This window comes from Quercus robur, chromosome 4, assembly GCF_932294415.1.
Source record: "Quercus robur chromosome 4, dhQueRobu3.1, whole genome shotgun sequence".
In the NCBI taxonomy this organism is placed as follows: Eukaryota; Viridiplantae; Streptophyta; class Magnoliopsida; order Fagales; family Fagaceae; genus Quercus; species Quercus robur.
The window spans coordinates 34,349,555-34,421,643 of record NC_065537.1 but is presented as its reverse complement, the minus strand read 5'-3'; the positions used below and the strand labels follow the sequence as shown (position 1 = coordinate 34,421,643).

The 72,089-nt window shown below is 37.0% G+C and overlaps 1 protein-coding gene across 2 annotated transcripts; it reads left to right on the top strand.

The window, feature by feature from the left end:
• The first annotated feature begins 26,766 nt into the window (after positions 1 to 26,766).
• On the top strand, positions 26,767 to 59,525 carry LOC126721177 (uncharacterized). 2 transcript variants are annotated; one of them, XM_050424204.1, is made up of 18 exons: positions 26,768 to 26,994; positions 27,875 to 27,947; positions 28,497 to 28,540; positions 40,756 to 40,798; positions 42,059 to 42,283; positions 42,400 to 42,516; positions 44,856 to 44,927; positions 56,052 to 56,096; positions 56,195 to 56,274; positions 56,446 to 56,510; positions 56,595 to 56,661; positions 56,838 to 56,951; positions 58,117 to 58,190; positions 58,601 to 58,698; positions 58,778 to 58,837; positions 58,958 to 59,026; positions 59,117 to 59,170; positions 59,253 to 59,525. In XM_050424204.1, exons 1-18 carry the CDS (start codon positions 26,873 to 26,875, stop codon positions 59,322 to 59,324), a joined length of 1,494 nt encoding a protein of 497 aa, XP_050280161.1. In that variant the 5' UTR covers positions 26,768 to 26,872; the 3' UTR covers positions 59,325 to 59,525. The 2 variants fall into 2 exon arrangements, with proteins under 2 accessions (XP_050280162.1, XP_050280161.1); XM_050424205.1 differs by lacking the exon at positions 42,400 to 42,516 and having other exon boundaries at positions 26,767 to 26,994.
• Positions 59,526 to 72,089: the final 12,564 nt, after the last annotated feature.

Genomic DNA, 72,089 nt, shown 5'->3' with positions numbered 1-72,089 from the left:
CATTAATCAAACACATCCAATCACTCAAACATGGCATCGTGGTATTCATCAATCAAGGAGACTAATCATCATGTTCAAAGATGTATGTTCATATTCATATACATAACTTACCTTCATTTATCATACTGCATCACAACACCCATGCATCAATGCATGTTCAAGTTCTCATAAATGTTCATGTTGCTCAACCAAAGCATATAAACCTTAATTATCAATCTTATAATTAAACAAAGAAAAACATGTTATTCTACTGACTTTAAAGCTAAAGATGTGAAAACTAGACTTAACAAGACCTAAACAGAGGATTAAAACAAAGCAAAATAAATAAAACTGCAAGAACCCTAAATCTAGGTTTCTGGGCACGAGTATGCATCCGCATACATGAAGTATGCGTACGCATGCATGAAGTATACGCATGCAATACAATTTTAAAGTAACAACAAAACAACAATCAAACAAAACCTAGCATGCTTCTAATATGAAATTAAACAACCTAAACTAAAAAACAAAAATATCAAAGATATATATATAAATAAAATAAAAACTATTCCTAAAAATGCATTAGATCTAACAACAAATCAAGAACAACACTTAACACATTAAAACGTGTTCACAATATATCTAACCATTCAACTCTTGATTAAAATAGAACAAAACGCAATAGATTAAACTAAAATAAAAATAAAAAATAACTTTTAAGCATGCATAACATATGAATCAAATTAAGAATAACAAGAACACAAGTTATAAAAATCCATATTAAGGAGGAGCCATGGAGAGAGACTCACGTTGCTTATGGAACATAACTTGGTAGAGATTTAACCGGCTCCTCAATGCCTACACAACAAGATTCAATGAGATAATCAAGGGAATCAAAGAATTCAATAGTTCTTCGTTAGTCACAATTCAAAATAATAATAGAATCTTGAAAAGCTTTTGAAAAGGATTTTTGATTTACTGCCCTAATTAGTAATAGAGAAAGTTTTTGAAGAACCAAAAATATGTATTGTGGTTGTGTGTGCAAAAGATTCAAAGTAAGAAAGAGTTTTAGTGAAAAAAAGTCTCTCCCTAGCTAGTGGTTTTTTTTTTTTTTTAGGCATAAAAGGATTTTTATATGCTAAAAAACTAGGGTTTTCGGAGTTATTTAGAGGGTTCTAGACATTCCTAAGGGTCTAGAGGCTAGGTCCCATCAAAGATGGAAGATTTGGGCCGTAAAACCTAAAGTTTTGAGGTTTTGAAATGTAGTATGTGCGCATGCTCAAAGTATGCGCGCGCATACTTAAGAACATGTGCACATACTCAAATTTTGACTAATGCCCTATTTTCAAATCTTCAAACAACCATAACTCCCTCAATATAAATCCAAATCATGCAAATTTTATATTCAAATTGAAGCCCAAGATGTCTACTTTCCAATGAAACAAACTTCATTAAAAACTTTCTTTTATGGTGAAAAAGGTAGGATCTAAACAATAAGCAAATATTATTTTTTAACATTGTTTTCAAAGAGATTTGAGCACTTTTGAGTTGTGATTACTTCCAAACTATCAAAGTAACTTCAACTACCCTTTGTAGACATATCAAGCTCATCATTGGGACTGGAGATTAAAGTTTACTAACCAAGTACAAAATGAGGTGTCTACATGCACTTTTTGTAAGCTTCTTGGAAATTGGGCTTAAAAAAATGGTTTTTGGGCTTAGGCTTGGTATCCTGGGTCACATTTTGGGCTCTATTAAGTTATTGGGCTCCACACACGGTAGTAATCATTTTGGTAGTGATTTAATTTTTTGTCATTGGGACAGGGGGGCTCAGATATAGGTCAGAATGAAATGGGAAATCTACATGGTGTAGTGAGGTACGTAAGGTAAGTTCATGCATATGAATATGAACATGCATCTTTTGACACAATAATTGTTTCATTTGAACATTGAATGCAATAATTCAAGCTTTGAATGATTAAACATGTTTGATTGGATGCCATGATGGTAACTCACTACCCTATGATTGTAGATACCTCATTTTGTACCCCCTTATGACTTGAGCCCCTGTTCCTCAATGTCAATAATACTAAAAGGTTTAGGGCTAATTTAGGGCCTAGCTATTGAAACTCTTTAGTTGAAGGATGTTTTTGGGGGAAAAAAAAAAAAAAGACACCTTGCAGAAACCCTAAGGGTGTGTGTGTGGCCTTGAGCCTACGTATGCATCCTTAACCTATGCATACACACCCTCGAGCCTACATATGCACCTAGGGTTTCAAAGATTATAGAAGGGAAGTTTTATCCATAAAATTTCGATAGAGGAAATCCAACATCGCTTGGGGATGCCTTTGCCCCTTCTCTTTGAACACTATAAAAGGGCCCATGACCCTTTTCCCAAAGACACATAGAATCTACTCCAAAAAAGTGATTCAAGAAAAACTTTTTACTTTGAAAAGCATTCTAAATTAAAGTTTCTTAGCTATTGATGATGCTAAAAATATCACCAGTAAGCCACACGGTCCTCACGTGCTCCAAACAACACCTGCACAGCAAAAAGAAAGGACCTAGCAGAGAGCACCGGTGTGGTGCCCGGCCAAATACCCTCCGAAGGTCAAGTCAGAACTATTCTCACAACTCTAGAGTGCTAGAGAGGGTAAATTATGCGTACCTTGGTTCGTGAGGGTGCTTGGGCTTTTATAGTAGTAAGGGTTGACCCATTTTCATTGGAGTAGAAGTCTTTTCCTTATAGGAGTCTTCTTGGGTGTATTTTACGGGATCCTTTCCATATAGGAATCCCTCTTAGGTTTCTCAAAACGTGGAGGACAAGTCATTTACTTATACATGCAAACGTGGTTAGCAAGCATTCTTTGACCAATGCCATCAGCTTACATTATGCCTTCAGTTTTCATCCCGTCAGCTTCAGGATTACCCTTCAGCTTTATGATCCCGTTAGCCTATGGATGCCTCAGGTGCCTCTCCCTACAACTTTCGCCGGTCGTCAGTCATTAAACGGGGGCTGACGGCTCGTAGATCCTGTCACAAATAAACCGTCGGCTTATCTTTTGTGATCAATCTCTTTTATCCTTATCAGTTGCCCCCTACTCCATATCTCCGTCACTTTTCACACTGACGGGTTATGGAGTTAACGTTTTTGTTGATAGTTATATTCTTTAAGGAGGCGAGAAAATTATTCACATGGGTCTCCTCGAGCCGCCGTGCATTTAATGCTTTGGACAGGTGGCGTGTTCTCATTGGCTTTGCTTCTGACGAGGGCGTCGCTTCGTCTTCCGCGCCTTTCTATTCCATATATAAGTGGCACCTCCTCCTCATTTTCTCCATTTCATCCTTGCTGATCTTTGAGAGAGAGACCGTCGCCCTTAACTTCGTCAACTCATCCTTTACTTTCGTCAGCTTATCCGTCGCTATCCTTGAAGTCGTTCTTCTCCAGAAGGTCATCTTACCAGTAAGTTCTATCTCCTCTTCTCTTTCATTTTCACTTATGCTTGAATAATTTTTTAGTGAGGACGTCACCTTTGGTACTTAGATCGGATCCGTCACTTGTAGGTAGTCAGATGTCAAGTGACATGTCGTGTGAGGAGTTGTCAGTCCATGAAGGAGCGGGCTATGACGAGGCCTTTGGTTCTAGTGATGAGTCAAAGGACTTCTCACCTTTGTCAGAGAGGGAGACGTTGGCCCAATCTCCTGACGGTGATGAGGGTTATACTGAGGGGGGTAAGGATGAAGTAGAAGAGGGAAGAGGAGAGAATGGAAGTGACGAGGATTATGTTAACGTTGACGGGGATGATGTTGATGTTGACAGGGATGACGTCGATGTTGACGGGGATGATAGTGACGGTAAGGAGGAATCCAGTGGAGGGACCTCAGAGGGTCTAGGGGATAACCGTCCTTTTATTCTTCCTGAGGATTGGGTCGTCAACAAGTTTCTACCTATGATGAGTGATAAGGTTTTTAGGGAGTTGTGCGCCCGTTACCAAATTCCAGACCGTATCCTGATCCGTCTCCCTGCAGAGAATGAGAGATGTTACTCAGGGAGAACCGCTGACGTTGGCATGTATGATGCCATGTTTGCTACGGATCTGAGATTGCCGCTGACGGCCCTACACCGTCAGCTAGCTGATTTTCTGGGTCTGTCCGTCACTCAAATCACCCCAAATGCCTAGAGAACATTCATAGGTGTTGAAATCCTGTGGGGTCGACTTAATGGAGGAAACCGTCAGCTTACCTTGGATGAATTCTTTTACTGCTACAGACTCCATCACATTGCCTCGTCTAAGGGGACATACCATTTTAATGCTCGAGAGAAATGTTTGAGGCTGGTATCAGATATGCCAGATTCCAATAGGAACTGGAAAAGTAGGTTCTTCTTTGTTGAGGGGACGGATTGGGTTTGCTGTCAGGAGGAATGGGCGACGATGCCCCATGGTTATTTTGACAACACTTGGGCTTTTGTCAGGGATTCAGGTTAATCCCGTCAACCATGTTCCTTTCGTTTTTGAAGTAACGCTACTTAACATTCTTTCTCTTTTTTCTTTTCAGCTCATACCCGTCCCCACATAACCGACGAACAGGAGGAGTTCATCCGTCGGGTTCTGGAAATCCCTTTGGAGGAACGTAAGTGTAGGGATTTGATCACCCTTGACACTATTCATTTATACTGTGGGGGTCCAGAACCGTCAGTTGAAGCTCGAAAGTTGGACAAATTTTCACATCGACGTGAGTAGATTTCTTATTAGCTCCATCAGTTTACTCCTCCGTCTGTTGTTCTGAACCTTTTTTTGTGTAGAGATGGAATCTGCTAAATAGAGGGTGAGGGCTGCCGCAGCCCGTTAGAAGGAGGAGAAGAGGGCAAAGGAGGTAGGGGGAGACCTCATCAACCCCTAAGGCTGTCACTAAGCAGGCAAAAAGGAAGCCCAATGGGAGTGACGGTTGTCTGTCTAAAAAGGCCACCGTCACTCCTAGGGATGGTGCTGCAAAGGAAAAATCACCTCTCAAGCCAAGCCATGGTGCGGGCAAAGGGGTAATGACCTCCTCGGGTCCCGTCAACGAGGGCCCCTATCGCCTCTTGACCCACAAGGACTATGCCGTCGAGGAGGTTAAGTCCTTCATAAAACCAACGGACATAGAGCCTTGTGATCTGTTGGGGACGGAGGATTTAAGGGCGTCAGCCCTTTTTGATCTCACTAGGGTATGCTTGCTACCTTTTGGTCGAACTGATTTTATTTTGCTTTGATAAACTTTGACTGACGGCTGTGTTCTTTTCTTAGGCCTTGGTGCGCATCAAGGCCCTTCAAGACTGTTGCATCGCGAAGGAGGGAGTCGTTAGTCGGGGGAGACCTCGTCAACCCCTAAGGCCGTCACTAAGCAGGCAAAGAGGAAGCCGATGGGAGTGACGGCCGTCCGTCTAAAAAGGCCACCGTCACTCCTAAGGATGGTGCTGCAAAGGAAAAATCACCTCTCAAGCCAAGCCATGGTGCGGGCAAAGGGGTAATGACCTCCTCGAGTCCCGTCAACGAGGGCCCCTGCCGCCTCTTGACCCACAAAGACTATGCCGTTGGAGAGGTTAAGTCCTTCATAAAACCGACGGACATAGAGCCTTGTGATCTGTTGGGGACGGAGGATTTAGGGGTGTCAGCCCTTTTTGATCTCACTAGGGTATGCTTGCTACCTTTTGGTCAAACTGATTTTATTTTGCTTTGATAAACTTTGACTGACGGCTGTGTTCTTTTCTTAGGCCTTGGTGCGCGTCAAGGCCCTTCAAGACCGTTGCGTCACGAAGGAGGGAGTCGTCACTCGGGTCCGGAAGTATAATACAAATTTGATGAATGAATAAGGGCAGTACAAGGATGCCGTCCGTACGTTGAACCAGGAGCTGAAGGAAGTCAGGGAGAAGCTGGTGGAGGCTAACCGTCAGAATGACAAGCTCAAGAAGGAGGTGACGGATCTAGGCCAAAGGGTGTAGACGATTGGGGCTGACGCGGTTCGAGACTTTAAAGTGACGCAATCGTTCATTGACTCTTGTGCCGAGTATTATGGCACTGGGTTTGACGATTGCCATAAGCAGGTCGCGTCAGCATTCCCAGAGCTGGACCTGTATGGAATTACAATGGGTGATGGAGATGACGACTGCTCTCAACCTAATCCTACTCCGGAGTCTGACGGTGTCGTTGTTCTAGCCCAGCCTGCTGCAAACCTTCCTACTCCTGCTTCCAATACTCTAGCTGCGATTGTAGACGTTGAAAATCAGCAAGCTGACGGGAATCCTGCTGACGCTCCTGCTCCTTAGTTCTCTTTATTTGTATTTTAACCTTGCATTTCAATCATTTTGTATACAATCGTTGTACTTTAATTATTTTGCAAACAATTGTTTAAGTGCCCATTTGGTTTTCTCAGGATTTTGTTTGTATGCAGCTGTATTTATTACATGGCATGTTATTCCCGTCGCTTTCGTATTTTTTAATCAGTGATTGAGCCAAACGAAGTTCAGGTAAACATTCCCGTCTGTTTTGGGAACCCCGTCAGTTTTTTTAAACTCGTTGGGAGACTCCATCGGTATAGCCTTTTTTTTTTTTTTTTTGCGACTTATGAGTATATCCCTCTTATTTCGTCAGTTTCATGGGTTTTCCCCTTGTTCGTCATTTTTCAAGGTCTGTCAGCTTGGTTGCACTATCCAAGTAATGGTTTCGTCACTTTTGGCCCGTCAGCTTTGAAGATTCGCCCGTCAATTGTAGACATGGAAAAACGGGCGGGTCGGGTCGAGTCGGGTCAAACGGGTCACGGGTCAAAAACGAGTCATTTTAAGCAGGTTGAAAACAAGTTCGGGTCAATCGGGTTGCGGGTCGGGTTGACCTGTATTTTTCACATGAAATTTTTTTTTTAAAATTTTTTTTTATAAAGAAAACAATATGTATTTGCCATTTGGATAGTTATGCAACATATTACTTGATGTAAAATGCATTATTTTGAATTCACTACTTATATCAAGAATAAACTCAGTTAAACTTATTAATATTTATTCAATAATTTTAAAATTATACAAATCCTAACATTGCTATCTAAAACAAAACAACACAAAGATAAGTAAAACAAATATACAAGTTTTATTTTTACACAATATCAACATTCCAAAAAAAAAAAAATTACAAACGACTTATTGGATAACTCATTTGATAAAGAATAAAAACATATAAGAAAGTTACAATTTTAAAAATTAATTTCATAATCTATTATCAATTGTGGTTGACACTCTATTTTAATTTGAGATATACATTAAAGTTTGATTGCTTACTTATTTATACCTAGTCTCTTTTATGAAGATCATATCATTGTAAAGCAGTACACATTCTAGGAAATATCATAATTTATTTTGAAAAGCCGTTTATTTTGAACATAAATTGTTAAAAAATAGATCTAAGCATTCATAATTTATGCTAATTTGATACTTTGCCTTTACTATTTTCACACTTGTGAATGTGTCTCACACATATCTACAATTTTAAATCTATTTTTAACTTTACTGTAACCAGATTATCTTGGCATGTACTTTGCTATTTGATATCTAAAAATCTTTACTCATTACAGAATGCTCAACCATTTATTTTTCAATTAATTTGCATGCAGTTATGTAAATGTATCAATTGTTTCCTTAAAGCTCACAATAAACAATTAAACCAATATTGTCTTAATTTCACTATTTTTTTTACCAAAAAAAAAAAAGTTTAAAAAAAAAATGGTTCGGGTTCGGGTTCGGGTCGGGTTGACCCGCAAAAAACACGGGTCAGGTCACGGGTCAACCCGTTTTTGCTTCGGGTAAAAAAAAATCAAGTTCGGGTCGGGTATTTTTCGAGTCGGGTCAGAAAATTCTGACCCGTTTTGCCATGTCTAGTCAATTGTCACCATTTTTATTACTTTACTGACCTTAATGTGGCCGTTAATTTTCTAATTTTCAATCATCTTATAGGCTTAATGTAAGCCCGTTAGTTCTATAATGGCCCCATCCATTTGGTGAGACCGTCAGTTTTTTAGCTTTAGTCTGTCATGGGCTTAATGAGCTTGTCATCTTTTGTAGGCCCGTTGGTTTTAGAACCTCGTCCATATGATGATAGCCTCATCTATTAGGTGGGACCGTCAGCTTTTTAGCTAGTCTTGATGACCTTGTCATCTTTGTAGGCCCATTGGTTTTTGGAACCTTGTCCATATGATGGTAGTCTCGTCTGTTTAGTGAGACCGTCAGCTTTTTAGTCCGTGTGTTATGGACTTAGTCGTTTTTGTTGTTCACTTTTGTGAACTTAGTTGTCCACTTTTGTGAACTTTAAACCGTAGATTTCTAAAATAGATACTTCAGCAATTTTGAATAAACTCCTTTTATTGTCATGCATTTGTAAATAAAAGTAATTCTAAAATCAAATCCTGCCTTTTGGGGCTTAAAACAAAAAAGAGGTATTGTTGCAAAAAACTAAAGTAAATGATAAAGTTGAGGAGTAAGACTAAAATTTGCTGAAATGTAAATAAAAAAGGTTGGTCTTCATGTTGCCGCTTCTACTAGTAATACTTTCGTAGGTGCTCGGTGTTCCATGGGTGTGGCAGCTTCTGTCCTTCTAACGTCTCCAGGTGATAAGTGCCTTTCCTCTGCCACGACATAACTCGGTAAGGTCCTTCCCAATTGGAGCCGAGTTTCCCTTGGGTAGGGTCCCTAGCGACGCCCATGACCTTTCTAAGAACGAGATCTCCAACTTGGAAGTCTTTGTGTCGAACCCGAGAGTTTTAGTGTTTAGCCATGCGGTCCTGGTACCTAGCGAGCCTTTGTTCTGCCGTCGCCCTGATCTCGTCTATTAGGTCGAGCTGTAGTCGCATTGCCTCATTGTTTTTTTTCTCGTCATGGTTATGCACCTTGTAGCTCATGAGCCCAACTTCGACCGGTATGACAGCTTCGCTTCTATACGTCAATCGAAACAGTGTCTCTCCTGTGGGTGTCCTTGCCGTTGTCCTGTATGCCCATAGTATGCTTGGCAATTCTTCAGGCTATATACCCTTTGCCCCCTCGAGCCAAGTCTTGATAATCTTGAGCAAGGATCGGTTCGTGACTTCGACCTGGCCATTAGCTTGAGGATGGGCGGGAGAGGAGTAGTGGTTCTTTATTCCTAACTGTGAGCAAAAATCCTGGAAGGAGTCGTTGTCGAATTGCCTCCCGTTGTCCGAGACAAAGACTCTAGGAATGCCAAACCTGCATATGATGCATCTCCAGACAAAGTTTCGTACGTTCTTCTCCGTAATGGTGGCCAAAGCTTTAACTTCCACCCATTTTGTAAAGTAGTCAATGCCCACTACCAGGAACTTCAGCTGTCGTACTGCTATAGGGAATGGTCCCATAATATCTAACCCCTATTGTGCGAACGGCCATGGGGCCGTCATCGGGATCAGCTCTTCAGTTGGTTGTCTAATAATATTATTGAACCTTTGGCATTTGTCACAAGTCCTGACATAAGCTTCGACGTCCTTCTGCATGGTGGGCCAATAGTACCCTGCTCGCACAAGCTTATGTACCAATGATCTTGACCCTGAATGGTTTCTGCAGATTCCTTCGTGTACCTTTCTCATGACGTAGTCTGCCTTTTCCGTACCCAAGCATCTTAGATATGGTCAGGAGAAGCCTCTTTTGTACAGGACATCTTTATTAGGACGAACCTTGCCGCCTGGACCTTCAGTTTTCTTGCAGCCTCCTTTTCATCTAGTAAGACCCCGTCTTTTAAGTATGAAACTAATGGCGCGGTCTAGCTACTGTCAGAGCCTATTTCCTGCACGTTGCTGGGATCTATTAGCGGAGAAAGCTGAACAAAAGAGAGTACATTACCAGGGATGACCATATGTTCTACTGAAGCGGCCTTTGCGAGGCGATCAGCTCGTTTGTTTTCTCCTCTGGGAATTTGGACGATTTTGGCTTCTAGGTCATCCACTCTTGCCCTTACTTGATCAAGATATCTTTTCATCCTTTCGCCCTTGCACTTGTAGTCTCCATTTATTTGGTTAGTAATGACTTGAGAGTCGCAGTAGATGACTACCCTCGTGGCTCCTGCTACTTTGGCGAGGTCGAGTCCTGCTATTAATGCTTCATACTCTGATTCATTATTGGTAGTGGGGAAGTCGAGACGGACCATACATTCAACTGTATCTCCTTCGGGCAATAGTAGCACAATGCCGGCCCTTCCGGCTTGTTTGTTGGATGACTCGTCCGTATATATGCTCCAATGAGGGGACTCTTCTGCCCCTTTGTCTTCGTCATGAGTGAATTCTGCTATGAAATCTGCGACGATCTGTCCCTTGATGGCGGTTCGTGGGCGGTACTGGATATCAAATTCACTCAACTCTATAGCCCATAACGCCAATCGACCCACAGCCTCAAGATTGCTCATCGCCCGTCGCAAGGGCTTGTCAGTCAGGACGTTCACCGTATGGGCTTGAAAGTACGGTTTGAGCTTGCGGGCCGCCGTAACTAATGCAAAGGCAAGTTTTTCCATAGGCAGGTATCTTTCTTCAGCACCGCGAAGCGCTCGACTCGCGTAGTATACGGGCTTTTGTACTTTTTCTTCTTTTCTGACTAAGGCAACGCTGATGGCTACGGGGGAGATGGCTAGATAGAGAAAAAGCTCTTCTCCTGGCTGTGATGGGCTCAGCAGTGGTGGGGAGGAGAGATATGCCTTCAACTCCTCGAATGCTTGCTGGCATTCGGCAGTCCATTCGAACGATCTCTTCAGCGTGCGGAAGAAGGGCAAACATTTGTCTGTAGCCCTTAACACGAACCTATTCAGTGCTGCTATTTTTCCGTTGAGGCTCTGCACCTCCTTCACATTTCTTGGTGGCGCCATCTCCATAATGGCCCGGATCTTGTCCGGGTTTGCCTCGATTCCCCTTTGGGACACCATAAATCCTAGGAATTTTCCTGCCATCACTCCAAAGGCGCATTTTCCTAGATTGAGCTTCATGTTGTAAGAACGAAGGGTGTTGAATGTTTCTATGAGATCTTCCAGATGATCTTTCTCCTTTCGGCTTTTTACTAGCATGTTGTCAACGTAGACCTGGACATTCCTCCCAATCTACTGCACGAACATTTTGTTCATAAGTCTTTGGTACGTTGCGCCCACGTTCTTTAAGCCGAAGGGCATCACTTTGTAACAGAAGAGGCCTTGATTGGTCACGAACGAAGTTTTTTCCTGATCAGCTTCATGCATTCGGATTTGGTTGTACCCCGAGAAAGCGTCCATGAAGCTCAGGAACTGGTGTCAGGCCGTTGAGTCTACTAGGACGTCGACCCTTGGGAGGGGATAGCTATCTTTGGGGCAGGCTTTGTTAAGGTCAGTGAAGTCCACACACATTCGCCACTTTCTGCTAGCTTTTTTGACCATTACCACGTTTGCTAGCCAATCGGGATAGTATACTTCCCTAATGAAGCATGCTTCCTGTATTTTGCGGACTTCTTCTACTATGGCCCGATCTCGTTCGGGGGCGAACACTCTCTTCTTCTGTCGGACAGGTGGAAAGGCGGGCGATACATTCAACATGTGCACCATGACTGAAGGGTCTATTCCTGGCATATCTTCATGACTCCAGGTCTCAATTGCCTTTGAGGAAGGTTATGAGCTCTTGACGGATTGCGAGGTTAGCAAGTGTTCCAATTTTGGTCATTCGGCCAGGATCGAAACTGTCAAGGAGTATCTCTTCTAGCTTCTCTACTGGCTCCGTCACCATCTGGTGCTCTTTTATATTCAAGGCCTGAACCTGATCTTCCATTTCCATCATGGCTACGTAGTATTTGCGCGCGGCCATCTAACTTCCACGCAGCTCCCCTACTCCGTAGGCAGTAGGGAACTTAATCATTAGGTGGTAAGTTGAAGTTACCGCCTTCCACAAATTGAGCGTGGGTCGTCTGAAGATAGCGTTGTATACAGACGAGCAATCGACCACATAGCGTTGTATGCAGACGAGCAATCGACCACCAAGAATGTCACGTCCTTGGTTATCTGCTGAGGGCAATCTCCTACCATTACGGACAGTGTGACCACGCCCAAGGGGAATACCCGAATCCCTCTGAAGACCACAAGCGAGGCATTTGTCGGAATCAATCACTCCCTATTGATCCTCATCTGCTGGAACGCCGGGTAGTATAAAATGTCTGCTGAACTGCCGTTGTTGACCAACACCTGGTGCATGTTGTAATCTTCTACCCGTAAGCTGACGACGAGAGCATCGTCATGTGGATGGTGAAGGCATCGCGCATCCTCTTCTGAGAACCCAATTATAGGGCCTTCTCTTCGTGCTACCTTTGGCACGGCCCCCGTCAGCTGAACATTTTGTACCATTCGAAGGTAGGTTTTGCGGGCCTTTTTGGATGACCCGGCAGCAGCCATTCCTCCTACGATCATCCTTATGTCCCCTATCGGGGGCCTCGGTCGCTCATTATCCCGTCGGAGGTGTTGGTCTTATGGAGGTGGATCCATTTTCTCCTTGCTAACGAACTTCTGCAGTTTTCCTTGTCTGATAAAGGCCTCGATCTGCTGCTTTAGGTCATAGCAATCAGCCCTATCGTGACCATGGTCACGGTGAAAGCGGCAATACTTATCCCTAGAACGTTTGTTGGGATCACTCTTCAGCTTTCCAGGGAACGTCAGAGCCTCCTCATCCTTAATTTGCATAAGGACTTGATCTATCGGGGCGGTCAATGGAGTGAAGCTCGTGAATCTTCCCCCTAGGGGCTTAGGGCTCCTCTCATCCCTTCGATCTCCCGTCCTTGCTTTCTTTCGGCCTTGGTCCTACCGAGTGTCTTCCTACCTCTCTCTTTTCTTTGGCCTCTCTTCTCGGGCCAACAGCGCGTCTTCGGCGTTCATATACTTTGTGGCCCGGTAAAGTACTTCCGACATGGTTTTCGGGTTGTTTTTATACAGGGAGAACAAAAACTTACCCTTCTTCAGCCCATTCGTGAATGCTGCGACAAGTATCTTATCGTCGGCTTCGTCGATCAAGAGTGCCTCCTTATTGAAGTGGGATATGTAGGCTCTTAATGTTTCATCCTCTCGCTGCTTAATACTCATCAAGCAAGCCGTTGATTTCTTGTACCGATGGCCTTTGATGAAGTGCGCGGTAAATTGAGCGCTAAGTTCTTTGAAGGTGCTGATGGAGTTCGGTGTCAGCCGGCTGAACCAAATTCTGGCCGCGCCTTTCAGCGTTATACGGAAGGCCCTACACAAGATCGCGTCTACTACTCCTTGAAGGTGCATCAGGGTCTTAAAGGTCTCTAGGTGGTCTAGAGGGTCCCTAACCCCGTCATAACTGTCTGTCTGTGGCATGCGGAACTTACTTGGCAGGGGAAAGGAGTTGACAGGAGCGGTAAACGGCGAGTCAGTTCGGTTGACAAGGTCGTCAAGATCACTGGACACTCGCCCCTTGAGAGCGTTTATCATAACCTCCATTTGTTCCTTCATCGCCTGCATCTTTGCGATAATAGGTGGCGGAGCTGTATCTGCGAGGGAAGGGAGGCTCACGTTCTGTCGCTCCGGTTTTCTCGGGGCGTTACTGGCCTGGGGTCCTTTTTGGTTCCTTTTGTCAGCGCTGGTTCCTTCTTGATCTGCTCCTTAGTTGTCCAGTGCTGCGTTTTTCTGGCGTAGCTGTTATTCCAGGTCGCAATTTTGCTTGGTGAGGCATTCCACGACAGCGGCAAGAGTTTTAACTTGCTTCTCGAGGGCGGTCGTGGGTGGTCCTCTTCTTGAATGTCATTAGCGGTTGCCATTAAGCGGGTGAGCACCATGCAACTTTTGTTCGGGAAGCGGTAATATGACTTTACACTACACGTTTCCCATAGACGGCGCCAACTGATGATGCCGAAAATATCACCAGTAAGCCACACGGTCCTTGCGTGCTCCAAACAACACCTGCACAGCAAAAAGAAAGGACCTAGCAGAGAGCACCGGTGTGGTGCCTAGCCAAATACCCTCCGAAGGTCAAGTTAGAACTATTCTCACAACTCTAGAGTGCTAGAGAGGGTAAATTATGCGTATCTTGGTTCGTGAGGGTGCTTGGGTTTTTATAGTAGTAGGGGTTGACCCCTTTTCCTTGGAGTAGAAGCCTTTTCCTTATAGGAGTCTTCTTGGGCGTATTTTGCGGGATCCTTTCCATATAGGAATCCCTCTTAGGTTTCTCAAAATGTGGAGGGCAAGTCATTTACTTATACACGCAAACGTGGTTAGCAAGCATTCTTTGACCAGTGCTGTCAGCTTACATTATGCCTTCAATTTTCATCCTGTCAGCTTTAGGATTACCCTTCAGCTTTATGATCCCGTCAGCCTATGGATGCCTCAAGTGCCTCTCCCTACAACTTTCGCCCGTCGTCAGTCATTAAACGGGGGCTGACGGCTCGTAGATCCCGTCACAAATAAACCGTCAGCTTATCTTTTGTGATCAATCTCTTTTATCCTTATCAGCTATGATTTATTTCAGTGCATAGCCTTCTAGTTAAACTTACTAACCCTCTGGGCATTTTGTTTTGTAGATTGACCGAGGAGAATGGTCAAAATCAAGCTCTAGATGCTTTTGTGTGAGGTACTTTGTTCTTGTCTCTGTCTCTTTCTCTTGTTGTTTATATAATTTTTTTCTCTATTTTAATATTCCTCTATGTAGTTTAGGTTTGTTGTTTATTTGTTTAAAGAGCATGCTAGGCTGTATGTTTGCTACATTTTTGTGTAGGAATGCGTATGCAAGCTCGTGCCTGCATACACATATTCATGACCTTGCGGATGCATGCTTCTGCACGCGTATGCAAGTTTGGCCTAGAAACCTAGATTTGCTGCGTTCTTGCTTTTTATACTGTTTAAATGTATGTCTTAGCTTCTATTTAGTCCATATTTCACATGATTAAATCTTAGGTCAGCAGAATAGCATGTTTTACTTGTTTTAGCTAAGATTATATGATTAGGGTTTATGCTTGATGAATACTATGAACATGTACATGAACATGAGTATGCATTGATGCATAACTGTTGTGATGCAATGAGGTAAGTAAGGTAACTCATGCATAATTACATGAACATGCATTTGATTTGATTAATGCATAATGCTATGCTTGAATATGATGAGTATGCTTAGTTGATGCCATGATACTATGCTCGGATATTTGGTTATGCTTGATGTTAATGTGATGCTATTGTTTTGTGATATACTTGCTGCCCTTGAATAAATGAATGTGAATGCCATGTTAGATGAATGGTAGGTTTCTTATGCATTTGGGATAATATGCCATATTTGGATGTTAGATGCATGCTCATGTGTGCGTGAGTTTAGAATAACCTATTAGAAGACCCTTTGTTAGGATTAGGATTTGGAACACAATGAGTGGAGGTCAACCTAAAGGTCGGGTGGGGTTGAGTGCCTAATGCCCATTGAGGGTTTCAGCCAAGATAATGGCTATTGGGCTTTACTCCCTAAATTCTTAACCGCATGAAGAATTCCAGGATCCACACGAGGTGATTCATGCACCAAGAAGAACCTTGTAAGAATGCAAAGGCAAAAAGTGTTGAGATGATGAGAACACTTCATCCCAGCCAATGGAACATCTTTCTTAAAGAAGTACTTGAAAACCATGGATACATTCAACTTGTTGGACTTACACCATCTCTTGGCCATAGCTAGATGAACTCCTAAAAGTTGATAAGCTAGGTTAGAAAGATCTTCCTCGAGAGTAGGAAGTGTTGTGAAATTTTAAAATACTTGCAAGTGTACAAACTATACCGAAGTATAGTTTGACAAGAATGAGGCCGAACCCACAGGGACTTGAATGAATGTAAGAAAATTAATCAAATCTTAACCAAATTAATCCTAATCTAGTTTAATAAAAATTGGTTATTTGAAATTAAATAAACTAGGCAAAGATATAATATAAGCAGTAAAAAGATGTAAACAATCTAGAGAAAGGAATCAAGGTTTTGGAATCTACCATGTAAGTCATATCAGTATATATTTATGATCATTAATTTTTCCCAAGTACTGCATGATAATCTAGAAATCAATCTTGCTATCATGGAATTAAAATCCTTATTTTAAAAATCTAAAGCATGCTCTTCTTCACTTCTTAGATATAAAATCAAATCATCAATTGTATTCATAGCCAAACAAATCACAAAAGATATCTAATTTTAAAATCAAACAATTATAAAACTAAGCATTCAATTAATTAAGATAAATCCAAAATCATGAAAAAAAACATGATTGAACTCATCTTAAGAATCCTATCTTAGTTAATTGTAATGAAAAAAGAACAATTTAAATCATTAAAGAGCAACTATTGTAGGAAAAATCAAATCACATAAATAATGCTGATAATCCTTAACAAGGTTTCATCCTCAACCTTAATTATAAATTTATCTACTCATGGTAATTGAAATAAAACACAAAAAATAAACATTGAACATTAAACTAGACAATTAAACTACTAACTAGAATGAAAGAGAAAAGTTACAGTGCTAGCATATAGAGAAAAGGTGAAGAAAAAGCCACATGCGGCCATATGTGACACTGCCTTTTGCTCTAGTTTTCTATCCTGCATTTCAACTCTCTTCTAGCCGCCCCCATTATTTTCTGTTTCCCTCTATTTATACTTAGGCTGCGTTTGGTTCGATGTAAATCGAATTCCAAGTGTAAAATGAATGTAGGGGTAAATGAATTCCCGTAAGGAAAATGAAATCCGGGTGTTTGGTTTTACAATGGAAAATAATCCGAAAAACGATTTCTGGTATTTGGTAACATTCTAAAAATGTTATTTTCTTACAAATTTTTCACATTTTCTCAGCAATTTTCTTAGCTTCCAAACAAATTTTATAACATAAAATTTCAAAATATACACTTTAACACAACCAAAAATCAAAATAAAAACATTTATGGGTTGTTTATGGGTTTGAGGGTGGATTTTGGCTAGATGGGTTTGAGGGGATGTGGATCCTTTTTTGTAGAGGGTGGGTTAGCTTTTGGAGGCGGGTATGGCTTCGCCGGCGTGAGGAAGAGTGACAGCTGGGCGGAGGTGTATGGATCGGATATGAGGTGAGGTCGTCGGACTCAAACAGTGGAGGAAACTCACCAGCACAGAGGGTGGGTTTAGGGGTGGAGTGTAGTGGGCTGGTGGTCGATGGTGGCCAGATTAGTGACGTTGAGCAAGAGGGAGAAGAAGAGTTGAGGAAGAGAGAAAAAGGAGGAAGCTTGGCTGGCGCGATCTAGGCGGTGGGTAGCGTGACCTGGGCGGTGGGGGTGGCACGATCTGGGCTGTTGAAGCTTGGCTAGGCGGCCACCTGTGCTCTTTCTTCTTGCTCCCTCTCTCTCTCTCTCTCTCTCTCTCTCTCTCTCTCTCTCTCTGAGTCCTGGAAATCATTTGAAGGTAAAATGAGGGCTGCATTGGTTTTACGGCTAAAGTGGGTGTTGTTACGGTCAACATGTAATTGATTTTCCATTTAACCATATTTTCTACTGGAGCCAAACACATACAAGGGTGTAAAAGTAATTCCTAAATTAGTTTTCAGTTGAAACAAACACAGCCTTACATGCACATATGCGACTGAGACCTAAAGGCTTATTATTAAAACCAATGTGGCCCAAAAGTAAGTACTCCTAAGTAGATGTTTCGATGACGAAGTTAAGAGGCCCACGTAAAACTTCCAAAGCCCATTTGTACATCTCCCATGCAAACAAGATTTTATTTTCTTCTGTCTACTTTTATTCACCACGTTAGATTAACATTGGCCACACTCTTTATTTTTCCTTTTTCTTTTCTTCACCCCTTGTTGGACTTGCCAGCTTATGCTTGTGTAAGTCATTCCTTTGGACTGCTTTTATTCTTTTCTTTTATTTTTGCTTGCTTCACTTCACGCCTGGGTTGGATCTCTCAAATTGGCTTGACTTAATTGACCATTATTCTGCCCTAAATAAAGCCTATTAGCATGTAAACCCTTTATTATCTATAAGACAAAAATAATAGATAATTAGTCACAAAATAACAGGAAATTAATGCTAAATATGCTAATATGAGAGTAATTTATTGTATATATTTCATGCACATCAGGAAGAATGATAGCACCAAGGTTGTACTCAGTGGCAGCACGTAGAAGGAGCTCGTCCACTTTGATTTGATGAAAAAAGGAAATACAAGAAAGACTAAGAGGGATGCGAGCATCATTAAATTGAGATTTAGCCTGTTAATCCACATGGAGACCTCCAAAGAAGTGAATTCTGCCATTGGGAACCTTATATGATGATTCTTGAGCTTAAAACAAGTTTTATGAAGGTTTGGAAGCCTCTCATGGCTATTTTATAATGGAAAAGGTCGGTTAGGGTTTTCTATTTAGCGGCATGCGATCGTATGGCCCTGTATGCATACGCACGGTCAAAGCTTGCGTATGCATACGCGTGTACACGTGACATGGTCACTAGGGTTTCAAACTCCTTTTCCTATTTGGAGAGTGTTTTCTACACCAAGACCCTTCTCATGATTCCTATGGCCTAAAGGATCGCTCAAGATAGATTTGAACTCAGAATATCATTCATTAAAAAAGAAAAAAAAGAAAAAAGCAAGACAATATGAAATGCATACATATCTAAATCTCCCATTAGTTATAAATAAGTACATGTCTTAAAATAAAAGCAGAAATATAAGGATGTTCTTAAATACAACCCAATGTCTTAAATAAAATAAAAGTGCAGAAGATATATGCTAAAAAAAAAAAAAAAAAAAAAAAAAAAAAACAAAAAATATGTTTGTCTGTCTGTCTAACTACAGGGATCACCTCCGATAATGCCTCTGCCTTGGCTAAGTGCTTGGGGTCGCCTCTGGATCATCATCATCGTTGTCATCGTCATCATCGTCACCTACTTAGGCATACCTACCAGGCCCATAGATTTGGTTGGAATACTCAGTCACCTTCAACTTGAGGTTCCAAGCAAGCCAGACTAGCATCTCATGCTTTGCTACAGTGGGCTAAATTTGAAAATAAGACGATGTTAGGATAAGCCTAAGGAATGCAAAAAGAAAGTGCAAAGAGTCAAGACAAAGAAAATTCACAGCTCGTGTGCCCTGAAGGAAGGGAGAACCCATGACATTAGGGTACGCCCCACGAGACGCTCCCAAGCAAACCCATCTGGGCTATAGGTATAGACCAACGAAGGTAGGGAAGGAGGATCAATAGGACCACTAGCAACTAGACCAGCTGTACCCTGAAATATTTACAACATTTAAGTGTTACCGCATACATGATATGCAAGATAAAAAAAAAATGGAAGAGAGAAAGTACATACCCCAATGGGAAAAGGAGACATGAGGCGATCCTCACTGAACCTATCATAGTCCATGTCACTCGAGAGTCGTTGAGCATAGGCAATGCCTCCCCTCCATAGCTGGTACACAACGTCAAACATCGAGAGTAGGGCAACCATGAATGTGAGAGGATCCATAGGCACTTGTGGCATGTCCCCAAACAATCTACAAGGACACTTATGATTAGAAGAAAACCTTTGAAGCATGCAATGATAATTGTAAAAAAGAATTTTACTCACCGAGTTAGAGGTAAGGCTGTTGAGATGAGCCCGGACTAAAAGGAAGACCTTCAAGTTCACATATATGCCATAGGAGATGAGGCCATAGGATAAGGCCCAATGCTACAAGAAAAAGAGCACAAATACAATTTGCAAGATGATAGTTTGTAAGAAAAAGGAACATATATACAATTTGCAAGATGATAATTTGCATGAAAAAAAAAAAGCATAGATACAGTTTGCAAAATGATACTTTGCAAGAAAGAGCATAGATACAGTTTAGAAGATGATAGTTTGCAAGAAAAGTGGGTACAATTTGCAAGAGCATGAAATGCAATTTGTAAACCAAGATGACATCTCAGAAATATGAAACAAATATAGTTTGCAAGAGTACAAAGTACAATTCGTAAACTACATGGGAAAGGGAAAAGAGTCTAACCTTAAGGAGCTTCCAAGGCCTTGCTAGCTGCCGTAAAGTCCCTTGGCTTAGTGTGTCCATGACTGAGTAGAGGTAGGCAAGGCAAGCATGACCCTAGTTCACCTCTTAAGCTTGCTTAAAGTCGCAGAAGAAAGCTAGCCACCTCAGGGACACTATCTAGCCCCTCATTGGCAAAGAGAAATGCCTTTAGCAGATATTGCAGAAATGCCCTGGCCATCTGAGCACAATCATCGTGAGTAGCCCGAGAAAGAAACTTGTAGTCCCTCTTTCGATCAAAGTAGCGAATACGTGCACTAGGTTAGGCATGCCCTAGTAGGTCTATGCCCAGCAAAATGCTCAACTCACCCTCCAAGTTGATAATGGGCCCATGGGATCTCAAGTCAGTCATCTAGTGGAAGTCATGAGGAGTCATAGTGATCTCCCTTCCAGCAATGTGGAAAGTGTGGGTAGTATCCCACCACCTCTCAACGAGGGCTTGCATCAGTATGCCGCTGGCTGCACCCTTAAGAAGGAGACACAAGAGTGGCCTGAAGCCAATCGTATTCACCAAGGCTTTTGTCTTGACCGTTAGAGTTTGGTACCACAAGAATAGATGACTGGCACTACCTTTATCGAGTAAGGCTGTAAACCTTGTAGAAGAAAAAAACATAACCATAAGAATCATTTTGGGAAAAAAATAAGTGAAAAAAAAAATCAAATTAGGCGAAAAACTGTGATTCTAAGTCCCAGTATGTGTACACAAGTCTTGTGTATGCGTACGCAAGGTTTTTGTATGCGTGTGCATGTTGAGGTATGTGCCCGTGTGAATTTATGAACATGTACGCACACACATACAACTTGGCCACACATGCATATAGCCTAGCTGCACACGCATACACAACACATGCATACACATCGGTGCAACCAAAATGGGTTCCTCGACATTTTCGGCCTACCATGGATCAAAACTCATCCTAAACATGTTCCTACCCCTCCTAGGACATCAGGTTTTCATCTAAACGTCCCATAGCAAAATTCAAGCATTTACAAGCCTAAAAATGGATTAAAATAGAAGAACAAAGTAAAATGAGAAAAGTTGGGAAAACTTACCAAGTTGGCCTATGCATTGTCTGAAAGATGATTTTGTGGTTTGTAGAGCAATGGAGGGGGCTCATTCAACCTTGTGGCTCCAACCCAACAGGTAAGGTTGAAAACTTCATCGGTGATCAAGTAGGAAGGCTTCTTGGGTGCCATGAGAGAAGATGAGAGAGTTTAAGAGAGGAAGAGATTTTAGTTTGTGAATGGATGAAGAAATGAGATGAAGGTAGAGGTTTTTTTAGGGAGAGAGAGGAAGTTGAAGAGATAGAGAGAAAATGAAAAGACGAAGAAGATGAAGAGAATGAAAAGAAAAACAAGAAACGGTTGGTAATTGTTGAGAAAATGAAGATGCGGGAAAGACACCTGGTGACTAAACTACATGTAATTTAGGCCCCCACTAAACTATGTGTAGTTTAGTAAAAAAAATAAAAAAAATTTAGGGCATCCCCAATAGACTCCCAAAAGGTAGGAAGTGAAAGGAAAAATTCAAAGTCATCCCTAGTGGATCATGAAAACGTCAGAAGTTACAAAGAGGCACTGAAATGACAGAAATACCTCTTAGTGGGTCGAAAGGCATGAAAATTTCAAGAAAACTCCTTCGTGAGTTAGAAATCACCAAGAAAACTCCCTCATGAGTCAAAACCACCAACACAACTCCCTGGTGAATCACAAAAAGAATATTTTTCCCTAACGGATCATACATCATCAAGGACTTCCCTGTAAGTTAAAAAAGAGATCCCAAGAAAACTCCCTGGTGAGTTAGAAATCAACAAGAAATCACCTAGAGGCAAGAGCCACCTAGAGAATTTTGTTTCGTAAGTCTAAACAAAATGTTTTGTCTCTTATTCTTTTGATTCCGTTAGTAGAGCTCACGAATCAAAAGAAAGGCATTTATAGGCACCTCATTTTGTACCCTTTACGACTTGGGCCCCCATTCCCTAATGATGGTAGTACTCTAAGGCCCAAGGTTGGTTTAGGGCCTAATCAGATGAAAATTGACTTGAGGAAATATTTATGGAAAATATAACTTATTTTCAGAAGGATTAAAAAATATTTTTGGAAAAGAAAGGCCGTAGGAAACTCTGAGTGTGTGCACGCATACATGTGTATACGTACACACACTCAAGCCATGTGTACGCATGCTTATGGCTTACGCACACATGCACAAGTATGCCTACGTAGCTAGGGTTCTAGAAACTATGTAAGGAAAGTTTTTTGCACTTAATTTTGGTTTGGAACAAATCCCACATCGTCTAGGAGCCACCCTACACCCCTATTTTACCACTATAATAAAGCCATAAAAGGTACTTTTTAAATAGAACATAAAATATACGGAAACAGATGCAAGATTCACTAGTGAATCAAAGAGGGAGTTTTTCACAAAATATCTTTAAGTCAAGTTTTATTTGATTGGGACCTTTTTTGGTCTTGATCTTCTTGTTCTAAAGTTTGCTAATCTATCTGGAAGTGTGCGTACACATGCAGTTGGGATGCGCACTCATACCCTATGTATGTGCACGCATACTCGTGCCTAGAAACCCTAATTCACTTCTGTTTGTTCTTTCTTTTACATGTTTACCATCTATTCAACCTTGCTTTCATATCCTTAAGTATCTGTCTTTTTGTTTTGTCATGTTTTGCTTTATCCTTTTGATGTTGATTAAGGCTTGGTTTGTTTAAATACCATGAACATACATATGAACATGAACTTGCATTGATGTATTGGTGTTGTGTTGCAGTGAGTAATTCATGCATAAATCACATGAACATGCATTCTAGCTTTGAATATAAAGTTATTTAATATGCTTGGTTGAATACCGTGAGTTTTGATGTTTGGATGTTTAGATGTGCTTGTTTAGATCTACTTTAAGATGTTTCTGCCTTTGGTGATGTATACTTAATGCCATGATAGATGAATGCTAGGCTTGAGGATGATATGCCATGTTGTTTGCTTTTAGAGACATGTTAGTGCGTGTGTGAGTTAGAATAACATGTTAAGTATGCCTTTAAAGAGATTAAGACTTGGAACACAATAAATGGAGGCCGACCCACGGGTTGGGTGGAGTTAGGTGCCTAATACCTTCCTATCCCCATACCTAAACTCCGAACACGTGCTCTAGTAAAGATCAGTCCTTCTATAAGGGCACTATATTTATGGTTTTTAGACCTAAATTAGGTGGTGACTTCATTTACACCCTATGTCATGGTCCACCCTAGGTCAAGGCTTACTTCCCATGGATTCTTAGGGTAAACCCCAAAAAAGAGAAGCCTGTCGCGAGTGCTTGCACCCACACCCATCAGTTAGAACTACCCAACAACTCAAAATTTAGAATTGATAAACCCATTAATTAAAACTACTTAACAACTCAAAATTTAGACATTTCACAAAAGCAAGCAAGAATTTCCAACCAAATCTAGAAATTTAGTTACCAAAAGAACCCCCAACAACTTTCAAAGTTGAAAAAAACCAACAAGGATTACAGAGATTATAAAAACATACATCTCAAAGCCAGTAATAATCAAAAAAGAAAAATTAAAAGATGCAAGCCACCACTTCTAACAGATTCCTTCAACATACATGTTTCCTTCATATCACCTAAAACCATGAGCCATCTCTTATTTCTCAGTCTCTACAGCACACCCATACCACATGACCATAGCCCACTAAACACACACACCTATAGGCACAAACAAACCCACAAGCCGCCAACCATCTCCTCCTTGCTAAAATCAATAAAATTTGGGGATGAGAGAGAAAGAGGCATCATACCTGAGTCCGTGGGTCAATCTATGCAGTGCAAAAATCTCATTCTTTGCACTGGTGAGATCGTTCACCTCCTCTTGTTAAATTGGCGTGAACTTGATAGCTCCATAGTGAAGCTGAGAGAAAGAGAGAGGCAGAAAGTGACTGAAGAGAGAGAAAGAAAGGGAGAGAAAAATAAATGTTTTGTTTCCTTTTTTATTCTCTAGTAAGAAAGAAAGGATCGCTAGGTCTAGTGAGGTTTCTCTGTGATGTGAAAATTGTGGGTAAAATATTGAGACTGATGCGTGAATTTTTTTAAGCGTTTAGCTATATATTTGCTAAAATATTAAAATAGCTACATTGATGTGAATGCTCTAAATGCGGTAAAATTAGAAAATAGGGACCAAAATGAGAATATGGTTAAAATGTAGGGACCAAAAAGGTATTTCTCCCAAACAATAATGAAAAGAAAAAAATAATTTAATAAAATAATTTTTAAAATCAGAAGTATAGAATTTTGTTTTAATTTTTTTTATGTGGTTTTAAGAAAAAAAATTAAAATGCTAATGTGACATTTTTAAATATCAAATAAAATTTATTATTATTATTTTATTAGTCACGTCAATATTTAACATGCTAACTGTGCACTCTGTATACCACATAAGAAATAATTTTCATTACTAAAATAATGGTAGAGACCAAAATGATAACAATTTTTTATTTTTAAGGACTATCATAGACGCTCCCCCAAAAAAAAAGAAGTAGAAACTAATACTGAAATTGACCATAATGTAAGAAAATGATAATAACTATGCACTCTATATACCACATAAGAAATAATTTTCATTACTAAAATAATGGTAGAGACCAAAATGATAACGATTTTTTATTTTTAAGGACTATCATAGACGCTCCAAAAAAAAAAAAAAAAGTAGAAACTAATACTGAAATTGACCACAATGTAAGAAAATGATAATAACTTGTAGACTTATGTCATGACCCCAGGTCGGGGTGACGTCGGATGGACCAGGTTAAAAAAAAGGTGAAACTACGTTATTAGTCCCTGAAGTTTATCCTATGTGTGCAATTGGTCTCTCAAGTTTCAAGTAAGCGCAATTGGTCCTTCAAGTTTTCAAAATGAGCAATATAAATCATTTGGTTAATTTCCGTTAGCAGTGTTGCTTACATGACTAACGAAATAATGATCTTACATTTTTTAAATGATGTGGCATTTATTTTTATTAAAAAAATTCCAAAATTAAATTTACACATACGAAAGAAATTAGACCCATTCCAATTCAAATATTTATCCTAATCCGGTACAAAAAAACTCCATTTGCAATCTGATTTACAAACCATGAGAGAGGGGAGAGACAATGAACAGATCCAAGGCCTAGTCGCCGGTGAGGCTGCTGCCCTCCGCTTGAGACGATGGCCTCCTACTTCACACATCCTTCTCCAACCGACAACCACTAACCCACCTCCCTCCTTATCTCGCATAGCCACTGACCCACCTCCATGATTGATTCAGCCTGCGTTTGGATTGCGTTGAAAACCAGCGCGTTTGCGTTTTTCAGTTTTTTTTTTTTTAGATTTGCGGTTACTGTTCATGTACTGTTCAATGAACAGTAACCGCAAATTTTGACTTTTCAAATTTTTTCAGCCAATTAGTGCACATCGTGTACTGTTCACGAACCCACAAATTTCACTTTTCAACAACTTTTTCATTAAAAATGGGTCCCACGGTACTATTCACACATTTAAAAATTATTTTGCTACAGTATTTTTCAGTTTTCAGTTTCAATTTTCAGTTTTCAGCGGTATCCAAACGGACCCTCAGTGCTGGTTTCCCAAAACACGTCCTCTTCAGTTTGAGTTTTCATCCTAAGCAGCCTTGAGACTTCGAATTGAAAAAAAAAGCCCATATTGTATGGTGGATGATCTCATAGTTTGGACCGCTTTGAGCCTCACGAATTGCTGCCTGTCTCTATCTTTAGTATAAAGTAGTATTCGTCATTAATGATTTTTTCTCCAATGCACATTGCATCCATAAATAAGTTGGCTGTGGCAGTGGCTTTTGGGTCCAAACCCAGCAGAAAAACAAAAATTTTCATAATACAAGTGTTAACTTACAAGTCAAAACAATGCAGATAAATTTATGAATTTGTGCTTCCGCATTGAAAATCATCGATTTAGCTCTTTCACTGTAAATGGAGATTTTTTTGTACCGTGTTAGGATAAATATTTGAATTGGAATGGATCCAGTTCCTTTCTTATGTGTAAATTTAATTTTGGAATTTTTAATAAAAATAAATGTCACATCATTTAAAAAATGCCAAGTCATTATTTTTTTAGCCACGTAAGTAACACTATTAACGGAAATTAACCAAAGGATTTATATTGCTCATTTTGAAAATTTAATGGACTAATTGCATTCGCTTGAAACTTAAGGGACCAATTGTGCATACAGGGTAAACTTCATGGACTAATAGTGCGGTTTGGATTTTATTAAAAAATAGCTATAAAATCCAAACTATATTATTAGTTAGGCAATGTTTGAAACAAATTTCATTTCTAACAAATCGAGTTTAAATGACTCGATTTTGCTCTGAGAAAATCGAGTGTGAGACACTCGATTTTCAAGTGATTATAGAAATTGAATATCAGACACTCGATTTTCAAGTGCAAATTTATTGGGCAAAATCAAGTGTAGAGAACTCAAACTATTAAAAACCAAATATGTTTGAAACGTTATCTAACTAATAATATAAATTGAGTTTTATAGTTATTTTTTAATAAAATCCGTGGTGTTTTGCCTTAAAAAAAAAAAATGAAAAAGAGAAAAAGAAACCGGTTTTTAGAACTTTGAATCGAGGAGATGAGGCAACGTAGCCACTAGCCACATCCCAGACCGAAGCCCAAAAGCCTGGTTATTTGGTTTTATACAAATACATATACCTACATAATTCAAGAATAATAATAATAATAATAATAATAATAATAAGAGTGTTGAGCAGTTTTTTTTAAGAGTTGGAACTGTAGTGAGGTTAGTGTTGATCGAAATGTCATTGCGGCGAGTAGATGAGCAGGAAGAAGAGGAAGACGAGGAACGACGTCGTCAGAGGAAGGCTGAAGAAGCCCTCGAAGTCAAATCCCTTCGCCGCATCATTAGCGCCTATCTCAAGTACCTCCTCTTTTTTGTAAAATAATTCCATTCTTCTTTCTTAGTTATTTTTGGTTACAAAATTAAAGCTATTGTCGATTTGATTATTTCTGTTACTCTGGGGGTGCTGTGCTTCTAATTGCGATTACTACTACTTTAATAGAATTATCCATAGCTCTAATTAAATTGATTAATGTCTTTTCTGGCTGATTCATCGTATGGGAATTACAGTTAAAAAGAGCTTTTCCTCAAATTATTATAATTGCTGTAGTAATTGATTTAAGCCCCAAATAGCTTCAAAGTAGGAAAAGTACATCTCAATTACCAAACTTGTTCAGAGTCTGTTCCATAGAAAATTAGTGTCTTCTCTGCAAAGAAATCTCCTAAGGTTCAATATGAAAAAAACTAGATAAGTTTCATGGTTATGACAAAAATATAAGTGGAGGAAGTGAATTTACCTCTATATATTCTCTTAATAGGAAAAAAAAACAACAACAAAAAAATATTTCTCTAGTCTAGTATTGGTATTTCATCTAATTTTGTGTTTTTCGATCACTATATTACCCGCTCATTTTATAGCGGGATAATGATTTGCAAGTAATAATGTTGGGATTGATGCTTTGCTCAATCATTTACATTCAACTTATATTTGCAAGTATGAATCAGCCATCCTCTTCTCTCTCGGCCTTATTATTATTATTATTTTTTTAGTATTTACAAAGAGAAAAAAGCATGTATTTTTTTTTTTTTTTTGATTTGTGTTAAAATTCTCCATCTAGTTTCTAATCGCAGAACTTTGTTTGTAATCTATGTGCTGTCATTACTGTTTAAGATGGTGCATCTAATTCCTCTCTCCCTAGTGTTAATACTAGTGGCTTTCTTGCATGCTCTTTTCATACAGCTATCCAGATGCTGCAGAAGAGGATGTCAAAAGATATGAGAGATCTTATGATAAGCTTCCACCTGCCCACAAGGTATTGTGTCTTCTCTTCTTGGTTAGCAATTTCTTGTTGCTAGTGAATTCCTGGAGGCTGGAGTCATAATTGTCATACTTAATTTAAAAGAAATCAAACTCCTGTTTAGCTGCATTTTGTTGGCTAAGATTTCTCGTCCATGTTAAAGCAGATGTGCTTGATATTTGATTCATGTAGCATTACTCATCTATTAATCTATTAAGGTTTTTTGTTTGTTTGTTTGTTTTTCTGTTTTCTCTATATCTTCCGATAGCCATTATAGGAGAGAAATAATATTAAATATAAAGGTCAATGTATGCGGAATACTGAATGTTCTTATTAAATTCAATTCCAAAATATTAGACTCCTTGTCACTGAAAGTTTGGCCATTCCTCCCCTTCCACGTCTTTTTTGGCACATAAAGATCACTATGCTGGCCTAATGTTTGCTAGAACTGCATTATTACTGTTATGATGTTTATTTTATGAGACATCTATATATGATCGATATGTTCTATCTTAATTGTTCTTTTTGTTTCTCCATTATAATGATCTTTTTCTGCTTTTCTAGGCTTTACTGTCGCATTGCCCTTTAAAGTTTCAAAGAATAAGACGGTAAGTTCTCTGTACTTACTTTTTTGTATTGTTCAATTACCATGATATACTTTACATGAGCTCATCATAATGCAATAAGGACTGGAGATCTTTTCTCAATTGAAGTTGGGTTATTGTGTCGTGAGAAATTAAGATAAACTTAATTCAGGAAGTCAGGTGACAATTTTTTTATGACTAGTAGCTTTTGAGGGATGAATGTACATATTCTAAATTCAAGTTATAGATATGGGATTGAGATTAGGTATGGATGTGGAGTCTAGATGCTCCTTATTAATTATCATATTCTCTTTAATACATGGTTCAAATAGGTTATGAATTTCATGTCTTACTTTCTCTCTCTGTCTTACTGCTCAAAACTTCAAGCCCATAGATTAATAATTACTGCACTTTTATTTTTGAAATCCTGAAGAACTTTTATTATAATTCATTGTCTTCAGCCTTATATTCAGTGTTCTTTAGGGCCCACTCTCACTATTATTTTGGTTACGTCAATTCTAGGGAGAATAATTAGGACATACCAAAGTTTTCATAATACAATGCCAACTTAGGAACCAAGTTTTGGGAAAACTCAATCTTTTTTTTTTTTTTTTTGACTAAGGAAAACTCAATCTTGAACGTGGTACAATGTTGTTCACACAAATTTTGGCAATCTGAAAATTCCATTTTTCCCTCTCTTATTTATATCTTTGAAAGAAAATATTCTATGTAATTTTAAAATATTCTATAATTTTTTAAATTTATGACAAAACCAATCTACAAATAAAAGGGTTTTAACTTGAAGCTTGTATGAAAAATTTGCAGAGTTTAATTCTTAGGGAAATTAGTGGTAACTTGACTGAATCAAGATAGTCGCCCTCCAAGAAAAGGAAACGACATAAGAGAATAAGAGAAAGAATAGGTGGAAGGAAAGAGAAGTCTATGACCTATTTCTCATTCCTGTTCAACACTATTGACAAGTATTTATATAGGTTGGTTGGCCTCGAGTTCTTGAGTTTTTGGCTCTAATTGTATGTAAGTGTAACTAATTTAATGTAACATCCAACTAACTCACCAACCGACTAATTGTAATAAAACCTGGTTCTTGCATGCAATATCCATTCCAACAATTAGTAGTAGACAATTGGAAGTAAATGTTACAACATTTAGGCTCATTACATCTACCCTCCCCTTAAAGCACCTTGCTCACAAGGTGAGGATATTGTCATTGAAGAGTGTGAAGGAATTTATAAGTAGCATCCTCATCCTGGGTGCTGTGCAACTTAACCAATACTTCAGTAACAACAAAGTTCCCAACTGATTTTTTTCTCTCTCTCACACCCATCTAAATCCTTTATTCTCTATTATCTCTGCACTCCACAAAGAGAGAAAACTGAAGAGAAGTCGATGAGCCCATAAGTGTGGCACTGGAGCATGGGAATTTGATTTGGTCATGGGGGGAGATTTTGAAATGGTGGGGATGGAACTTTTCCATTCCATATAGTACATAATCTATACTGAAATAATAATGAAATGTCAGCAAGGGAATAGAGATGGACTATGGGCAAATAGATGGTGGAGCCAGATCAAGCACCAACTCAATCAAATTCTTCCTTATTTATTTATTTATTTTTTTGAGCACCTTCAAAAGAAAAAAGGAAAAAATGTTCTGCTTTCTTTCATTATCAATTACTGAATATATATATATATATATATTTCTTTTTGGAAAACTATTTTATCTTTCAACTAACCAAACAACTTTTATATTTATTCTTAAAGACAAGTTTTTGAAAATAGAAACCCAATACAGTTACCAAACATAGCCTAAGGTTTCGCTGGTTAGTCTTGGAAGATGAAGGACTTGCCTAGTGAACAAGGCCTCCACTTTCCACTACATTGACTAAGGATAGCAGCTTCGTTTCATAGGTAGACAAGTGCAATGCCTTACCCTTCAACACCTGACTATGATAAGCTATTGGCCTTTATTCTTGCATTAATACCGTCCATTGTTTTGAAAACTGGACCAAACTTGTCAGTCCCACTAGGTTATTTGGGAACCAACTTGAGGACCATTTTTTTAATCGTACAAAACTGGATTTTTGAATAGAATTCAAGATCCGGATGACCCACAGATGAACTGATTGGTATGCACGGTCACAGTTTGTGAGAACCGGTTATAGTTCAGTCATGGTTTGTGAGAACCAGTCACAGTTCAATAACGGCCCAGACCAACCTTTTTGTTCCAAAAAATGAAGAATTTTTTATTGCTAGGTTTTGAACCTTGGTATTGGCTTGCATGCTAACCACTAAGGAAAACGTACTTCTTAATGCTCTTATATTAGCCTATGAATACACCAATGTGGACCAGCTACTAAATTGGAACATTTGCTGGTGAAAGAAATTGCCAGTAGTGAGTGGGTGTTGGTGGAAAGTTGATTTGTTTCCCATCAGCTGACCCTTGAGCACTTCAAAAAGCTAATATTGGAGGGCTTTTGCTAGTATGAACCTTGAAAGAAGATTGAGCCAAGAAACATCACTAGAAAAGTTGGGGAGGATTTGGGTCGGGATCTGATATAGAAGTAGAAGATACAATGGGTCTAGGCCAATGATATGGGTTTGATTGGCATAAGGAGTGTTGTTTGGGGAGTGATTATAGTTCGAACATCAACCACTATGTTCCAACAGTGTCTCTATTTTGTATATGATGGGAGGGTTCATTTCTAGTCCTCTAATTTGTACTCTTTTGGCAATAGATGTTCTAGTAGTGGTACAATCACTAAATAAGCTAGAAGAGGGTGTATCAAAGATGAGGTAGTTTCAACGTGGGTTATAGGACATATTGATCAACTTAGTCATCTTTTAAGTGTATCAATTTTGGGATTTAATGGGTCCCCTCATGTACAGTGTTAGATTTTCTATTTGGTTGGTGGAATTGGTTGGGGAAGTATTCATCTCACATTTGGAATTTAGTTCCGTTGTATTTGATGTGGTGTACTTGGAGGGAACGCAATCGGTGGACGTTTGAGGATTTGGATAGATCTGATGACCAATTGCTTGCTCTCTTTTTTGGTTCCCTTTTTGATTGGGCTAGGGCTTGGGCTTGGGCTTGGGCTTGGGCTTGGGGACTCACATCTAGTGATTCTCTTCCTTTATTCCTTAGCTCTCTTCTTCTTTGTAATTAGTTTTTTTTTTCTTTTTGTTTTTGCTTTTCCATCTTTTTTTGTACTTTTGATATGCTGATGCTACTTTGCATTTAGCAGTTTTTTGAATATACATCTTTCTTACCTATCAAAAAAAAAAAAAAAAAAAAAGATTTGAGGAGTAATTTTTGAAGACAATTGCTAATGGGTTGTAACCAAGGTAAAAATCTAAAAGGGAGTAGAGAATTGAAAAAATTAGCATCATCCATTAACCAAGATGTTAGGGGAAAAAGGGGGAAAAAGGAGAGGGGACCCTTAGAAAGCGTCAGGTTACTAGCAATTTATCAATGATATTACAAATAAATCATTGAATGAAAACATGCTACAGAAATGGATTGGAGATGTGATATGTTTGCAAAAGGCAAAGATGGAAAAAGTTACAAAAGAGGTTATGCAAAGCTATGGTAGGGCAATTTTGTAGATTGGTTGTCTTTGAAAGCTATTGGAACTGCAAGTGGGTGTTCTACTAGTGTGGGATAAATGTGGGGCTATGAGAATTAATTGCTTTATGGAGGACCTTTCCTACTAATTTAGGACAGACATGGTGTGGAGGAGAAATTCCAATGTGCATATAATGGTGTCAGTTCACAAATGATGATATAGAGAGGTTGGCCTATAGGAGGGAGGAGTTGAAGATAGCTAGAAGGTGATGGGATGCAGCACAGTTCTTGGGGGTGAATTAATGTAGTGAGATTTCCCAAAGTGAGACAAAACTGTCACAGCTTGTGACAAGCAAGGCTTAATTTCATAGATTTCATAAATAAACTTGAGCAGTTGGACTTTCCATCAGGAGGGGTTTCTTGTACAAGGGTAATTAGTTAGGAGCAGCTGATTCTTTCGTATTCTGACTGCTTTTAGCCTAGGTGCCATGCGAAGAGCATTATCAAGATGTAATTCAATGACTACTTCCAGAACCAATGTCAGATCACCCACATATTTTACTGGGTTGTGGGAAATAAGGGTGAAACTAATGCAACCATGGAGGTTTAATTTGTTACTATTTCTCAAATTCATCTATTCAAGATTTATTTTATGGGTCCATGTGAAGTTGAATTGAAGTACAAGTTCTGTGGTTTTAAAGGTTTAGTTATGTGTGTTAGGGTTGAAACAATTTTATTTTAATTTTTTTATCTGGGTTTTTTTAATAATTTATGGTTCAATTTTGAATTAGGGGCAAAATTGTATTTTTTGTAATCCCTGCAAATTAAGGGTATTTTGATAGTTGAGTTTGGAATTTCTAGGAGATCCTAAGCATCTTATATTTTATTTTCTCAGTTTAAGTTTGTCTGTTATTAGGTTTTTATTTCTTTGTCAAATGTGGAGTCCTAATACTACTAGTATTAAGAAAGAGTCCTTATATATAATTCTGTTCAATGTACTCAAAGATGAATATAGTTGTTTAATAAAAATATTGTGTTTTAAGCATTGAGGCATGTTGACCTTCATGTGATATTTACTTCATTTCTCTTCTCTATTTTCTTATTCTCTTTCTTGTAGTACTGTTTATGGGTACTATTTGTACAACACCTAACACCATAAAATTCTTTCTTTTCCTCCTTCCTTTCAACCCCAAATCAAGCCTTTTCTATTACCTTTCAAAACCGTAAAATCCCATGTTATTTCTTTTACCAAATAGCCATAAAGATAATTCATCAGACCACCTTTTGATTCTTGTCAGAACACCATAACACTTTTTTCAACAATTCTGAAACCTAAATCCACAAATTCTTCTAACTCTAACCCCACCACAAGTGCACAACGACAAATACAACTGTTTTTTTCCTACGTCAATTGGGTATGCCAAAATCCTGCCACAAGTTCGTCACTGAAATCTGTTCATTCCTTCATATATTCGATCCATATGTAGATATTTTTCCATTTGTAATTCTTTAGGCTAATTTGTGTCTATTTTCGTGAGGGAGTCTTGTCTCAATAAAATTATTTTTACTTATAAAAAAAGGGCTATTTGCTGAAATCTACTTCTGCCAATTGTTAAACAAAATTTCTCATCCAAGATTTACTAGATCAATTCAAGATTGAGAATTGGAGAGCTTACAATCTTTCTTTGCTTTTCCATATTCCACTAATATTGGTCTGAATGGGGAAGATATAATGGTTTGGTTGCCTGCCAGTAATGGTTCCTCCAAAGTTAAGTCATATTTTAAAGTTCTAATGGCCAAAGGATGTCGGTCTTTCCCCTGGAAAAATATTTGGAAGGTGAAAGCTCCTTCTAAGGTATCTTTTTTCACTTGGACAGTCGCCATGGGGAAGATTCTTACATTGGATAACCTGAGGAAGAGAAGTATGTGTTGTTAACTGGTGTTGTGAGTGTAAGAATAGTTGGAATCAGTTGATCATCTACTCCTTCACTGTTCTTATGCATATAGTCTATGGACACTTGTGTTTAGCGTGTTTGGTGTTTCTTGGTTATGCCTAAACAAGTGGTGGAATTGCTAGCTTGTTGGAACAGGGGTGTTTGTTGGCATCGAACAGCAGTTATTTGGGGCTATTCTGTTGTGTATCATGTGGACTATTTGGAGAGAACAGAACCATTGAACTTTCGAGGGGGAGGAACGTTCCATGCTTGAGTTGAAACCGTTCTTCTTACTTTCTTTGTTTGATTGGATGACTGATGAGTGGTCATTCTATTCCTTCCCTTTTGGAATTCTTAGATTTATGTAATTTTATTTAGATTTTTGTTACCAGGGGAGCAGTTTTTTGTACTTCTTTTTATGTTTTTTAATAAAGTTTTATTTACCTATTTAAAAAAAATGACAATGGTGACTAATGCAGAATTAGAGTACAAGTTTAAGGTTTATTCTCAAGTGTATGAAGAAACATCTATCCAAAAAAGTGTACGAAGAAACATCAAAGAATATGAACTGATTGTGTGAAAGGGTGTCTTCAATAGAAGCAAAGTTAGAAGATTTGTCTACTATGCAAGAAGCTTTGGATAAGCTGGTAGTTGCTAGTTTGGTTAAATAACCTAAATAGAAAATTAATATATCAAGAGCTTAGATATTCTAAGTTAGACCCAAGTTTATCCCCACCCTTGTTAGCAAACATTGCACCTTTTATCCATTCAAAATCTTATGGCAATTTGCTGTGCAGCAACCTTGAGTGTTAGTTCAATGCATCAAGGTGTTACATCGAAGAGCAAAATCCATTCTTGCAAGTCACACTTCCAATTTCAAGAATAGCTAAAAGAATGCATTACTAGGATAATGGAGACTGCAAGGGAGCAAGTTGAGCATACGATTGATCATGGAAAAGTCAAGTTGATTTCATTCCAAACGAACTTACTGATGTGGTGTGAAAGAAAAAATTGTTATCCTAAATACTTTTAAAGATGTTTGATGAGTTGGTGCAACTTTCAAGTTCAAAGGTTCTTATAATTTCTGCACATCAAGAGGTTTGGTCTTGCTGATAAACCGTGAACCCTGTGGCTTCTTCTCCCTGGAATGTGGCGCCATAGGGAGATCAAGTCATAGGTCTAGTAGATGGAACAAGGAAAAGGATCCAATGACTTTGAAAGAATTGAATGAGGAGCTGTATAAGGTGAAAATCTCATGTATGGTTCTGTAGAGTGGCAGTAAGGGTTACTAATCTGTCAACTATCACTGTAAAACTCTAGGCGGATGTGTTTCTAACTGGGGGAAGAATTATGCAAAGATGGAAAATTAATTTTTTACTAGTTCACAAATATTTCTTACTGGGGGAAGAATGATGTAGCGATGGAAAATTAACTTTTTACTACACAAATTTGCCTGTTGAAGATTTATTTTATGGGGCCCATGTGTTAAGTCAAATTGAAGTACAAGTTATGTGGTTTTAGAGGTTTAGTTATGTATGTTTTAGGGATAAAATAGTTTTTTTTTGGTTAAATATGGTCAAATTTGAATTTATGGGCAACATTTTATTTTCTCAATCCCTGTGAAATTTTAAGTGTATTTTGGTAGTTAAACTTATCCAAAAAAAAAAAAAGAAGTGTTGGTAGTTTAGGAGTCTTAATACCATGGTTTATAAGAACTAGACCGGACTGGCCGGTTTGACCAGGAATTGAACACTAATTTGGTCTGATTGTTTTAGAAAACCACAAAAGTAAGTTTAACTGGAACTGGATGGTTTGATCGGAGAAACCGTGGATCAGGACAGTTTGACTGGTTATGGAGTGTTTTGCGTAAAACATCAAAATGCAGAAGCCATGACCATTGTTTGCTACTGATTTGAATGATGGGAGTGTAAGAAAAAGAAAAAAAGAAATTACTTGAGGAGAGGGATTTAATGAAGACACCATCTGAGCAGGCACAAGCATGCTGACCAAGGCAATCAAGTCTAACAAAAGAGAGAAGAAGCAGTTCTAAGTTGAGAGAGAGAAGAAATAAACTTTTAAGGCTTAGAAGAAGTGGGGGGATGACCAATGAGGTATCTGGCGAAAATAACAAAAAGATAAACAAGTGGGGTAGGTGGGGTATTTAATGGCTAGCTAATATATATATATATATATATATATTTATTTATTTATTTTCCCTCTTGTGGAGGAAGATGGCTTAAGAATGGAAAAGAGGAGTAGAGACAAATTGAAGATTGAGTTAGAAAAAAATTTTCTTTTTTGGAGGAATCTAGCTAAAGACAAAAATGTGGGGCAATATGCTTTAGAAAGGGGATGGGAATACAAAGTTCTCTCACAAGTTGGCAAATTCCCACGGCCATTTGAACATTATTAAGAATTTTGAAGTGGATGGAATATTGTTAGGGAAGAAAATGATGTCCAAGATGGCATCATTAACTGATATTAAGAATTTGTACAAGGAATCAGTTGAATTGAGTTTGAAGGTTGATGGTATTGAGTTTGTAACATTAGGGGAAGATAAAGAGTGGCCTGAGAAATGGTTTGATAAAGAGCAAGTTCTTGTAGTTGTAAAGCACATGCATTGGGATAATGTAGCAAGTCAGATACCTTCAATATAGCTTTCTACAAAGGTTTTAGGGTGTGGTTAAAAAGAACATGCATTGGGATAAGGTATCCAGTCAGATACCTTCATTATTTCTTTCTATTAAAGTTGTTAGGGAGTGGTTAAAGAGGATTTGCGAAAGTATTCAAAAAAATTTAATATGGAAAATGATTGAAGAACATGAATTATCTATGAAAGATTCAATTCTTCTATTAGTTGTCCTTGGATGTGGGAACATGAATTATCTTACTTATAAAAACAAAAATGAATTATATATGAGAGATTCAAATCTTGGTTGTCCTTGGATGCTAGTAGACCACCTAGACCACCCATGATACTTGATTTTATTGATTAATTGTATTTCTATTTTGCTGTAAAGAACCTTGGGTATACAACTTTTATACTCCACTAGTTTCCCATGCTTGATTCCTTCTTTGCTAAATGAAATTATTTGTACCTATTCAAAATCAATAATAAAATAAAACCAAAGTCCCTTAATTATTACCTATTACAACAATTACATGATTCTGAAAATACCCTTGACTCTTGAAGAAACCAAGTAAAACATAATATGTGATATTAAATATCTAATTGACTTCCATGGACACTTATTTTTGGACTTTGCCATCTTAAGATTCTTGAGTCTCCAACCATGCAATGATTGTGCCATTATGCGTTCTCTTATAAGTTTCCCATCTTGTTTAATGTAATTTTTTAGGAGAATCTTTTGAACAAATTGTGAGCGTAAAGGTTGCATGGCTTTTCTCTTTTCTTTGGTAGTCACCACCTGGTTTAGGTCCAGAACCAAAATGGAGGTCTACATACTAGAAACTAAATCCAGAGTTAAGGTATGGGGATGAGAAGGTGTTTGTGGGCCAGCCTTTACTAATGTTGATAGGCTACTCTTAATTAAGGATATTATTAATAAAGCCCAAAAATCCAAGATTCTAATCATGAATTTATTACAATAAAACACACAAGGCAAATATCAAAATATAAAAGGAAACATATAAAAGCAATTAAATCAAATCAAGTCAAATCAATTATTCTTTTGTCTCTTAGAATAGGTTTTTGATTCCTTTATTTCTCTTTGTTTCTTTGTTGTTCTTTGTTCACTACCGTGAACTCTTTGTATCTTTTCTTCTTTTCTTTAAATAATATTACTTTCTTACCTATCAAATTTTTTTTTCTTAGCCTAATTAAATAGCAATAAAATCAGACAAATTAATCAAACATTTATAAGGAAACAAAACATGCCAAATATATTTATCACCCTAACCCTAGATATTCATATTCAAACAGAATCATTAAACATGGAAAAATATCAAGGCAAATGAATTAGACAATTATCTTCTCTTTGTTGATGACTCTCTAATTTTTTGTGATGCTGATCTTGACCAGTTTCTGATTCTCCATATGGTGCTTGTTTGGTTTGAGATGGTTTTTGGTCTAAAAATAAATCTAGGCAAGTCATAATTGGTTCAATAATATTATTGAATGTTCTTGGCTGCAAGCAAGGTACTCTTCCAATGAAATATTTGGGTCTGCCTTTGGGTGCTAAATTCAAGGATATGATAATATGGAACCCGATTTTGGAGAAGATGGAAAGGAGATTAACGGGATGGAAAGGTTTGTACTAATCCAAGGGAGGTAGAGTCAGTTTAATTAAAAGCACTCTAACAAATTTACCTACTTATTTTCTATCTCTATTTCCTATCCTTGCTGCTGTAGCTAATCGAATTGCAAAAATTCAGCGGAATTTCTTATGGGGTGGGCCAGGGGATGAACCCAAATTTCACCTGGTTAAATGGGCTGCTGTTTGTACTCCTCTTTCTTCAGGTGGCTTGGGGGTAAGGAAAGTAAGACTTTTAAATGAAACTTTGCTCGAGAAGTGGCTATGGAGATTTGGGCTTGAAAGGAATGCCCTTTGGAGGCAAGTGATAGAGGTGAAATATGGATGTAGATGGGGTGGCTGGTGTACCAGTCTAGTTTCTGGTCCATATGGTGTTGGTTTGTGGAAAAATATTAGTCGGGGATGACATCTTTTCCAGTTATATTTTGTATGATATTGGTGATGGGTCAAGGGTGAAATTTTGGCAAGATTGTTGGTGTGGGGAGACACCTTTTGCTGTCTACTATCCTAAATTGTTTAGATTTTGCAGAGATAAGAAGGCAAGTGTGGCTGAGCTTATGAAGTTCACTAATGAGGTCCTATTTTAGGATGTAAGTTTCTTTAGGGGTTTTCATGTTCGGGAATTGGAGGCTGTGTCAAGCTTCATGGATACCATATATGGCTCTTCAGTAAGGGGGTTCAAGGAGGATAAAATGAGTTGGAAACCAGATAGAAATAAGGGGTTCATGGTTAATGATTATTATAGTCTTTTAGTGGGCCAAAATGATTTTTGTTTTCCTTGGAAAAGCATTTGGAAGCAGAAGATCCTTTCTCAAGTGGCTTTCTTTGTCTGGACTGCTGCTTTGGGAAAATGCTTAACTGTTGACAATTTAAGAAAAGGGAAGGTTTGGATATTGGATTGGTGTTATATGTGCAAGTGTAATGGTGAATCGGTTGACCATCTCTTCATTGTTTGGTTGCTATGGATTTGTGGTCTATGGTTTTGGGTTTTATTTAGAGTAAGTTGGGTTATGCCACAGTTAGTTGTGGGGCTCCTAACTTGCTGGCAAGGTCGGTTTGGTTGTCATCAAAATGGGCATATGGATAATTGTTCCACATTGTTTAATGTGGTGTCTTTGGAAGAAAAGAAATAGTAGGTGTTTTGAAGATAATGAGATATCCATTCCAGACCTCAAGTTATTTTTCTTTAGAACTTTATTGGATTAGTTGTCTGCTTTGCGAAACCAATCATTCTCTTCTTTTCTTGATTTTCTTATTTTGGTAATTTTTTGTACTTGATTTGTTGACCCCTGTACACTCCCTGTGTACTAGGGTGACCCTTTTTTGATATCAATAAAACTTATTACTTATCAAAAAAAGAAAAAGAAAAAAAGAATTCGGCCTTTTCCAAATTCTATCAAGATAGCTTCAATTACCCTTGGTTGACATATTTCAAGCTCATCATTAGGGCAGGGACTAAAGCTTATTAGCCGTTACAAAATGAGGTGTCTACACACATCTTGTGTATGAGGTGCCAATGAATTATAGCTCAATTTGCACTTCCTTCTCCCATAGTAATAAGATGGAGAGTGAGATTGTGGGTTCAATACCTACTAGGTGCGTGTGTAAGTAACTTGCCGATCAAATAAATAAATAAATAAAAAAAGAGAAAATCCTGTGCACATGAGGTCTCTACTCCATTGTAATATGATAATTTATTTATTTAATTTATGAAAAATAAATTGCCTGTCATATTTTCGACTTTCTAATTTTAATAAGAGTTTTTAATTAGTTTCCAATTCCATAGGTCTTAGTTTATTAGTCAATTTAGAAGTCCTAATTTGACTAGTAGCCCACTAGGCAAGGAATTCCATTTACATACGAGGTCAATATACTCAAGAGATTCATACTTGATTAGTGAAGGTATTCCATTAACAAATGAGATCAATATACTTTGCTAGTAATACTTTATTAGTGGAATATCACGTGTGTTGATTCATACCTAATGGAATGTTAAAGTGTGTTGAAGTATTGGGTCACATTAGCTTAATGTCTCCCTCTCTTTCTTGCTCTTGCTCTCTCACCCTTTTCATCTTCTTCTTCTTGGTGCCCTGAGCATGTTACTGTTCATAAGGTCCTGGAACATCCACTAATTTCCTTTTCTTTATTCCATATTAGCAAAGAGGGCTTGCGACTTACTGACATGCTTGCTGGTTTGAGTTATTTTTCTTGCCATTTCTTTTTAAAAGAAACTATTTTGTATCTTGTATTTTTTGTCATTGCAGATGCAAATGCATAGCATGCTCCACCAACTAATAATGTTCATTAATTTGATGTGGGGTGGCCATTATAAGTGCAAGTTTTGCTTTCAGTGGCTTCTCTATAATGTTTTTTATTTGTAATATTCACATATAGATTTGATATTATAACATCTTGGCAGATTTTAAATTAGTTGCACTTTTAATTTTGCAGGTGTGTCTCAATAAATTCATATTTCATATTCAACATGCTTCAGGTTTGTTTCAGCTCCCTGTCTTTTTTGTGATTCATTTCCTCCATGCTCTTTTATTACACTTAGTGCTTTCTTTTCAGAAAATCTTTATATTGATGATGTGTGGTACTACAACCAATGTTTTAAAAACCGTCCCATCCAACCATTATGAGTGGATTTTTTCATACTAGTCACTAAACTGGTACAAACAGCCTTCCAATTCCATTAAAAAAAAAGGTCATACCCAATGTACAGAGCTCCCAATTCCATCCCAGTTAAAAGATTAGGCTGAACCACTTTGTTCAAGGTATTTTGGGCTATTTTGGTTCTTCTGGCCAAAAGTTATATCTTGGTCCAAAATGATTTTAAAACTTAAAAAAGAAAAAGAAAAAAAAGGCCTGAGGTTAAGGTTTGTAGAATGGTGCTTGGGCTTGATGGTTTTCAAAACTTTGGCACCTATGGCTTGGACTAAACATGCTGAATGGTCATGACAATCAGAGCTTCATCTTTGTCTCTTGACAACTATGGCCAGAGACCACCTTTCATGATTTTCAAAAATGATTCTCTCTCTATCTATGAGGCTACACTCATGAAGCTTAAATAGGGTCTTAAATCTCAATGAGAGCTAAGTTCACCCTTTGAGCAGACATTGCAGATAGAAATTGACTATGCTATTAGCTCATCTTGTGTTGGGGTCATGAAGCTCATCTTATGTTGGAAAGACAGAAATGATGGGGGCATGTTTTCCAACGGAAATTCTTAGTGTTTGGTTGAATTCTTGAAAATGCTTCAAAATACATTTTCAGGCATTCAGCAAGATGTAAAATAAAAAATTTTTCTATTCTTTTACAGGGGAAAAAAAATCACCAAAATATACCTACACGGATGAGACAACTAATGGAGGAAAGACGAGTGTGTGAAATGTGTTGAGTGACACTTATAAAAAAAGAATGTGTTGTGTGAGAATGAGATAAAGATAAGATGTTAGGGAAATCTGAATAACCTATAAGAATGTGACCAATGGCAAGAAATAAAAATAAAGTATGCAAAACTTTAAATACACGGGACACATATACACATACTCATCCACACATATTCGCATACTTACCCACACACATAAATAGCTTGGGTTGTTCACTCTCTCAATAAAACTTTTTCATCATAAAAAAAAAAAAAAAAATTCTGAATATATATATATATATATATATTGACTACAACACTTTATCCCTTCTAGTGGGGATCGGATTTTAATTTTTATGAACATGAAGATATATTGCTTGTCAGGAATTTGAACCCCCACTTGATATGAGCCAAGATGTAGATAGTGGTGAAGACTCACTTCGTGAGAATGTCCCAAATGGTCACCTCTTCTTGGGAGACAGGAATGTTCACTCTTGTCAGTTGAACTCGACAATTGGAAGCTTGTGTTTCTCCACATCTGATCAAGTCTGTTCTGCGGAAGGGAGCAATGTGATGTGCAAATCACCCAAATGGGACAATACCAATGAGGTTTCTGCAGCTTCTATTTGAACTCAGTAACTTTTTAATACATGAGAATTTAATATATGGTTGGTCCCATATATGTCTTTTTCATTTAGAAGTTTGACCTCTGTAGATAACAACAGGAGATGGAAGCTGAAAGTCATCATGAGCCCATCATTGGGAGGTGTCCTCCAGGCTTCAATTATGATGAAGAAAGAGATAAATGTAGTGGAAATGAGATTACTAATTTGAATGGAAATGTATGTCTTTGTTTTTTTTTTTTCCCCATGTTGTTATACACATGTGAACTGTTTTGTGAGTGGTTAGAGTTAGATCTATGTTTCTTGGTTATATAATAAGATTTTGGTGCATCACTTGATTGATTAGATATGTACGATTTAAACCTTCACATAGGGTGAGATGGTAACATCTTTTACTTTTTCATCACTTTCGTTGTTTCCTTTTGACTTGTCTCTTTATTTGTAATTATTTGTGATATAGGTTGTGGACAAAAGCTTAAATGGGCTCAAATACCAATTTTGATTTAGGATCTTAGGAATTCAAAACATTTGATGTCTCTTAACATTTGATTTTTTAAGGGTTTGGGTAGGTTTAGGTAATAAAAAGATTGGATATTAAATTTTTTTTATGGACTTTTGGAGTTTGGTGTAAAACAGTGGATGGAACAAAAAATGAAAGACACGAGGCAACCACACTTTGGTTTTAGAAGACAATTACACCCTCAAAGCTTAAAATAAGCTTTTGAAATTCTATTAAAATCAATCCCACAATGAATGTTATTGACTATGATCAAGCCTTTATATAGGCTGGTGCTAAAATCCTTTCCTAGAAGGACTACGATTCATAAATAACCAATTCCTGGAAAGACGAGTATTATTGATAACAAAGAAAATGTTCTTAAGAACTTCTAAGCCAAATAGGAAAATGACTGAAATACAAAATAAGACTCATGGGTCTTTGGCATACAGCTAAGGAATGCCCATTCCCGAAATTTGGAAATTACCAATTTTTGCCTTATTCTAGTAGAACTTAATTAAGACTGCACTAGAAACTTTGGATTTACCTGATTTAGGTAATTTTTATATTTGATTTGTACACCCCTGTATACTCCCTGTGTACTTGGGTGTCTCTTTTTTGATATCAATAAATCTTTATTACTTATCAAAAAGACTGCACCAGCAACTTTCTAATCTAAAATACATAATACTAACACTCAATAATAAGTAAAGTTACCTATTAAAGGTGCCAAGAAAGCCCCACAAAAAATAGACCACAAATCTTGAATCTTATGGTGTTTGATCTTGTTTTTCCTTGATCTCTTTATTGTCTGCATCACTCAGGTTATGCTATTTAAATAGAGGGAGTTCCTTTGATGGGATGCATCTGTTGATGGTTAGGGAATGATTCTTGTGTCAACATCTCACCTTTTTCCTAGTCTCCAAAACCTGAATTTACCTTATGTATGCATACAGTGAGAGAATGCAAGATTTTCTGTGGCCTTACCTTTTAACATCTTCTAAAAGTTGTCATAAATATTTGTCTTCCCTCTCCACCAGTCGTCCCCTTCCTTGAAAACCACACCCACACACACACAGTTAATGATTTTAAATTGTGGTAGTTCCTTCAATGGGATGCATCTGTTAATGGATGAGGAATGATTCTTGTGTGAACATCTCACTTTTCCTAGTCTCCAAAATTTGAATAGGCCCATAATGTTGTATGCTTCCAACGAGAGAAATGCAAGAATTTATATTGCCTCAGGGCAGAGGGCCTACTCGAGATCAGTGACTGGGACCAGAAGCCAATAACTATAGTTAGTTGTCAAAGTGGAAATCTCTTAAAGAGTTGTTTCCAAACAAAGGGAGCAGAGGATTTTGATATGTTTTCCTAGAAAGGTAGATAGAGACCTAATAGTATTATCCTTTCTTGAGTGCTCAGAAAGGGCCAAACCAACTGAAAATAAGTTAATAATCTCACTCCCTCAAGCTTTGCACCTTTTTTTTCCCTTTCAACAGAGGGAACTTCAAGTTTTAGGGAAAAATTCAGTTAAACTCAATGCCTAACCTCTTACTATATTTTTAACTATGCTGATTCAACTACTGCTTATGCTGGAAATCTCTCTACACCGTCAATCCACACCTCCCTTTCTCTTGAAATTGGGAGCTGATGGTGAATGGGAGGAGTGAGGAAAGGTAGTATTTGTTGAAAGTTGAAGCTAATAAAATAACTCTTAATTTTTCTTTAAAAATGGATCAGAACTCTTCAGCCTGTCTCCTCCAACCATATTGGTAGAGACTACTACTTTCTAACTAATACTATTTTATATATACTGCTTTATTTATAATGATTATGGGTTTATGAGATATATGCATCGCATAAAGGAGATGCTTAGCATTTTCACAGTTTCACTTGAATTCCCACCCCCCCCCCCCCTCCCCCCTCTCTCTATTTGCTTGTTTGTTCAAGCAAAGACTCATTTATGCATTTATTTATTTATTTATTTTTTCCCGTCAATGTTGTTTACTTTAAAAGCTCCTAGAGTATACAATTTTGAATATCTTTCTTGCTATCATTTCAGGTATCCTCGTCATTTCATGAGTGGTTGGATCCCTCATTCCAGTTGAATGTTCCTTTAGTTGATGTTGACAAGGTATGTTGGTTTTAATGTTGATAAGAATTGGTTTTATGAAGCTTTTTGTTTTTAGTTGCTAATATTAGAGAATTTTTTTGGTCTCATTCCTTTATAATTTTATATCTACATCATAACATGATTTAGCGTGCTCATTCGATTTATAGCTATGTTGCTTTTGTGCCATATTAACCAGTCTATGATTTAGAATATGCATGGCGGCATTCTCACTCTCAACAGTTATTTAGAAATATATTTTAGAACAATTTGGACAAAAATAAGATGGATGTGCAAGTAAATAAAGGAATGTATTTCCAGAAGAAAACAATAAAGAATTAATATTTAATAATTCAGGACTTCAGGAGTATGGTGGTATCATGTTCAATAGCTTAAAGAGAATGTGCAAGATGAGTTGTAAGATATGAGGGATTAAGGTTAAAGGAGTGAGATATTTGAGAAAAGGTTTAGGGCTACATTAGTGAGTCCCTCATCTTTTCACATATTTATATTAGGCTTTTTATTGCATGATTACGAGAATACCCTTAGGCTAATGTTAAATAACATGCTATTATAAAAAATAACAAGTAAGATTGTTAGCTTGATTTTCACATCTTGGAAGCAGTTAGAGCCATGGCTTGATACTCAACTTCTGCACTAAAATGAGCAATAACATTTTTCTTTTTATTGCAAAAAGTAATTAGTACAATAGCCAAAGGTGGACCATCATCAAAATCACTACTAGCCCAGTTGTCACCCTAAAACTTGTCACAGATAGAGAAGTAGAAATAGTCCTTGTCCAACAGTGCCTTTTAGGTAACACAATAGTGAGGGCATGCATATACTGGCTAACCACACCAATTGTATGAGTAATATTGGAACGAGCAAGATAAGGTAAATCAACTTCCCATCTATTCGTCAATAGAGATTGAGATTAGAGAACAGATCACCTTGCTAACCATCAAGTTTAATAGTAGAGTCCAAAGGAGTATCAACAGTTGAGCACTTGAGAGACCAATCTCATATGGAAGATCAAGAATGTATTCCCAATCTCAAGAAAACGATGAGTGGCAAGGTCCTTGGTGTTGAACTGTTGTCTTCATTATCTTTTAAAACATCAATACCTTTGGAGTCATTTCCAGAGATAATAATATCTTCCACAAATAATCAAGACAAGCAAGTGGCAAACGATGAACAAAGGCAAAATGATCGAAAATAATAACTTCATTGACTTGTCATTGGAAGGGAGTGCTTACATGTGGTTTTGGGATTCAGACATTCCTTCTAAGTTCAGCAGTCTAGGATTGACAGAAATCTGGTGTCAGAAGGTTGGGAGGATCATTATCTGGATGTAACCCATAGATCTCTATCCCATGCGGTGCCTGATCATTGTCCTCTTTTTGTAGAAGGAGGTGGTATGTCTAGGGGGAAATTTTCTTTTAAATTTTAAAATATGTGGCTAAAGGCGGAGGGTTTTGGGGAGAAAGTTCAATAGTGATGGAATGGATATCATTTCTTGGGTCCTCCCAGTTTTGTTCTAGCTTGTAAGCTAAAAGCCCTTAAAGAGGACTTAAAGCAGTGGAATGAGCAGGAATTGGGGATGTGTCATTTAGGAAAAAAAAAGCTAGTTGACTAAGCTGTTGGGCTTGGATTTGAGAGATGGGGAGCAAGCTTTGACCCACAATGAGAAAACTTGTAAAACTACGATCAAGGCGGAGATTGATTAGTTAGCATTTTTGGAGATCTCTTGGAGACAAAAAGAAAGAACACTATGGTTAAAGGAGGGGATAATAAATTAATAACTCTTGCTTCTTTCATAGACTTGCTAATTCCCATGGATTGGTTAATCATATGAGAGGTTTGGAGGTAGATGGTGTCTTTTATGAGGGTGAGTCGGATATTCGGGATCATGCGGTGGAGTTTTACAAGAAATTATATTAGGAGACCAAATCTTGGCGGCCTATTGTTGATGGCCTAGACTTTGCTTGTCTAGATGAGACTAAGAGTTTGTTGCTTGAGAGGGAGTTTGATAAGGATGAGATCATTCCAGTGTTAAGGGAGTCGAAGGGTGATAAGGTGCTTGGGTCGAATGGTTTCACTGTGGCTTTCTTTCAAAAGTGTTGAAGTATGCTTGAAGATGTGATGGCTTATTTTGCAGATTTTCATAGACATTGTGTCTTTGAAAAGTCTCTTAATGCCACTTTTCTTTCTTTAATTCCTAAGAAAAATAATGTAGTTAATATCAAGGACTTTTGTCCTATTAGTCTTGTGGGGAGTTTATTTATTGTAAAAGGTTTTGGCTAATAGACTTCATTGTATTCTAGATAAACTCATCTTTGATTCTCGAAATTCTTTTGTTGGAGGTAGACATATTTTGGATTATGTTCTCTGTTAAAGACGAGAATAAATAATATAAAGAAGCGGAAGCAAGAAAAAGAGTAGAACACAAGGGATTACGTGGTTCAGCCAACGGCCTACATCCACAAAATAAATCCCTAGTGGCTACATCTTTACTATATACTCTAGTCGTACTCCAGTCATCTGTTATAGTGAACCCTTAACAGGGTATATATAGAGACTAGAAGCTAGGGTTAGCCCAATATGGGCTTACAACATAATTGGGCCTCTTGGGCCATTACATCAACATAAACCCAATACTTTAACACCCCCTCAAGTTGGAGCATATAGTCATATAGGTCCAACTTGTAACACACAACTGCCAACTTGCTTGAAGAAGCTAACTATGATGTGAACTGGCCAAAACTTGAGGGAACTGGCCAAAATTGATGCTGACTTGACCAAAAAAAGAGATGAACTGGCTGAAGTTCTTCAATACCAAACAAAACCAAACAAAGATTTTATAGGGATTAGGTTATCCTTATCATGGATAAGTGACAACCAAAACCTATACCCAAACAAACAAAATCACTAAAAAAATCTGGATAGGGAATAGCCAAAACTTGCACCCAAACAAATCCTTATGCACCAAAACAAATTTTATCCCTATCTAGGATTAAGTTATCCTTATCCTGGAAAGGGAATAGCTCACACTATGAACCAAACAGGGGTATGCCCTATCAACCCTGACCAGCGATCATGTCAACTTCAACCAACAACCATATCAGTAGCCTCAGAATCTGCTGGCAACCGCTGCACCGGAGACCAACAAATCCAGCAGCAATAACCAACAAATCCGGCAACAACAACCACCGAGAAAACCACCCAAGACCCACTGGAAACTACCTAGAGATCGAGGCAAAGCCACCATGATTTTCGGCGAGCTATCTCCATGACCAGAAAGCCACTAGTAAACGTTGAAACTCATTGGGGAGAATCGGATCTGCCAAGAACAGGCCGAAAACAACCAAACAAGAAAAGGGCCACCAAGAAGCATCGAGAACACCAAAAACAACCAAAATTGATGGAGGATGGTTGATAACCACCATTGATCTGTCGAGAACAACAAAAACAAAGGCCAACCACTGAGATCTACCAAGCTGGGTTGTGGTCAAATCTGAATCTCGGGTCAGATCTATATCTATCGATGGGATCCACAACACCAACAACAACAGCAACAAAAGCCACGCAACAACCACTAGTGATGGCAACGAGATAACAAGAACAACCAACCTGCCAAGAACAACCAACAACAACTACCGAGAACAACCAACAAACTTAGACTTGAAGATTGCGTAAGCAAACAGCCATTGACAACCATCGGCTTCGATACTATGTTAATGACAAGAATAAAATAATTTAGGAAGCGGAAGCGAGAAAGAGAGAAGAACACAAGGGATTACATGATTGGCCAACGGCCTACATCCACAAAATAAAGCCCTAGTGGCTACTTCTTTATTGTATACTCATTTCATCTATTTTATTGTATATATAAAGACTAGAAGTTGGGGTTAGCCCAATATGCCATATGGGCTTACAACTTAACTGGGCCTCTTGGGCCATTACATCAACATAAACCCAATACTTTAACATTCTCATAGCAAACGAATGCGTGAATAGTAGAATCAAGATTCATATCCCAGGTGTGATTGTCAAGCTAGATATTGAGAAGGCTTATGATCATGTGAATTGGGACTCTTTGTTTTACCTAATGCAAAGAATGGGTATTGGGGAGAAATGGGGATGTGGATGTGGATGAAGGATTGTATCTCGACATTTCACTTTTTAGTTCTATTTAATGGTTCTCTAGTAGAGTTTTTTGGTAATTCTAGGGGGGCTTCATCAAAGAGCTAATATTTTATGTTGTAAGATTGAAAAGTTTGCACATGACCTATTTAGGTATGCCTTTGAGGGCTCCTTTTAAGGCTATTTCGATTTGTAATCCTATTATAGAGTTGGAAACACTTATATTTGTTGAAGAGTGGTAGACTTACTTTGTTAAAAAAGTACTTTATCAAACCTTCTGACCTATTATCTCTCTTTGTTCACTATTCCTAAGTTTGTGGTAGATAGACTAGAAAGGATTCAGAGGAATTTCTATGGGGGGTTTTAGAGGCAGAATTCAAATACCCTCTCGTGGTATGGAGTAAGATTTGCGCTCCTTTTGAAGTAGGTGGTTTGGGGATTTGGAGGGGTGGGCTTTTTAATCAAGCTTACTAGGAAGGGGTTGTGGCGCTTTGGGCATGAAGTTAATCATCTATGGAATCTGGTAATTACTTCCAAATATGGTTAAGATAGAGGGGGTTGGAGTACTAGAGTTGTTAGAGAGACTCGAGTGTGGGTTGTGGAGGAGTATTAGAGCAGGTGGTCACTGGTGGTGAGTGTTTCTTCAAGTATGTGTTTTATGAGGTGGGTGAGGGAAATCGTATTCGATTTTGGTATGATCCTTGGTATGGGTACCTTCCTCTAAAGGATCTTTACCTTGATTTGTTTGCGTGCTCTATTTTTAAGGAAACTTGATTTGTGATGTGCTTCTCTCTTCTCTAGATTGGGGGAGTAGAAGCTAGAATTTACAGTTCCAAAGAGCTTTCCATGATTGTGAGTTAGAGGACGTGCTTGCTTTCTTAAAGCTTATTTAATCTAAGTTGCCGAGGGGGGTGGGAGTTCATAGATTGTCTTGGAGTTTGACTAGGGGTTTGTTTGGGATCCGCTTATTTTGCTGAAATTGAAAACTTTTTTGTTGAAAGTACTCTTGAAAAATGATTTGAAGAAATGGAATGTGAAGGTTTTTGGAAATGTTGAAGATCGGGTGAGAAAATTGTGGCAAGAGCTTAGTGATTTAGAGATGATTGAGGATAGTCGAGCTTTATTGGAGGAGGAAAGGCTGGAGTTGGAGAGAGTTCGAGGTGAATTAGAAAAAGTTACTTTGATGGAGGAAATTTGTTGGAGGCAGAAGTCTAGAGTCCTTTGTATTAGGGAAGGAGACAGGAATACCAGATTCTTTCATCGTATAGCTAATTCTCACAGAAGATTTAATTCCATTGATAGGCTTATGGTGGATGGAGAATTGTCTTTAGATCCGGAGGCTATAGCAGGTTGTATTTCTCATTTTTATAGGCAGCTATATGCTGAAACTGTGGATCATAGACCTTTATTAGATGATGTGGAGTTCTCTTGTATCTCGGAGGAAGATGCACTTTGGCTAGATAGGCCATTTGATGAGGAAGAGGTGTTTGGGCTGATTAGTGATTTTAAGGGTGATAAGGCTCCTGGCCTGGATGGCTTTTCTATGGCGTTCTTTCAGTCTTGCTGGTGTATTTTGAAGGCTGAAATTATGGCAGTGTTTCAAAATTTTCATACTCAGGCTGTCTTTGAGAAGAGTCTTAATGCTTCTTTCCTTGCTCTTATTCCCAAAAAGGTGGATGTTGTGGAGATTAAGGATTTTCGGCCTACTAGTTTAGTTGGTGGGATTTATAAGATTATTTCTAAGGTGTTGGCCAATCGTCTTAGAAGGGTGGCACATGGGCTTATTTCAGATTCTCAAAATGCATTTGTGAAAGGTAGACAGATTTTGGACTCTTTTTTAATTGCTTCAGAATGTATTGATAGTAGATTGAAGTCAGGTGTTCCTGGAGTGTTGTGTAAGTTGGATGTGGAGAAGGCATATGACCATGTGAGTTGGGATTTTTTAATGTATATGTTGCAGCGCTGTGGGTTTTCTGAGAAATAGAGAAAATGGATAATGTGTTGCATCTCTACGGTTAAATTCTCCATTCTGATTAATGGTAGTCCTTCTGATTTCTTTGGTAGTTCTAGGGGGATTCGGCAAGGGGACCCCTTGTCTCCGTTGCTATTTGATATTGTTATGGAGGGTTTGAGTCGTATGTTGGATGTGGCTGCCACTACTAATCAGTTCTCAGGCTTCTCTGTAGGTAGTACGGCTGATAACTCGGTGATGGTGTCTCATCTTTTATTTGCTGATGACACTCTTATTTTTTGTGATGCTGTTCCTACACAAATAGCTTGTTTGAGAGCAATTCTTGCTAGATTTGAGGAGGTCTCAGGTTTAAGGATTAATTTGGGGAGATCTGAGTTGGTTCCTATAGGGGTGGTGCACAATATGGATGCTCTGGTGGGGATGTTGGGGTGTAGGCAATCCTCTCTTCCATTGAGATATTTGGGGCTACTGTTAGGAGCTAAATTCAAGGAGTTATCAATTTGGAATCCTATTTTGGAGAAGATGGAAAGGAGATTAGCAGGCTGGAAGAGGTTGTATCTATCTAAGGGGGGTAAGGTAACTCTTATTAAAAGTACTCTTTCCTCCTTACCTACATACTTCCTTTCCCTTCTGCCTTTACTTGGGAAGGTGGCAAATTGTATCGAGAAGTTACAACGAGATTTTTTGTGGAGTGGTATTAATGGTGATTCTAAATTACATTTAGTCAGTTGGGCTCAGGTTTGTAAGCCGCTGCAGGTTGGAGGGTTGGGTATTAGACGATTTAGGAGTTTTAATTCTGCCTTGTTAGGAAAATGGTTATGGAGGTATGGCATGGAGACTAATGCTCTCTGGAGGAGGGTTATTGAGGTGAAATATGGGAATGATTGGGGTGGTTGGTGCACGAAAAAAGTGACCAGTGCTTATGGTGTTAGTTTGTGGAGACATATTAGGAGTGGTTGGATGAGTTTTTCTAAATTACTTTTGTATGATGTGGGGGATGATACTAGAGTGAAGTTTTGGAAGCATGTGTGGTGTGGAGATCGTACTCTCCAAGAGGCTTTTCCGAAACTTTATTGTATTAGTAGAACAAAGGATTCTTCGGTAGCGGAGGTTATGTGTTGGTCTGGTGGGAGGATTCATTGGGATGCCAAATTTCGTCGTCCTCCACAAGATTGGGAACAAGAATCCTTTGATCTGTTTATGGATATGGTTTACTCTTTGATGGTACAGGGTTTGGGTCCGGATCAGGTGTGTTGGAAGCCAGCAAGGAGTAAAGGTTTTGAGGTTAAAGGATTCTATCTTTCCTCCTACCCTCCTACCATCTTATCCTTCTCTTGGAAGATGATTTGTAAATCGAAGGTTCCTTCAAGGGTAGCTTTCTTTTTATGGTCTGCTTCCTTAGGTAAGATTTTAACAACAGATAACCTTCGCAAACAACATGTGCTCGTTCTTGATTGGTGCTATATGTGTAAGAATTGTGGGGAGTCAGTGGATCATCTTCTTCTTCATTGCCCCATTGCTTGTGAGTTGTGGTCGTTGGTGTTTTGTTTGTTTGGAATTCATTGGGTTATGCCTCAGAAGGTTATTGAGTTGTTTGACTCTTGGCAGGGTAAGTTTGGACGACATAGAAACATAGAGTTGTGGAGAATTGTGCCTCATTGCTTGTTATGGTGTCTTTGGCGCGAAAGGAATGCTAGAAGTTTTGAGGGTTGTGAACGCTCTATGTTAGAGATTAATTCTTTTTTTTTACACACTCTACTCGATTGGAGTGTGGTTTTTTGTCATTTTTCTTGTTCTTCCCTTCTTGTTTTGCTTGATCGTTGTAATCTTGGTTATAGATTTATGCCCCCATAGTACATTCCCAATGTACTCGGGTTGGCTGTTTTTCATTTTTTAATAAAATTTTCGTTACTTATCAAAAAAAGATAAAGGTAAATTTTAGTTGAAATAATATAGTAAGACCCATAAATAGTACAAAAAAATGCAGTGGGACCTATGAATAGTAGCAAAAATAAGCTGAATAGTAAAATATGTTGGCAAAAATAAGTTAGCCAAACAGACACTAGGAGTGGTACTTTTGACGTACGCTCCTTTTATAACTGTCTCTGTGGTTCTCTCATCATTTCTGTCCCTTGGAAGAGCATTTGGCATTTAAAGGTCCCTATAAGGGTTTTGTTCTTTTTATGGGCTGCTTGGGGGCAGATTCTTACTATCAATAACATTGTTAGGGGTCTCTTCTTCCTAGTTAATTGGTGTTGCATTTGTTGTTGTGGGGAAATGTTGGACCATCTTTTGCTTGATTGCAAGTTCGTTCATGCGTTGTGTAGTGAAGTTTTTTGTATATTTGGGATCCAATGGGTGATGCCAAAAAAGGTTGCATCTCTTTTGTTTGGATGGCGGAATTGGTTGGGTGATGTTTGGAATTTGGTTCATGTGGTTAGTTTGGTAGGAATGTAATAGTCACATTTTTGAGGATGTTGAGAAACCTATAGATCATTTGAATTCCCTCCTAATCTAGACTTTGTTTGATTGGTCTTAGATTTGGGGTATTACATATCGTACTTCTGTACTTTTATTAATAAAATCTTCAATTACATATAAAAAAATAAATTGATCCATGTACACTTCCTCCTAAAGCTATCCATGAAGGAAGGCCAAAGGAATTCTTTATATCAAGTTGAATATAGAGATCAAGAATGACTAACCACAACACTAGGTAGGATCTTGTCAAAATTGAGACGTGCAAAATCTCCAGTTGATTAAACCCATATGTTTATGTATACCTTTTGGCAACCAACCACCCCTCAAGTTGCTCTAGGGGGAAAAAGAAAACCAATGAGATGGTACTTAATAGTGTACACCCAATGACAACCCACTGTTTGTTTTCCAAAGGAAAGAACAATGAGCTCCCAGGCCCAATTCTGGTGAAGAGCACTCATTTCTTTACCCATAGCATGTTTCCAGCTAGATGAAGACAAAACTTATAAGATTGACGAATAAAGATGGAAGAGATGCTACATGCAAAAGAATGCAGTCGTGGTGAAGCATGATTATAGGACCAAAAAATAGAGCAATAGGGTTGAGTACAAGTATGTTTACCTCATTGTAAAACAATAGGCAAACCATCAGTGTCATAAAGAAATGAGGAAGGAGCGAGAATCTTAGACAGAGTTGTTGTATTGGGTCTATAAGAAGCAACGTGTCTATCTTAAGATTGTTGATAAATTTGCAAAGGAGGATTAAGTTGGGAAGCTAGAGGTACTGAAGGAGAGGACTTAGATATCAAAAGAGTAGGAGAAGAGAAAACTCCTCACAACTAGGATGAAATCAGAAAAGAAACTTTGACTATGTGAGGAAATGAATGAAGTTGACTGAAAAAAGATAACATCAGCACTCACAAAGTTTGTGAGACTAAAGACTATAACAAGATAGCACTTCTGAGTACATGAGTGTTAAAAATAAAACACATTTCAGAGCCTGAGGATATAATTTATCCTAACCAAGATCAAGGACATGAATGAAGGTAACACAAGGGGAAAAGGATGATGATCCGGATATAATAGAGAAAATGGAGACTTATGATGCAGGATAGTAGAGGTTATGCAATTAATTAAATTGCATGTGGTGAGAATATCATCACCCCAATAGTGTTTTTGTACATACATAGAGCAACAAGGTGTGAGCAACATCTAACAAATGTAAATTCTTAAATTCTTGCACTCAGCAACACCATTTTGTTGAGAGGTGTGAGCACATCTAGTTTGATGCATAATATGATCTGCAATAAAAAGAATTCATCACAACTATGCATATCTGATGCATCATCAATGTGTAGAACCTTAATGTGCTTATTTAATTGAACAAAAATTTCATTATTGAATTTAGAAACAATTAGGTAATGCATATCTTTCATAAAAAGCAACAATGCATGTTATATTACTGATTATTCAAAAAGCTATTAGTAAATGGTGAATTTAATCATTTAACCATAATTTTAACACTTCCCTCATGTGTGGGTCTCAACTCCCCCTTATTAAGTGGGGCCAAACACATGAGATTTTTAATATTTTAAATGGGAGGGAGAGTAAAGTCAAAGATAGAACTTAGGATCTTCTACTTTGATGCCATGTTAAATTACTGATTGTCCCAAAAGTTTAAACTGTTAAAAAATTTTAATTTAATCATTTGAGAATAGTCATCAACAAATATAAAAATAAATAAATAAATGAAAGAAAGAAATCCACTCAAATTAGGAGTGCGAGGATGCTTTATGTCTCTATGGGTTACATCAAATAACTTAGATTGACAACTATGACTGTTACTCGAAAAGGTACTATGGTGATGCTTCACATTCTAGACTATAGGGATGACAGACTTGAGTTTCGCCAAAGACACGGTAGCACTCAATGTGGAGAAGGTGAGAGAGAGCCATCAGGATCAAATAGTAGAGTTTGTCCTTCTCATGCCCTAAACCAGTCATCTTATTTATCTGAAGGTCCCAAAAGACATATGAAGTGGGGTCAAAGGTTATAGAATGATGCAAATTCTTATTCAGTTGACTAACAGAATGCAAATTAAATGGAAACTCATGAATATAAAGACTAGATGGTAAAGATGATGACTTAGTGGGATGAAGAACACCCTTCCCAAGGATAGGTCGAGAAGAACAGTTATCTAAATGATAAAGTGTTTAATAGGAATCAAATTAAAAAAAGATGATCAAATATTTTTCTCAGCACCAGAATCAAGGACCCATGATGGGGATGAATTGGCCACATGCAACACTACCTAAATTATCTAATATAAGAGTACAACACGGAAGTGCAGTGCACAATTGTTGAACAAGGACGAGCAGTGTGCAATTCAAGCTGTTGAGCTTCAATTTATATTATCAATCCAACAAATACAGCTGAAAACATACTTAAGAGCAATTTGACTTCAATAGGTACAAAAATGAGCAGCTACGAGTTACTGTTAGTAACACGTAAGAGAAGGTTTCTAGATGTATTGACATCTTTCTTCTTCATTTTCAGGTTCGTTGTGTGATAAGGAGTATAGTTAGAGACTGGGCAGCAGAGGTACTGCTAGATTTCTTGTTGATTTTGGGGTTCAATGTTATCATATAAAAATTCTGATCCAAAGTATATGTGTCCTACTGTAATTATTTTTAATACAGGGACAGAAAGAACGTGACCAGTGCTACAAACCTATTCTTGAGGAGCTTGATGTCCTATTCCCAAATCGCAAAACGAGCAGGTAACTAAATTTCTTCTTATTGCTTTGACTACATTCAAAGTAGTTTCCTACTGCATCTTGAAATTGTTTATTCTAATGATCAATTTGTCATTTTTAATTTGGCTCATTTGGATGGTTCTTGTGTTTTGTTCAAAAAGTGTATTTTGTACTAAGAAAAAAGATGTTTAACAGCCCTCCTTCCTGTTTGGTTCCTGGTGCTGGACTTGGCCGGTTGGCTTTGGAGATTTCATGTCTAGGTAATATACATAATTGAAGATAGTTACACTTCTAATTTCAAATGTATTTTATTTACTGCCTAATATTTCTCATATCATAAACAGGTTTTATAAGCCAAGGAAATGAGTTCTCATACTACATGATGATATGCTCAAGTTTTATTCTTAATCAGTGAGAATTCGTGACAAATTCTTTCTAATCTTAATCTTATGCATCTTCCAACCATGGTGAATTTATTTATTTATTTTTAACTGGAGAATTAATCATTGTTACACCTTTTTTCCCCCAGTTTTCTTGTTCATTTTCTGTATTAAAATCTTTTCTAATTGGGTTGCTTGATTTATTAGTACACAAACTGCTGGAGAGTGGACTATATATCCGTGGATCCACAGCAATTGTAATTCACTTTCAGATAATGACCAACTTCGACCCGTTTCAATACCAGATATTCATCCAGCTAGGTATTCATACTACTTTTTATCTGAAGTCCTTTTGTTTTTGTTCTTTTTTTCCTTTTAAACCTTTGCAAGTATAATGATTTTCTTATTGTCTTTGAACACCATTGTGAATTTTCCCCATAATCTGATAATTTTTATTCCAAGTTTGCTCAAACAAAAGCAAGTGCTATGTCAGTCTTTTCAAGTTTGGGAACTTATTTACTGGTCTATAAAACAAGAATAAGAATAGATATTCTGAATTAGCCTCATAATATTACGTTTCTAATTTCATATTGTTAGGCATTTTTCCTTGTAAATGTTGTCCATCTTATGTGTTTAAGGGATGAGAATTTCGGATATGAAGGTGTTTCTAAGGGTTCTTGATGGTGGAAATATAAAGGTTGGTGTTTAGGGAATGCTAGGGTTGAATGGAGACGAGTTTAGGGTTTAGGATTTGCATTGAATGGGTTTTGACTTTTTCAAGAGTCACCTTTTACATGATGAGAAAGCTTATAAAAAATCTGTCCTAGAGAAAGAAAGATTAGAGAGAAACTTATACAAGGCAACAATTTGGGATGTGTTCATGTACATAGAGAGAGAGGGGTGTTTGGATTTGAGGTGCAGAGATGCACAAGGCAACAACTTCATTATTATTCAACAAGATGTCAATGATGGATCATATGGATCTATTTATTTAACTCATCCTTTAATGTTGGATTGCTTTAGTTCATTAGAATTCGTGTTAGATGAATTCTAACTAGTTTCAACCAACTTATAACAATTTGGCACTCTTTATAGCTCTGAAAAATCAAATTCTGACCTAGAGAAGTTAGAGAAATCCTAAGAGAAGTCTAATATTTTAATTTTACTATTATACCATTAGATAATTGGGGCACTTGTTTTATGTTGCACTAATGTTTTGTGTGATGTAAGTTATTAAAAAAAAAATGTTTTGTATTGATGTAAAGTGTCACATGTAGCTTCAATATCCATGTGCATTCTTTATATATAATAATTTTATTGAGAAGATTAATGCTTAAGCACACAGGATGTATACACAAGCTTTACTAAAAAGTTGTATGCAAAAATCAAGCTATTAAATAAAGAGAGCCTGTAAATTCTAAAAGTGAATGTTCAGCACTATTTATTTTTAATTTTTTAAATTATCTTCGACTTTCCATCCATGCAGTGCAGGAATTACTGAAGGCTTTTCAATGTGCGGTGGTGACTTTGTTGAAGTTTACGGTGATCCAAGCCAAATGGGTAAGAGAATACAATGACTTCATTGTATTACATGAGATTATCGTTCAAATACGATTGGTTTTAACTGCTAAGATCTTGAATTAACATTGGATAAGTGCTGCCATAGAAAGTCAGTTGGGGTAGATCACTGAGAGCCTTAGCCGGAATTTTCTATTTACTTCTGTTTATACTAATTAATTTAATTTTCAGTTATTCAATAATTGTTTGAATTGAAGGGATGGATGCACTTATGTTCTACTTGTAAATTGGCCAATAGTTTTGTGTCCCTATTTCATGTGGGTGGATTGGGGATTAGAAAGTTATTTGTTTTTAACTAAGCTTTACTTGGCAAATGGTTGTGGAGATATGTTCCACAGAGAGATCTGTATCTGTAGAACTCTCTAATGGAGCAAATTTTGTGGTACATGCAGGGTCTTGGGATGCAGTTGTGACATGTTTCTTTATTGATACGGCTCACAATATCATTGAATATATTGAAATCATATCGAGGATACTTAAAGATGGGGGAGTAAGTTCCTCAATTTGTATGGAACAATTTCATAGTTTTTTTTTTTTTTCCTCAATGTCTTGATTAATTGGAGTTACAGGTTTGGATAAATTTGGGTCCCCTACTATATCACTTTGCGGATATGTATGGACAAGAAGATGTAAGCTTCTCCCTATGCTTATTATTATTATTATTTTTTTTTTTTTAATAATAAATTTCCACATGCTCTAATAAATGAAATAAATGTAGAATAAGTTGTTATCATCATTATTGCTTTTAGGAAATGTCCATTGAACCGAGTTTGGAAGATGTGAAGAGCATAGCATTGAATTATGGATTTCAGATTGAGGTAGTGACAGTATCTTGGCCCATATATATTCTTTTCCCTTTTGTATGTGTCAATGAACGTAATTGTATTTGATTTATTTATGGACTGCAGAAGGAGAAGACTATTGAGACAACATACTCTACAAATCCTAAATCAATGATGCAAGTAAGCTTCTTCTCTCTATGTGTCGCAGCATTTCTTATAACCTTATTGGTTTGAGTATCTTACAATTTGATTATCTTTGCAGAACCGTTACTATGCTGCTTTTTGGACTATGAGAAAGAAATCAGCAACAGCGAAGGAGGTTTCACTTAATTAATTAATTAATTCTCTGGCTTCAAATTCTCAAGTGTTATAAGACTTACAGCTGGCTTTTCAAGTTTTTATTATTATTTTTATTTACTTATAAAGGGTATATATATCATAGTATAATTTTCAATAATTACAAAATGGAGTCAAAAAGTGTAGGCATGAATGCATCAATTAATTTTTATTTATAATTGTAAGAGTTTCTTAGAAAGGGGGGCAAAAGTGGACGTAACACGTGAAGCATATGTTGGATGAGTAAAAAGAAAATAAAATTCAAATAAATTAACGTCCACATTATATATATATATATATATATATATAATATTTAGAAATTCAGGATTCCGAGGGAAGAATCTTTGGTGGTACATCCAGCATGTATATATATATATATATATATATATATATATATATATATATAAAGACTTTTTCTTGATTTCTTATGATGTTCACACGTAGATCTTTAAAAGCTTTCATTTTTCTACAGCATTATTTTAATATATAATTTTAATTTAGTTTAAATTCTAAATAGTAGGATAAATATACAAAGATAATCATAATAAAATATATAAAGAAGGGTTTTTTTTTTTTTTTTTTTTGAAAGATAGTGATTTGTTGATTCTAAAAAATAATAATAATATTATTGAAATGATTTTTGCATTTCGTTTGTTTTGATGAAAAACCTTATGTGAAAATAGTTTTTTTCCATTTTTCAGTATTTGGTACCAAAAAAAAAAAAAAAAAAGAATCAAAAGAAAATTAATTTTGGTCAATAGAAAAATTTTGATTTATCTTTTTGAGATTTTTTTCCACTAAAATATTTTTGAAAAACAACTTTATCTAAGTGTAATCTAAATAAGAGAAGTTAAAGTGTAATCTAAATAAGAGAAGTTAAGTGTTCTTTTTCTAACTCTTTTAAGATTTTTATATTTTTTTTTCCTAATACATTTAATATTGTTAATTTATTTTTATTTTTTTGAATGTATTTTCTAGAAAAGTCTAAACAAGTAATTTGTAGAATTACTAGTGTCTTTTTAAATAGAAAATTGAGCTAGATTCTCAACAACAAAATTTTATTTTGTTGAACGAGAGTAGATCCTTTCCCTCCAAAATGCTCCATTAGGCACAAGAAAGGGACTACCTGTCGGATCTCCCCACTATTAGGGTTGCCAAAATTCCGTTTCCAGGATGCCCAAGTAGAATACACTACTAGTGGTTCTCGAATAAACAGAAAACTAAATCCCACTACTTGACTTGAGCGATAGCATAGTGTAATAAAAGATGATCCACATACTTGATACTTCTATTATATTTGCACATGCTGCAACACTCGTCCGTCCTATCTTTTCAATTTGTAACCTGCTAATATATTTTCACCAACTGCATGTTTCATTTGAAGGAAGCTCTCTTCCCTACAATGGGAAAGAATCAGCACCCAAACTCTTAGAACCTTTTAGCTTGGTAACTAGGAGCACAACCCATGCTTTGACAAAGGAAATCCAAATCCTTCTATCTCTAACCCTTCTCTTTAATCTTTATTGCATGCATCATAGGAACAAATGCATATACATAAAATGTGTGTACCACTAGGGTTGGATGGTCTAGTGGTCATTTTCTCACTCTTAAGGGTTTGGGAGGTGGAGGTTTTAGGTTTGAATCTTGCAATGGGAAGCGCCTAGGAAGCATCCTCAATGGGGCTAGGTGTACAGTTATGGCTCATTTAGATCCTTTGCTCTCGCAGGCTGGGGCCGAGCAGGTAGAGTGTCACTATGGTCACGCTTAGGTGGAAGATGCCAACTAAGGTCACCACTCTCTACCCATTTTTTTCTTAGCAAAAAAACAAGAAAAGTGTGTCTAGGGTTGCATTGTTCGCCTGTAAATATTACACAAATAACAAGTTTAGCATTTGGTCGGAAAACCTGACATCTTCTATCCAAATGCTTTACGTTTCCTTGCCAAAAAATTTTATTTATTTATTTTTAGAAACAAAAACCCACATACATTGAAGAGGAAAATTGTTTTAACATAAAAATACACAAGAAACTCCATTAAAAAAACCACAGTGACTTTTGATGGAAGTAAGACAAGTTATACTATACACAATACACTCTTTTAAGTAATGTGGGGCAAATACTTTTTTTTTTTTTCTTTTTTTTTTGGGAGGGAAAAACACACACACACACACACACAAACAAGAGAGAAGGAAAATGTTTTAACACAAAGGAATATCACAAACTCCACTCAAAAGTCATAATAACTTTTTATTTTTCCTTATAAAAGCTTAGAGCACTAGTATTGGATTTGCTAAAAAATTGCTACTTTAACACACCAAAAAGTTATTTTTATCTATTTAGTATTGCATTTAACAATGCATGTTACATCCTATTTTTTGTTTTAACATTACAACACATTAAAATAACCTGAAAACTCCTATAGTAAAAAAAAAAAAAAAAAAAAAAACTCAATTACCCCCACAACCCACCACCACCAAGTCCCACTTCAAATCGATCTCCTTGATGATAGGTAGTAGACTCTAATTGGCCCAAATTTTGCTCATAGATAATTATCTCTATTTATCTATTTTGATAAAGATAATAATCAACAAATAGTCCTACTATAATTTGTTACTTATAGATAATTATATCTATTTTATTTATTTATTTTAATAAAGATAATTATCCATTAGTTCACCATAGGAAATTTATCTTTATTTGGGGGCCAAATGACGTGGAAAATTTTAATTTCCCAATGTGATATTGACTGGGATGACATATGTCATTATTTGATTTAGTTAATTTAATGACACAAATTTGGAATTTGTCACTAAATTTTAACGTGGCATGTTGTAATTGGCTTAATTATTTTTTTGCCTCCTACAATGTTATTTTTAAATTAAGGTACTTTTGCTAATCAAATGATGTCGTATGTCCCTTGGAGAATAAAGGTCTGTTTGGATACTGTTTATTACTAAAAACTGAAAATTGAAAACATTGTCGCAAAATAATTTTTAAATATGTAAATAGTGCCGTGAGACTCAGTTTTAAAGAAAAAATTGCTAAAGAAAAGTACTTGTGGGTCCTGTGAACAGTGTACGGGACCCATAGGAAAAAATGCTTCCGCTAAGAAATGCACAAAACGCGCTTCCCAAACGGAGGCTAAGACATAAAGTCTCTCCATTTAAATTATGACACATGTCATAGCTTAGAGCCAATCATGTGTCATTACACCTCTTCAAAACTCTTATAAATAGAGGTCATCGTCAGTCTTATGGAAGCACATTTAGAAGTCTTAAAGCTCTGTCGGAATCAAGCTCCCAAGCCTCCAAAACTTCAAGAACTTAACCCTTCCAATACAAAGAAAATTTGAAGAGACTATAGATTAGTGAAGATCTATAGATCTAAGCCTCTAAAGCCTCGAAGAACTTCCATTACAAATTTTCGAAGACAAAGAACATTCATCCAAATCATTCTTCCCAGTCTTAGAGTTCTACTCAAATCAAGGTCCAAGAGCTCCGGAAACTTGGAGAACTCTAATTCATCAAAGTTTCATCGAATTCAAGCCTCTAAAGCTACGAAGAACTTCCATTACAAATCTTTGAAGTCTGTTAGAAATAGATAGTGAATACAACATAGGGAAAAGGTATTTTATATTGATGTCATTTACATGTACAATATATATAATAAAAGAGACAATAGTCAAATCCATAAATCATGTTATACAGAAAAGGGAAGATCTAATTTGAAGATCTAATTTCCTACGTAACTTAAAGACAATTGCTATACAAAGAAAACTAAATATGGAAGGAAGAATATTGGAAGCATGAAGATCCGTAATACTCCCCCTCAAGTTGGAGCATGAAGATCCGTAATTCTGAAAATGTTCACGACCCAAGGCTTTGGTGAAAAATGTCAGCAAGTTGATGTTTACTGGGGACATGAGCAGTGGAGATGAGCTGAGAGCACAATTTTTCATGAACAATGTGTTAATCAATTTTGATGTGTTTAGTGCATTTGTGGAAAACTAGATTTTGAGCAACGTGAAGAGTGACTTGGTTATCACAATAAAGGAGCATAGGTTGAGGACGGGGTACTTGAAGATCGTGAAGCAGTTTCTTGAGCCAAGTGAATTCACATGTGGTGGAAGCAAGTGCACGATATTCAGCTTCGGTAGAAGAACGAGAGATTATGGATTGCTTCTTGGTACACCAAGAGATGGGATTGTTACCAAGTTGGATAAAAAAACTAGTGATAGAATTTGAATATAGAGAATTGTACTCGCAAATTCCTCAATACAAATTTACATTTGTGAAATTATTTCAATTTGTTGTGCAGATAGCACCTCAGGACTCAAATTAATAACAGTAAATAAGCGGAAATTAAATATCAAGCACACACAAAGAACACAGGAATTTACGTGGTTCGACAAACTGCCTACCTCCACAAAGATGACGGAGAAATTTCACTATAAAAAATAGGGAGATACAATAGTGCACAATATCACTCTCAAGAAACCCAAATCCCAATTACACCCTAGTACTCTCTCACAAAAACAATAAGAATAGAAGCTGGCCGCCTCTCTTTTCTCTATTTTCTCTCATGCGGCTTCTGCTCACTAGGTTAATTAGAATAATCTCTATTTTTCCCCTTTTTAACACAAACCTAATATATATATATATATATATATATATATATTTATATGTCATTGGTCGGCTATTACTAGGAATTGTATTCCTAGTTGTACTCGGTCATCCTTGACCAACTTACAAGAATGGGCTTGGGCTTGTGGCAAAATTCAAGCCACACTTCATGCCACATTAACAAATCTCCACCTTGGCTTGAATTGATCAAGCTATATGAGCAAACTCCTCTATTGCCTCCACCTTAGCCCTTTAGGACTCACAAGCTGCAAACACCAATCAAGTCCAAGCAGTGCCTGAACTTGTCTGTTGGAACTGGCTTTGTTAACATATCAGAGGCATTCTCACTAGTGAGAATCTTCGACAAAGAAATATCACCAGACGAAACCCATTCTCTGATCTTGTGATACCGCACAGCAATATACTTTGTTCTTGCACGATATACTTGATTCTTCACCAAATGAATTGCACTCTGACTATCACAATGTAGCACCATCCTATCCTGTTTGAAACCAAGCTCATTAACCAGTCCACTAAGCCAAACGGCTTCTTTTCCTGCCTTTGTCATCGCCATATATTCTGCTTCTGTAGTGGATAAAGCAACTACATCTTGTAGTGTAGACTTCCAGCAGATTGGGCCACCAGCAAACCTAAATACATAGCCTGTCGTGGACTTTCTAGAATCAAGGTCCCCTGCATAGTCGGAATCCACATAACCCACAGCTTCTATACTAGCTCTCTGATCAAAATAGGATACCGAAATCACGAGTGCCTGTAGGATATTTGAAGATCCACTTTACTGCATTCCAATGCTCTTTGCCTGGATCTGCCATATACCTACTAACCACACTAATTGCATGAGAAATATCAAGCCTTGTGCACACCATCAAATACATAAGTCACCCAATTGCATTTGCATATGGCACTGTAGACATATACTCTGACTCCTCATCTGAACTTGGACACAACTGTGAGGACAGTTTAAAATGGGCAAAAAGCGGTGTACTAATAGGTTTTGCATCAAGCATACTAAGAGCTTGTTTGGGTAAGCTTTTTTCATCACTCAATTTCTGTCACTCAATTTCCATCACTCATCACTCATCAATCATAACTCATCACTCATCACTCATTTTTTCACACTCATTTGGCAACATCACTTTTATTTCATCACTCAATTTTTTCACACTATTCATAGGTCCCACACTTGTCAGCCAGTACAGTTTTTTTTTTTTTTTTTAGTACCCAACTCATCGAAGCTAATATTAAAAAAAAAAAAAAAAAAAAAAAAAAAACTGAACGGCCAACCCAGGAAAAGAAAAAAAAAAAAAAAGAAAAAAAAAAAAACAGCCAACGCCAACCCCCAAAAAAAAAAAAAAAGAGTCAAAAGGTGGTCAAAAATTGCGGCTGTGGGTCCTCTATGTGTGTTTAATTACAATATTGTCATTGAGTTATGAGTTATGGAAACTGAAAACAGCCAAAAGTTGTTTTCAGTTTCCATAACTCATAACTCAAAAATCAGAGAATTGAGTGATGGAAACAGAGTTATTGTTTGCCAAACAAACTTTTTACTATGGGTCCCACCATTTTTGAGTTATAAGTTATGGAAACAGAGAATTGAGTTATCAAAAAACTCAATCCAAACGGGCTCTAAACCTCTCTAACACCTTCTTAAGATATCCTTTCTGATATAACCATAATTTACCAGCCCCCCTATCTTGGTGAATTTCTATCCCAAGGATCTTCTTGGCAGCTCCAAGATCCTTCATGTCAAATTCACTACTCAACAAAGACTTCAACTTCACAATTTCTTGCTTACTCTTTGCAGCTACTAACATGTCATCAACATACAGAGCAAGAAATATATAAGAGCCATTAGCAAGTACTCTAAAATAAACACAACAATCATACTCACAACGCATGTACCCATGTGTGACCATGAATGAATCAAACCATTTGTATCATTTCCTGGGAGACTGCTTCAAGCCATATAATGATCTCTTCAACAGACAAAGATAATCTTCCTTGCCAAGTTCTTTGAAGCTTTTGGGCTGTTGCATGTAAATCTCTTCTTCTAAATCTCAATGGAGGAATGCGTCCTCACATCTAGCTGCTTAACTCCATGTCATGCATTGTCACAAATCCTAGGATTACTCGAATTGAGGTGTGCTTCACAACTGGTGAAAAAATCTCATTATAATCAATTCCTTCTCTCTGTGAGTAACCCTTTGCCATTAACCGTGCCTTGAATTTTTCACCTTTCTTTTTTGACAATGCTTCTTTCTTGCGGAATATCCACTTGCAACCAATAGCCTTCTTTCCTTTGGGTAATTTTACTAATTCCCAAGTCTTATTCTTTTGTAATGACTCCATCTCTTTTGACATTGCTACAATCCATTTATCATTGTCTTTCCTATTTGTAGCCTCCTTGAAAGTGAATGGATCTCCACCGCTGGTTACGAGAGCAAAACTAACCATGTCTTCAAAGCCATATCTCTGTGGTGCTTTGTGAACTCGCTTCTCTCTACCTTTAGCAATTGAATAAGGCTCTTCTTGTTGCTGCTGTGGATCAATCTCAGCATCACCCTTATCACTAGGTGAACTATTCTTATCAAACTCCACCTCAACAGTTAATTTCTCCTGTGGACTATCATCACATGTCTTTGCTTCATTTTGTTTCAACATAAAGGCTTCATCAAATATGACATCTCTGCTGGTCATCGTTTTCTTTGAGATTGGATCCCAAAGCCTGTAGCCTTTAACACCTTTTTCAAAACCAAGAAATACACATTTTCTTGACTTCGAATCCAATTTAGAATGCTCTCCACTCTGCACATGCACATAAGCTGGACAACCAAAGATTTTTAGACTCGAATAATCAACTGGTCTACCTGACCAAACCTCTTCTGGAATCTTGAAATCAATGACTGATGATGGAGATCTATTAATAATGAAGCTTGCTGTGTTAACTGTCTCTGCCCAAAACACCTTAGGCAACCCTGCATTCAATCTCATGCATCTGGCTCTTTCTGCTAAGGTTTTGTTTATTCTCTCTGCAACCCCATTCTGCTGTGGAGTTCCTTTAACTGTGAAGTGACGAGTAATGCCTTCTAATTCACAAAAGCTTATGAATTCTTTATCTTTATACTCTAGTCCATTATCTATTCTAAGGTATTTTATTTTTCTGCCAGTTTGATTCTCAACCTGTGCTTTCCACTTTTTAAATATGCCAAACACATCAGACTTATACTTCATAAAATAAATCCATACCTTCCTAGAGTAGTCATTAATGAAACTGACGAAGTACTGAGCACTGCTATGAGAAGAAACTGATACTAGACCCCAAACATTTGAATGAATGTAATCAAGAACACCCTTACTTGTATGAGAGCCTGTCTTGAAACTGACTCTATGCTGCTTCCCATATACACAATACTTGTAGAAGTCTAGCTTGCATGTCTTCACCCCTTTCAATAAATTTCTTTTGTGCAACTCTAACATACCATGTTCACCAATATGGCCAAGTCGCATATGCCATAATTTTGTGTCGTCAGTGCTGGACTCCACCGGAGTGGTGACTGCAACTCTTCCTACTACTATGTTCCCAATCAATCTGTAAAGCGTGCTTACTTTCTATCCCTTCATCACCATCAAAGCACTTTTGGTAATCTTCATGATTCCACCCTTTGATGAGTATGAATAGCCCAAATCATCTAATACTCCTAAAGAAATTAAATTCTTTCTAAGATCTGGAACAAGCCTGACATTACTAAGAACTATTACAACTCTATCAAATATCTTGATCTTCACGGTACCAATTCAAATAATCGGACATGTAGCATCATTACCCATTTGGACCATACCACCATTGTAAGGCTTATACGTGTCAAACCAATCTTTCTTTGGAGTAATATGATATGAGCATGCTGAATCTAAAACCCAAGATTCCAATAGAACATTGTTACCTGATGAGACTGAAAGTAAATCTGCACCAACTTCACTGTCATTTGATGTTACTTCAGCAACACTAGCTGATTCTAGGGGTTTCTTTCCATTCTTCTTCTCCTCTAAATGCTCTTTCAACTCTTTACACTGATTCTTGTAGTGCCCTTTCTTGTGACAATAAAAGCACTTTACATCTTTCTTTGCACGTGATTTAGACTGCGATCTGTTCCTATTTGAGTTTCGTCCTCTTGACCTACTTCTGTCTCTATTGCTTGACTCAGACTTTACAATAAGTCCATCTGCCTGAGAACCATCACTATCTTGCTTCATCTTTATGTGTGACAAGAGAGCACTAGTCACCTCCTCAAGTACTATAGTCTCTTTCCCGTACATCAACGTAGTCACTAGATGATCAAAAGAAGTAGAAAGCGACGCTAATAAGAGTAAAGCTTTATCTTCATCCTCATAATTCACCCAAAACTTGACAGTTGGGTGTTCAACATGTTAAACGTGTGGAGATGCTCCAACAGATCTGAACCTTCCTTCATATGCAAACTATACAGTTGCTTCCTCACGTACAACTTGTTTGTCAGATTCTTTCTCATATAAAGACCTTCTAGTTTTTCCTAAACCTCCTTTGCGGTCTTTGCTTCTAGGATGTTGTGAATGACCTCATCACCTAGGTTGAGACGAATAGCGCTAGCTGCTTTCTCATCCATCTCTACCCATTCTACATCCTTTATCGTTTCCGGTTTCTTCTCCTTCCCAAGCAAGGCCTTGTGAACTCCTTGTTAAATTAGGAGATCCTTCATTCGCCTTTGCCAAAGTGAAAAATTTCCCTTACCACAAAACTTCTCTACATCATACTTTGTGCTTGACATCTTTACTGTATTCAAAGGATTGAATCCTAACCTTACTCTGATACCACTTGTTGTGCAGATAGCACCCCAAGACTCAAATCAATAACAGTAAATAAGCAGAAATTAAATAACAAGCACACACAAAGAACACAGGAATTTACGTGGTTCGGCAAACTACCTACCTTCACGGAGACGACGGAGAAATTTCACAATGAAAAATAGGGAGATACAATAGTGCATAATAACACTCTCAAGAAACCCAAATCCCAATTACACCCTAGCACTCTCTCACAGAAACAATAAGAATAAAAGCTGACTGCCTCTCTTTTCTCTATTTTCTCTCATGCGGCTTCTGCTCACTAGGTTAATTAGAATAATCTTTATTTTTCCCCTTTTTAACACAAACCTAATATATATATATATATATATATATATATGTCATTGGTCGGCTGTTACTAGAAATTGTATTCCTAGTTGTACTCGGTCATCCTTGACCGACTTACAAGAATGGGCTTGGGCTTGTGGCAGAATTCAAGCCACACTTCACGCCACATTAACACGATTGTTTGATTTCCAAACTTGAAATTTAGTGTTTACAATCTTTGTTCCAATGAATTGAGAGGAATTCTTTCTTGCATTCGGGTCTGCCACAGCAAAATCTCTTCCTTTCTCAACTTTCGGCCAGCTCATGTTCTTATTCTTAAAGTACCTCAAAGTTCTATCGAACTATTTAATCTCCCTCCATATCATCTCATACCTTCCTTCACAAAATGTCCAGCCAAAACACTATTTTGTCATAGCAGATTCTTTATATGGATGTCCATATAAACCCAATTTGTTCTTCTTTAACCGATTGTAATTTCAAGAAAACCACACCCTTTACACTCTATATCACCAAGATCCATATATTTCTCTTCCACAACCTTGTTCTTGAAATCCAAAAAAAAAAAAAAAAAAAAAATTCTGCAGAATATATCTAGGTTGTATTTTTGAAAGGAAAGATTTGCATTTGAATTTAGATTTTCAATCAATGAATATAAAATGCCTTCATTCTAAATTTGTTGATTTTAAAATTCATTGTTTGAGTCCTTTTATACAATGAAGAATTTGAAATTCATCGTTTTAAATTCAATTGTTTTAATACCTAAATTTGGAGTCTTTTGGCACAATATTGTAAAAATTAGAGTTTATTAGGTTTATGTATACTGTGCAAAGTTTTTTAGCTAAATGAGGAGAGAAGCAATTTTCGGTATTGGTGATGCCGAAATACACGTAAAAGAAGAGAGAGAAACTGACAAATCTGATATAATTTTGGTATTTCGGTATCCATGTTGCCGAAATTCAAGAAAAAGTGGAGAGAGAAACTGAGATGAATTTCGTCAGTTGGATTGCCGAAATACAATTTCCGTTATATTCTTTTTTTTTCGTTAGTTTTCCGTTTGGTAAGTTTATTTTTAAATTTCTTTTTTTTTCGTTAGTTTTCCGTTTGGTAAGTTTATTTTTATTTTTAAAAATTGATGCCGAAATACAATTTCCGTTATATTCTTTTTTTTTCGTTAGTTTTCCGTTTGGTAAGTTTATTTTTATTTTTAAAAATTGATGCCGAAATACAATTTCCGTTATATTCTTTTTTTTCGTTAGTTTTCCGTTTGGTAAGTTTATTTTTATTTTTAAAAATTGATAAGCGCAGCCCAAGGGGATTGAACCCTTGCGCAAGGGTTGTACAACATAAGAAGCAACCAGCAGACTATCGCGCAACTTGTTCAGCATATATGGGAACTAAATTAATTTATTCTAAACCTGGTAGGTATTTCAAGTTTTCAAAAACACAAAAAAAACACACATTTTTTTATATACTTTCCAAAAATTGATAGTTATGATAACAAGAATGGTAAATTGAAATTATAGTTCATCCACGATGATGTCAAAATTAATTAATATTAACTAAATAAAAATAACAATTTTGTAAAAAGTAGTAACCTTAATTAAAAAGGACAAAATTTAGTTACAAAATGGGTTGTAGCCTATGGTTATAACCTTAATAAATTTTTATTGGATGTGAATTTTGACAAATTCAATAATAGATTACATCTTCTTCTTATATCCTCCATGCTTGCAAAAATTTTAGAAAATTAAAGATCAATAACTATATCATCAATAAATTTTTTAAAATTGAAAACTATTGTAGTTTAAAATTATGCATAAAATATAAGCTTATAGATCATATAGTAAATAATATTCGATTGACACAAAATTTGACATGTGTATTAAAAGCATAAATGACATACAATTCAACGGTTAAATTATCAAAATATGCAGTAATATTTTATTTTATTGAGTAAAGCTACAACCAATTTTGTAACTAAATTTTGTCTAATTAAAAAATTATCGAAAAAAATTTGAATATTTTACAAACATATTACATGAATTAAAAAAAGAAGATGATATTGTTAATATTTTTAAATTTAAGATAAATTTTGTTATTTATTTTATATTATTTTAGTAGTATATCATAATAATTTTTTTAGTAATCAAAGTTGGCAATACAAGTCATACTTGCATGATGTGTCTTGAGTTGTATAGCATAATTTTTCCATGACTTTTTTTTTTTCTTTTGAAAATGCGTATGGCTCGTTATAAATAGATTAAAATTGGTTATATAGTTTAAATTTTTGGAAAATAATATTTTATTTCAAGAGTAAAAATTAAAAAAAAAAACATTTTTTTAATATGTATTAATTTACATCTATTATAATTTGGAATTACTACATTTTCTAATCACAAAAAATACCTAGGGGTATGATGAGTGTTATGCGTTTGTGGTTCAAATAATGTTTTTATCACAGCCCTAGGTATTTTTGTGATCGAAAAATATAGTAATTCTAAATTACAATGGATGTAAATTATTAATATTTACCAAAAAAAAAAAGTCTCTAAGCACACGTATGAGTGCGTGCTCAAAGGCTAGTATTCCGTAATTATCACGCGCTTCTTAGAAGCTTTCTATTTTTTTAAGAGATTACTACATTTTGTAATCATAAAATACATATGATGAATATTGTGCGTTTGTGGGTGAAATAATTTTTTTTTATCACAACTCTAGGTATTTTTACAGTACTATCCTCAAGTTTTGTATGGTTGGGATTATTAATACTTATCATGCGCGTACTTAGAAACCCTTTTATTTTTTTTCCTAAAGGCTAATGATTTACATTCATTATAATTTGGAATTTCTACATTTTTCAATCACAAAAATAACTAGTGTGATGAGAATTATGCGAAAAAAATACCCTGGGTATTTTTGTAATTGAAAAATGTAGAAATCCCGAGTTATTATGAA

Coding starts and splice junctions, on each gene's coding strand:
- LOC126721177 (XM_050424204.1), top strand. CDS start 26,873: ATGTCATTGCGGCGAGTAGATGAGCAGGAAGAAGAGGAAGACGAGGAA. Junction 26,995..27,874: donor ATCATTAGCGCCTATCTCAA/GTACCTCCTCTT, acceptor CTTTTCATACAG/CTATCCAGATGCTGCAGAAG. Junction 56,952..58,116: donor CCAGATATTCATCCAGCTAG/GTATTCATACTA, acceptor CCATCCATGCAG/TGCAGGAATTACTGAAGGCT.